A 72,089-nucleotide genomic window follows, 5' to 3' on the forward strand; every position below is an offset into this window, starting at 1 on the left:
TTTGTATGTTATGTCAAATGCTAGGAGCTCAATAGCCCACTTGGCAATCCGACCTGTAGTGTCGCGGTTGTTTATTATGTCATTAATTTTTGTGAATATTTTTTGTTGGTGCAATTTATTCTCTGCCGAGATATATGAAGGAAATATGCCCTAGAGGCAATAATAAAGTTATTATTTATTTCCTTATATCATGATAAATGTTTATTATTCATGCTAGAATTGTACTAACCGGAAACATAATACATGTGTGAATACATAGACAAATAGAGTGTCACTAGTATGCCTCTACTAGACTAGCTCGTTAATCAAAGATGGTTATGTTTCCTAACCATGGACAAAGAGTTTTTATTTGATTAACGGGATCACATCATTAGGTGAATGATCTGATTGACATGACCCATTCCATTAGCTTAGCACCCGATCGTTTAGTATGTTGCTATTGCTTTCTTCATGACTTATACATGTTCCTATGACTATGAGATTATGCAACTCCCGTTTACCGGAGGAACACTTTGTGTGCTACCAAACATCACAACATAACTGGGTGATTATAAAGGTGCTCTACAGGTGTCTCCAAAGGTACATGTTGGGTTGGCGTATTTCGAGATTAGGATTTGTCACTCCGATTGTCGGAGAGGTATCTCTGGGCCCTCTCGGTAATGCACATCACATAAGCCTTGCAAGCATTGCAACTAATGAGTTAGTTGTGAGATGATGTATTACGGAACGAGTAAAGAGACTTGCCGCTAACGAGATTGAACTAGGTATTGAGATACCGACGATCGAATCTCGGGCAAGTAACATACCGATGACAAAGGGAACAACATATGTTGTTATGCGGTCTGACCGATAAAAGATCTTCGTAGAATATGTAGGAGCCAATATGAGCATCCAGGTTCCGCTATTGGTTATTGACCGGAGACATGTCTCGGTCATGTCTACATTGTTCTCGAACCTGTAGGGTCCGCACGCTTAAGGTTTCGATGACAGTTATATTATGAGTTTATGAGTTTTGATGTACCGAAGGAGTTCGGAGTCCCGGATGGGATCGGGGACATGACGAGGAGTCTCGAAATGGTCGAGACATAAAGATTGATATATTGGAAGCCTATATTTGGATATCAGAAGTGTTCCGGGTGAAATCGGGATTTTACCGGAGTACCGGGAGGTTACCGGAACCCCCCGGGAGGTATATGGGCCTTAGTGGGCCTTAGTGGAAGAGAGGAGAGGTGGCCAGGGCTGGGCCGTGCGCCCCTCCCCCCCTTAGTCCGAATAGGACAAGGAGAGGGGGCCGGCGCCCCCCTTCCTTCTCTCCCTCCTCTTTCCCCTCCTCCCGAATCCTATTCCACCTAGGAAAGGGGGGGGGGGGAATCCTACTCCCGGAGGGAGTAGGACTCCTCCTGGCGCGCCCTCTCCTGGCCGGCCGCACCCCCCCTTTGATCCTTTATATACGGAGGCAGAGGGCACCCCTAGAGACACAAGTTGATCCACGTGATCATATTCTTAGCCGTGTGCGGTGCCCCCTTCCACCATAGTCCTCGATAATATTGTAGAAGTGCTTAGGCGAAGCCCTGCGATAGTAGTACATCAAGATCGTCACCACGCTGTCATGCTGACGGAACTCTTCCCCGACACTTTGCTGGATCGGAGTCCGGGGATCGTCATCGAGCTGAACGTGTGCTAGAACTCGGAGGTGCCGTAGTTTCGGTGCTTGATCGGTCGGGCCGTGAAGACGTATGACTACATCAACCACGTTGTGCTAACGCTTCCGTTGTCGATCTACAAGGGTACGTAGATCACACTCTCCCCTCTCGTTGCTATGCATCACCATGATCTTGCGTGTGCGTAGGAATTTTTTTGAAATTACTACGTTCCCCAACAGTGGTATCAGAGCCTAGGTTTTATGTGTTGATGTTATTTGCACGAGTAGAACACAAGTGAGTTGTGGGCGATATAAGTCATACTGCTTACCAGCATGTCATACTTTGGTTCGGCAGTATTGTTGGACGAAGTGGCCCGGGCCGACATTACGCGTACGCTTACGCGAGACCGGTTCTCCCGACGTGCTTTGCACAAAGGTGGCTAGCGGGTGACAGTTTCTCCAACTTTAGTTGAACCGAGTGTGGCTACGCCATGTCCTTGCGAAGATTAAAACAGCACCAACTTGACAAACTATCGTTGTGGTTTTGATGCGTAGGTAAGATTGGTTCTTGCTTAAGCCCGTAGCAGCCACGTAAAACTTGCAACAACAAAGTAGAGGACGTCTAACTTGTTTTTGCAGGGCATGTTGTGATGTGATATGGTCAAGACATGATACTAAATTTTATTGTATGAGATGATCATGTTTTGTAACCGAGTTATCGGCAACTGGCAGGAGCCATATGGTTGTCGCTTTATTGTATGCAATGCAATCGCGCTGTAATGCTTTACTTTATCACTAAGCGGTAGCGATAGTCGTGGAAGCATAAGATTGGCGAGACGACAACGATGCTATGATGGAGATCAAGGTGTCGTGTCGGTAACGATGGTGATCAAGACGGTGCTTCGAAGATGGAGATCACAAGCACAAGATGATGATGGCCATATCATATCACTTATATTGATTGCATGTGATGTTTATCTTTTATGCATCTTATCTTGCTTTGATTGACGGTAGCATTATAAGATGATCTCTCACTAATTATCAAGAAGTGTTCTCCCTGAGTATGCACCATTGCGAAAGTTCTTCGTGCTGAGACACCACGTGATGATCGGGTGTGATAGGCTCTACGTTCAAATACAACAGGTGCAAAACAGTTGCACATGCGGAATACTCAGGTTATACTTGACGAGCCAAGCATATACAGATATGGCCTCGGAACACGGAGACCGAAAGGTCGAGCGTGAATCATATAGTAGATATGATCAACATAGTGATGTTCACCAATGAAGCTACTCCATCTCACGTGATGATCGGACATGGTTTAGATGATTTGGATCACGTAATCACTTAGAGGATTAGAGGGATGTCTATCTAAGTGGGAGTTCTTTAAGTAATATGATTAATTGAACCTAAATTTATCATGAACTTAGTACCTGATAGTATCTTGCTTATTCATGTTTGATTGTAGATAGATGGCCTGTGCTGTTGTTCCGTTGAATTTTAATGTGTTCCTTGAGAAAGCAAAGTTGAAAGATGATGGTAGCAATTACACGGACTGGGTCCGTAACTTGAGGATTATCCTCATTGCTGCACAGAAGAATTACGTCCTGGAAGCACCGCTGGGTGCCAGGCCTGCTACTGGAGCAACACCAGATGTTATGAACGTCTGGCAGAGCAAAGCTGATGACTACTCGATAGTTCAGTGTGCCATGCTATACGGCTTAGAATCGGGACTTCAACGACGTTTTGAACGTCATGGAGCATATGAGATGTTCCAGGAGTTGAAGTTAATATTTCAAGCAAATGCCCGGATTGAGAGATATGAAGTCTCCAATAAGTTCTATAGCTGCAAGATGGAGGAGAACAGTTCTGTCAGTGAGCATATACTCAAAATGTCTGGGTATAATAATCACTTGATTCAATTGGGAGTTAATCTTCCAGATGATTGCGTCATTGACAGAATTCTCCAATCACTGCCACCAAGCTACAAGAGCTTCATGATGAACTATAATATGCAAGGGATGAATAAGACTATTCCCGAGCTCTTCGCAATGCTGAAAGCTGCGGAGGTAGAAATCAAGAAGGAGCATCAAGTGTTGATGGTCAACAAGACCACTAGTTTCAAGAAAAGGGGCAAAGGGAAGAAGAAGGGGAACTTCAAAAAGAACAGCAAGCAAGTTGCTGCTCAAGAGAAGAAACCCAAACCTGGACCTAAGCCTGAAACTGAGTGCTTCTACTGCAAGCAGACTGGTCACTGGAAGCAGAACTGCCTCAAGTATTTGGCGGATAAGAAGGATGGCAAGGTGAACAAAGGTATATGTGACATACATGTTATTGATGTGTACCTTACTAATGCTTGCAGTAGCACCTGGGTATTTGATACTGGTTCTGTTGCTAATATTTGCAACTCGAAACAGGGACTACGGATTAAGCGAAGATTAGCTAAGGACGAGGTGACGATGCGCGTGGGAAATGGTTCCAAAGTCGATGTGATCGCAGTCGGCACGCTACCTCTACATCTACCTTCGGGATTAATATTAGACCTAAATAATTGTTATTTGGTGACAGCGTTAAGCATGAACATTATATCTGGATCTTGTTTGATGCGAGACGGTTATTCATTTAAATCAGAGAATAATGGTTGTTCTATTTACATGAGTAATATCTTTTATGGTCATGCACCCTTAAAGAGTGGTCTATTCTTATTAAATCTCGAAAGTAGTGACACACATATTCATAGTGTTGATACCAAAAGATGCAGAGTTGATAATGATAGTGCAACTTATTTGTGGCACTGCCATTTAGGTCATATCGGTATAAAGCGCATGAAGAAACTCCATACTGATGGGCTTTTGGAACCACTTGATTATGAATCACTTGGTACTTGCGAACCGTGCCTTATGGGTAAGATGACAAAAACACCATTCTCTGGTACTATGGAGAGAGCAACAGATTTGTTAGAAATCATACATACAGATGTATGTGGTCCAATGAATGTTGAGGCTCGTGGCGGATATCGTTATTTTCTCACCTTCACAGATGACTTAAGCAGATATGGGTATATCTACTTAATGAAACACAAGTCTGAAATGTTTGAAAAGTTCAAAGAATTTCAGAGTGAAGTTGAAAATCATCGTAACAAGAAAATAAAATTCCTATGATCTGATCGTGGAGGAGAATATTTGAGTTACGAGTTTGGTGTACATTTGAAACAATGTGGAATAGTTTCGCAACTCACGCCACCCGGAACACCATAGCGTAATGGTGTGTCTGAACGTCGTAATCGTACTTTACTAGATATGGTACGATCTATGATGTCTCTTACTGATTTACCGCTATCATTTCGGGGATACGCTCTAGAGACGGCCGCATTCACGTTAAATAGGGCACCATCAAAATCCGTTGAGACGACGCCTTATGAACTGTGGTTTGGCAAGAAACCAAAGTTGTCGTTTCTGAAAGTTTGGGGCTGCGATGCTTATGTGAAAAAGCTTCAACCTTATAAGCTCGAACCCAAATCGGAAAAATGTGTCTTCATAGGATATCCAAAGGAAACTATTGGATACACCTTCTATCACAGATCCGAAGGCAAGACTTTTGTTGCTAAATTCGGAAACTTTCTGGAGAAGGAGTTTCTCTTGAAAGAAGTGAGTGGGAGGAAAGTAGAACTTGACGAGGTAACTGTACTTACTCCCTTATTGGAAAGTAGTACATCACAGAAACCTGTTTCTGTGACACCTACACCAATTAGTGAGGAAGCTAATGATGATGATCATGAAACTTCAGAACAAGATACTACTGAACCTCGTAGATCAACCAGAGTAAGATCCGCACCGGAGTGGTACGGTAACCCTGTTCTGGAAGTCATGCTATTAGATCATGATGAACCTACGAACTATGAAGAAGCGATGGTGAGCCCAGATTCCGCAAAATGGCTTGAAGCCATGAAATCTGAGATGGGATCCATGTATGAGAACAAAGTATGGACTTTGGTTGACTTGCCCAATGATCGGAAAGCAATTGAGAATAAATGGATCTTCAAGAAGAAGACGGACGCTGACGGTAACATTACTATCTACAAAGCTCGACTTGTCGCAAAAGGTTTTCGGCAAGTTCAAGGGATTGACTACGATGAGACCTTCTCACCCGTAGCGATGCTTAAGTCTGTCCGAGTCATGTTAACAATTGCCGCATTTTATGATTATGAAATTTGGCAGATGGATGTCAAAACTGCATTCCTGAATGGATTTCTGGAAGAAGAGTTGTATATGATGCAACCAGAAGGTTTTGTCGATCCAAAGGGAGCTAACAAAGTGTGCAAGCTCCAGCGATCCATTTATGGATTGGTGCAAGCCTCTCGGTTTTGGAATAAACGCTTTGCTAGTGTGATCAAAGCATTTGGTTTTATACAGACTTTTGGAGAAGCCTGTATTTACAAGAAAGTGAGTGGGAGCTCTGTAGCATTTCTGATATTATATGTGGATGACATATTACTAATTGGAAATGATATAGAATTTCTGGATAGCATAAAGGGATACTTGAATAAGAGTTTTTTTGATGAAAGACCTCGGTGAAGCTGCTTACATATTAGGCATTAAGATCTATAGAGATAGATCAAGACGCTTAATTGGACTTTCACAAAGCACATACCTTGACAAAGTTTTGAAGAAGTTCAAAATGGATCAAGCAAAGAAAGGGTTCTTGCCTGTGTTACAAGGTGTGAGGTTGAGTCAGACTCAATGCCCGACCACTGCAGAAGATAGAGAGAAAATGAAAGATGTTCCCTATGCTTCAGCCATAGGCTCTATCATGTATGCAATGCTGTGTACCAGACCTGATGTGTGCCTTGCTATAAGTCTAGCAGGGAGGTACCAAAGTAATCCAGGAGTGGATCACTGGACAGCGGTCAAGAACATCCTGAAATACCTGAAAAGGACTAAGGATATGTTTCTCATTTATGGAGGTGACAAAGAGCTAATCGTAAGTGGTTATGTTGATGCGAGCTTTGACACTGATCCGGACGATTCTAAATCGCAAACCGGATACGTATTTACATTAAACGGTGGAGCTATCAGTTGGTGCAGTTCTAAACAAAGCGTCGTGGCGGGATCTACGTGTGAAGCGGAATACATAGCTGCTTTGGAAGCAGCAAATGAAGGAGTCTGGATGAAGGAGTTCATGTCCGATCTAGGTGTCATACCTAGTGCATCGGGTCCAATGAAAATCTTTTGTGACAATACTGGTGCAATTGCCTTGGCAAAGGAATCCAGATTTCACAAGAGAACCAAGCACATCAAGAGACGCTTCAATTCCATCCGGGATCTAGTCCAGGTGGAGACATAGAGATTTGCAAGATACATACGGATCTGAATGTAGCAGATCCGTTGACTAAGCCTCTTCCACGAGAAAAACATGATCAACACCAAGGCTCCATGGGTGTTAGAATCATTACTGTATAATCTAGATTATTGACTCTAGTGCAAGTGGGAGACTGAAGGAAATATGCCCTAGAGGCAATAATAAAGTTATTATTTATTTCCTTATATCATGATAAATGTTTATTATTCATGCTAGAATTGTATTAACCGGAAACATAATACATGTGTGAATACATAGACAAATAGAGTGTCACTAGTATGCCTCTACTAGACTAGCTCGTTAATCAAAGATGGTTATGTTTCCTAACCATGGACAAAGAGTTGTTATTTGATTAACGGGATCACATCATTAGGTGAATGATCTGATTGACATGACCCATTCCATTAGCTTAGCACCCGATCGTTTAGTATGTTGCTATTGCTTTCTTCATGACTTATACATGTTCCTATGACTATGAGATTATGCAACTCCCGTTTACCGGAGGAACACTTTGTGTGCTACCAAACGTCACAACGTAACTGGGTGATTATAAAGGTGCTCTACAGGTGTCTCCAAAGGTACGTGTTGGGTTGGCGTATTTCGAGATTAGGATTTTTCACTCCGATTGTCGGAGAAGTATCTCTGGGCCCTCTCGGTAATGCACATCACATAAGCCTTGCAAGCATTGCAACTAATGAGTTAGTTGTGAGATGATGTATTATGGAACGAGTAAAGAGACTTGCCGGTAACGAGATTGAACTAGGTATTGAGATACCGATGATCGAATGTCGGGCAAGTAACATACCGATGACAAAGGGAACAACGTATGTTGTTATGCGGTCTAACCGATAAAAGATCTTCGTAGAATATGTAGGAGCCAATATGAGCATCCAGGTTCCGCTATTGGTTATTGACCGGAGACATGTCTCAGTCATGTCTACATTGTTCTCGAACCCGTAGGGTCCGCACGCTTAAGGTTTCGATGACAGTTATATTATGAGTTTATGAGTTTTGATGTACCGAAGGAGTTCGGAGTCCCGGATGGGATCAGGGACATGACGAGGAGTCTCGAAATGGTCGAGACATAAAGATTGATATATTGGAAGCCTATATTTGGATATCAGAAGTGTTCCGGGTGAAATCGGGATTTTACCGGAGTACCGGGAGGTTACCGGAACCCCCCGGGAGGTATATGGCCCTTAGTGGGCCTTAGTGGAAGAGAGGAGAGGTGGCCAGGGCTGGGCCGTGCGCCCCTCCCCCCTTAGTCCGAATAGGACAAGGAGAGGGGGCCGGCGCCCCCCTTCCTTCTCTCCCTCCTCTTTCCCCTCCTCCCGAATCCTATTCCAACTAGGAAAGGGGGGGAATCCTACTCCCGGAGGGAGTAGGACTCCTCCTGGCGCGCCCTCTCTTGGCCGGCCGCACCCCCCCTTTGATCCTTTATATACGGAGGCAGAGGGCACCCCTAGAGACACAAGTTGATCCACGTGATCATATTCTTAGCCGTGTGCGGTGCCCCCTTCCACCATAGTCCTCGATAATATTGTAGCAGTGCTTAGGCGAAGCCCTGCGACAGTAGTACATCAAGATCGTCACCACACCGTCGTGCTGACGGAACTCTTCCCCGACACTTTGCTGGATCGGAGTCCGGGGATCATTATCGAGCTGAACGTGTGCTAGAACTCGGAGGTGCCGTAGTTTCGGTGCTTGATCGGTCGGGCCGTGAAGACGTACGACTACATCAACCACGTTGTGCTAACGCTTCCGTTGTCGATCTACAAGGGTACGTAGATCACACTCTCCCCTCTTGTTGCTATGCATCACCATGATCTTGCGTGTGCGTAGGAATTTTTTTGAAATTACTACGTTCCCCAACAATATATAGCCAGTAGCCCTCAAGGTGTGTATCGGTGTAAAACCTGAGATGCACATGAAGGATGACGTAAGACCGCTGATCCCAGTAGCCGCTGAGACTCAGGTTGATTTGCAAAATCGGCCTGAGGATCAAGTCCTAGCTCGGCAGAATACTTCGGGACACTAAAAGCGGCGTGCTCAGTCCTCGAGACTCAGGTTGGGTGCGGCCGACCAACCTGAGGATCAAAATCTCCTCGGAAACTATATTGCACATAAAATTCTCTGCATCGGGCAAGCAATGCAGTAGCCCCCGAGACACTGGTCGGGTGGCAACACCAGATCAGGGGATTGATGTGCCCCTTTAATATTTGTAAATAATAAGCCCGAAGCCCAGTAGCCCCCGATCCTTAATGCGGGCACGGGTGGCCGAATTAAGGATCAATATCAATAGTAAAATCACAAATTATGTGTAATGACTCTATGTATCCAAGTACTTTACGTCATTAATGCTCGGATCCGCATTGTACAAAACTTTGTTGACCGACCATCGGCTTCCACCTCCTCGGCCAGTAGCCGAGGAGTGTTTGTCCTACTTTATAAAGCCTTTATGAGGGCAAAGATTTACGACAAACAAGGCAATCTGGCCACACGGTTTTATAAACAAAGGTACGCAGAGAGATATGTTATATTACTGTTTAACAGAAGAAATGTATTCCAAAGAAAATAGTCCCGCTATCGGTTCCTTTCTTTGGGTTGTCATGCTAAGCATGATCATGAAACCTCAGCTCGAATGTAAGAGCAAAATATCGAGGATTTAGTTTGGGAGGCCAGTTAATAGCCCCCGGTAGTGTTCGGCGACAGTCGAGGTCAAGCCGTAAACACTTCGGCCATTGTTATGAATGGCCCGTCATAGTCATCGGATCGCTGACCAGTTTACGCTTATTGTGACAGTCAGTTTTCGGCTTTCTCCACTAAGGTGCTTAACCATGTGAGCTGGAAGCACAATCGCAGTGGTTCTCCCTTTGCACGCCTAGCCGAACAAAACGGAATGTAGGAAGCAAGTGCAGGAGCCGGGCAACCCAACTATTGACCGAAGACACAATTCGAAACCGATGCATATATAGCAATATCTAAGAATGTTTTTGCCGAATCCCTAAAGGTGTCCGGCGTTGCACTGCGAGACTAATGCTGGAAAAGCACAAATAGTTTAAAAGTGCCAAAAAGCTTGGAAAACCAAGAAACGTCAGTAAAAACATGACGTCCGAACAAGATCAAGTGTTCAGTGCCAATCCGAAAATTGGTTTTAGAAAAAAGAAGTGCTTCTGTCGTCCTTTAACATGACACATCCTATCTCAAGACTTCGAGCGGGTCAGCCTACAGCTTCAACCTCCTATCCTGAGGGCGGAGTACTTCTCATTAGGCCAGTTTAGCAAACTAAACTCTAGCGGCTTTGAGAGAGAAATTAGGCTCCCCGGCTAGTGACCGCACACTCGCGTCGAAAAAAGGAGTGATAAATAATAATAATAGAACTTTGCAATGACTAAGAAGAAGAACACTTATTATAAAACGGCTCAAATAAACTTAAGTGCCCCCAAGTGACTTGGGTAGAAGAATGATTGCATGTACCGAATTACATATATCATATCTATGTTCAACCGAACTTTAAACGCGTCTTAACCGACCGTCAACTTCTCCCTCTTTGGTCAAGGACCGAAAAGTATTATGTACTCCATCGGTCGTGAATATTGACGGTGTTTCCAATAACCAGGCAATCAGGCCATAAGGCTGTAACAGACAAAGCGCGCTCAGGGAACTTATGCTATATTACCGTGAAGTGTAAGAATTATCTTCGAAGAAAATAGTACCCCCACCGATACCTTTCTTCGGTGCTCATTGTTATTATGAGACTTGTGCAATAGATTTTTTGTACTCATGAGTTCCGTTGTGTGCCGACCATCATTGAAAACTATAAGAGCGCTAGCTTTCGGCTTCACCCAGTCTGAGGTCCGGCTCGGGCGACCCGATCGTGACAATCGCAGAGGTGCTCCCTTTACTCCCTAGCCGAACAATCGGGAACGTAGGGGTAAACACAGGAGCAAGGCAACCCAGCTTGCAAATCGCTTAAGTCAATATGGTGCATATTGTGGCATAATACACGAACAAGGAACGAAGCCGTACAAGTATAATCATATGCAAGTGGAAAAAGCTACATAAAGGAAGCCCCCAAGTGAATTGGGTCCTTGAATTTGTGTGTCACAAACAAAGTTTGGACAAGGAAAAAAATTTACAAGCAACTTTTTTCCAAAAAAGTATAATGCTTGGTCGAACCGAACACAAGTTAGAAATTAAAGCTTTGAGCATGAAAGCGACTTAGCTGGCTAATGTGTTCGGTATTGATGACGCGGTCCGAGCTTGATGCGGGGCAAGGTTCCATCCCCCAAGCCGGTCCCGAGGTGGCGGAGCGGAGAGCTCGACACGATGAAGTGGTGACATAGCACGGTCAATGCAGACCGGCAGAGTGACGCCGAAGTCCCCGGATCATTTTCCTGTGCACAAAAAATAGTGCAAACCGGAGATAATAGTAATAATGATAATTAAAAAAATCGTTTCATAATAAATAATTTATGCAAAGTGAGTAATAAAAGAAATATGGCCTGGCGCCGAAGTCAATGTCGATGCAGGGCATCGGCGTGATGCGGTAAAGGCGTGGCAAAGCCTGAATTCGCAGGTCGGTCCGAGCTCCAGATGCGGCGTTCGCCGGACTATGTACGGAAACTGACCGAACCACCATGCAACTGTCGTCAATGTGGCCACCATTTGATAGACCTGTGTACATATGATGGACAAACCAGAGTAATAATTCATTGGGAAAAATGAACCCAAACAAGCAAAAAATACTGGGATTAATAGCACCTGGTTTATTTGTTGTAGCAATCTGAAGGAAGGTGATTCCCAAAATTGGGACTCGATCCGCACACCCATTGCCTGATGGGCGATAAAACGATGGCATGGCAATGCTGGCAAAGGTTGGCTCGCCGAGGCAAAGCCCTCGGCCCAGCTAACGTGACAGAGCTGGTCGGCTAGTGACGCCGAAGTGTCTGGAGTAGGTTGATGAAGAGATGGCGAAGCCCCCGGTCCAGCCGAGATGTCGAAGCCTCGATGTCAGCCGATGAGTCGAAGTAGGTCGGCGTGATGGACACCAGCTTGAAGAAGCAATAGTGCGGCCCTGCTGATGCAGGTCGTGACGTGGTCGATGCCGGCTTGATGAAGCGACCGTGCGGTGATGCCGGTATGCCCGCTCCGTGTAATCCGTGGGGCGGCGATGTTGGTGATGATTTATCCTTCGCGATGCCGGGCTCTTGTTTGGCTTGCCGAGATGATGATCCGAAGAAGTTGAGCTCGGCTCAATAAAGTGACGCCGTGTCTAGCGCAGGTCGGCAGCCGTGGAGTAATATTGCCGGACTGGTTTGACACCAGCATGATGTTGAAGATCACATTCAAAAGATCTTACAGTTAGTGGGATGTGTTCGGGAACAAAACACAATACCCCATACAAAACTTCCTTCAAAAGGGATGTCGGAAATCCTGTTCATAAAAAAGATGAACTCGGGTCGGATTCGTTTTCGTGCAGAAAACAGATCCGAAAAGTGATGCACTAATCGGAAGGTTCCCGGAGTTTGGACGGTCGGATCGAGCCAAAATTTTGAGAGGTGGTAGATACAGAAATTCCGCAGCCGATCAACGGTTGGATCTTCCAAAGGACGTCCGAGCTAGAAGCTGGACACCACGCCCTAAACTCATCCAAATTCCCATCCAGATTTGACAGGGCTCCGGTATATCATAGATTGCCAGAGATTCCTCCATCGGAACTCGACAAAATTTTCCAGGGTTGTTGTAGACTCAATTCCGCACAATTACACCAAATCGGTCGTCAAAGCGATACTCGAGGAGGTGGTGGTGGCAGATACGAGTTCGCTGTCCAGAAAAACAGCATGGTCGCTTGAGGGCAATGTTGACGTTGAGCCCCCGAGCTCCATAGATGATTCCTCCGTGATCTTGATAGAGATCGGAGTTGATGTTTGATGAAGGCCCTCGTCCGGACATGGTGATCCGAACACGGGGCGCAATTCTTGGTCGAACCAAGGTGACCAGTCGAGCTGGTGACGAAGATGCCGAAGTCGCAGTTGATCTGCAGGCGAGCCATCGATCCTTTTGTCGATCACACAGCGGAACTCTCAATGAAAGCACCAATGTCGGTGTCAAAACCGGCGGATCTCGGGTAGGGGGTCCCGAATTATGCGTCCAGGATCGATGGTAACAGGAGGCATGGGACACGATGTTTATCCAGGTTCGGGCCCTCTTGATGGAGGTAAAACCCTACGTCCTGCTTGATTAATATTGATGATATGTGTAGTACAAGAGTAGATCTACCATGAGATCAGAGAGGCTAAACCCTAGAAGCTAGCCTATGGTATGATTGTTGTATGATGAAGTTGAATATTCTATCAACTAGCCTGGCCTTGGTTTATATAATGCACCAGAGGCCTAGGATAACAAGAGTCCTAGCCGAATACGCCGGTGGGGAGAAGTCCTTGCCTTGATCGCCAAGTCTTGTGGAATCTTCCTTGTATGTGGCAGTTGTCCAAACTGGCCCATGAGTATATGGCCACAGGGGTCCTCGGCCCAATCTATCAGATCAGGAGATGACGTGTTGAGTACCCCCTAGTCCAGGACACCGTCAGGGGGCTGGCCCCCTAGCCCTAGTCCAATTCGGTTTGGGATAGGGGGCGCGCGCCACCTCTTGGCCTGCCTCCTCTCTTCCACCACTAGGCCCATGAGGCCCAATAAGTTCCCCCAGGGGGTTCCGGTAACCCCCGGTAATCCGAAACTCATCCAAAATGACCCGAGCCATTCCGGTGTCCGAATGTAACCTTCCAATATATGAAACTTTATGTATCGACCATTTCGAGACTCCTCGTCATGTCCGTGATCTCATCTGGGACTCCGAACAACCTTCGGTACATCAAATCACATAACTCATAATACAAATCGTCATCGAACGTTAAGCGTGCGGACCCTACGGGTTCGAGAACTATTTAGACATGACCGAGACACATCTCCGGTTAATAACCAATAGCGGAACCTGGATGCTCATATTGGTTCCTACATATTCTACAAAGATCTTTATCGGTCAAACCACATAACAACATATGTTGTTCCCTTTGTCATCGGTATGTTACTTGCCCTAGATTCGATCGTCGGTATCATCATACCTAGTTCAATCTCATCACCAGCAAATCTCTTTACTCGTTCTGTAATGCATCATCCCGCAACTAACTCATTAGTCACATTGCTTGCAAGGCTTATAGTGATGTGCATTACCGAGAGAGCCCAGAGATACCTCTCCGAAAATTGGAGTGACAAATCCTAATCTTGATCTATGTCAACTCAACAAACACCATCGGAGACACTGATACGTCTCCAACGTATCTATAATTTTTGATTGCCCCATGCTATATTATCTACTGTTTTGGACTATATTGGGCTTTATTTTCCACTTTTATATTATTTTTGGGACTAACCTATTAACCGGAGGCCCAGCCCAGAATTGCTGTTTTTTTTGCCTATTTCAGTGTTTCAGATAAACGGAATATCAAACGGAGTCCAAACGGAACAAAATCTTCGGAAACGTGATTTTCTCACCGAACATGATCCAGGAGACTTGGACCCTACTGCAAGGGATCAAAGAGGTGGTCACGAGGGTGGGGGCGCCCCCCTAGGGCGCGCCCCCTGCCTCATGGTCCCCTCGGTGCTCCACCGACGTACTCCTTCCTCCTATATATACACACGTACCCCCAAACGATCAGAACAGGAGCCAAAAACCTAATTCCACCGCCACAACTTTCTGTATCCACGAGATCCCATCTTGGGGCCTGTTCCGGAGCTCCGCCAGAAAAGGGCCATCATCACGGAGGGCTTCTACATCATCCTAGCCCCTCCGATGAAGTGTGAGTATTTTACCTCAGACCTTCGGGTCCATAGTTAGTAGCTAGATGGCTTCATCTCTCTCTTTGAATCTCAATACAAAGTTCTTCCCCTCTCTCGTGGAGATCTATTCGATGTAATCTTCTTTTTGCGGTGTGTTTGTTGAGACCGATGAATTGTGGGTTTATGATCAAGTCTATCTATGAATAATATTTGAGTCTTCTCTGAATTCTTTTATGCATGATTGGTTATCTTTGCAAGTCTCTTCAAATTATCTGTTTGGTTTGGCCAACTAGTTTAGTAGTTCTTGCCATGGGAGAAGTGCTTAGCTTTGGGTTCGATCTTGCGGTGTCCTTACCCAGTGACAGAAGGGGCAGCAAGGCACGTATTGTATCGTTGCCATCGAGGATAACAAGATGGGGTTTATTTCATGTTGCATGAATTTACCTCTCTACATCATGTCATCTTGCTTAAGGCGTTACTCTGTTTTTAACTTAATACTCTAGATGCATGCTGGATAGCGGTCGATGAGTGGAGTAATAGTAGTAGATGCAGAATCGTTTCGATCTACTTGTCACCGATGTGATGCCTATATACATGATCATGCCTAGATATTCTCATAATTATGCTCAATTCTATCAATTGCTCAACAGTAATTTGTTCACCCACCGTAGAATACTTATGCTCTTGAGAGAAGCCACTAGTGAAACCTATGGCCCCCGGGTCTATTCTCATCATATCAATCTCCATCACTTTTATATTGTTTTGCTATTTACTTTGCTTTTACTTTTTACTTTGCATATTTATATCAAAAATACCAAAAATATTCTATCTATCAGATCTCACTCTCGTAAGTGACCGTGAAGGGCTTGACAACCCCTAATCGCGTTGGTTGCGAGTAGCTATCGCTTTGTGCAGGTACGAGGGACTTGAGCATGGGCTCCTACTGGATTGATACCTTAGTTCTCAAAAACTAAGGGAAATACTTACGCTACTCTGCTGCATCATCCCTTCCTCTTCGGGGAAAACCAACGCAAGCTCAAGACGTAGCAAGAAGGATTTCTGGCGCCGTTGCCGAGGAGTCTACGCAAAAGTCAATATACCAAGTACCCATCACAATCCCTATATCTCGCAATACATTATTTGCCATTTGCCTCTCATTTTCCTCTCCCCCAATTCACCCTTGCCGTTTTATTCGCCCTCTCTCTCTATCCTCCCTCTCTGTTTGCCTCTTTTGTCCGCTTGCTTTTTGTTTGCTCGTGTGTTAGATTGCTTGTTTGTCGCGATGGCTCAAGATACTACTAAATTGTGTGACTTCACCAATACCAATAATAATGATTTCCTTAGCACTCCGATTGCTCCTTTTACCGATGCTGAATCTTGTGAAATTAATACTGCTTTATTGAATCTTGTTATGAAAGATCAATTCACCGGCCTTCTTAGTGAAGATGTCGCTACTCATCTGAATAGCTTCGTTGATTTATGTGATATGCAAAAGAAAAAAGATGTCAATAATGATGTCGTTAAATTGAAGCTATTTCCTTTTTCGCTTAGAGATCGTGCTAAAGCTTGGTTTTTGTCTTTGCCTAAGAATAGTATAGATTCATGGAACAAGTGCAAAGATGCTTTTATCTCTAAGTATTTTCCTCCCGCTAAGATCATCTCTCTTAGAAACGATATAATGAACTTTAAACAACTTGATCATGAACATGTTGCACAAGCTTGGGAGAGAATGAAATTAATGATACGTAATTGCCCTACTCATGGTTTGAATTTGTGGATGATTATACAAAACTTTTATGCTGGATTGAATTTTGCTTCTATAAATCTTTTAGATTCGACCGCGGGAGGCACTTTTATGGAAATCACTTTAGGAGATGCTACTAAACTCCTAGATAATATTATGGTTAATTATTCTCAATGGCATACTGAAAGAACTTCTAATAAAAAGTGCATGCGATAGAAGAAATTAATGTGTTGAGTGGAAAGATGGATGAACTTATGAAATTATTTTCTACTAAGAGTGTTTCTTCTAATCCTAATGATATGCCTTTGTCTACTTTGATTGAGAATAATAATGAATCTATGGATGTGAATTTTGTTGGTAGGAATAATTTTGGTAACAACGCTTATAGAGGGAATTTTAATCCTAGGCCATATCCTAGTAATCCTTCTAATAATTATGGGAATTCCTACAACAACTCTTATGGAAATTATAATAAGATGCCCTCTGATTTTGAATCTAATATTAAAGAATTTATTTCTTCGCAAAAGAATTTTAATGCTATGATTGAAGAAAAATTGCTTAAGATTGATGATTTGGCTAGAAACGTTGATAGAATTGCTCTTGATGTTGATGCTTTGAAACTTAGATCTATTCCACCTAAGCATGATATTAATGAGTCTCTAAAAGCCATGAGAATTTCAATTGATGAGTGTAAGGAAAGAACCGCTAGGATGCGTGCTTCCAAAGATGCCTTTATTAAAGCGTGTTCTTCCAATTCCTATGAAAATCAAGATGAAGATCTAAAAGTTATTGATGTGTCTCCAATTAAATCTTTATTTTGCAATATGAATCTTGATGAAACTGAATATGATCTTCCTTTACCTAGAAGGCGTTCTAAAAATTCAGAGTATTTAGATTTTAATGATGAAATTGATGAAAGTGGGATTGAAAGAAATAAAAATCTAGATGTTGCTAAACCCACTATATTGGATTTCAAGGATTTTAATTATGAAAGTTGCTCTTTGATTGATTGTATTTCCTTGTTGCAATCCATGCTAAATTCTCCACATGCTTATAGTCGAAATAAAGCCTTCATCGAACATATTGTTGATGCCTTGATGCAATCTTATGAAGAAAAACTTGAATTGAAAGTTTCTATCCCTAGAAAACTCTATGATGAGTGGGAACCAACTATTAAAATTAACATTAAAGTTCATGAGTTTTATGCTTTGTGTGATTTGGGTGCTAGTGTCTCTACTATTCCCAAGACTTTGTGTGATTTACTAGATTTCCGTAACTTTGATGATTGCTCTCTAAACTTGCATCTTGCGGATTCCACTATTAAGAAACCTATGGGAAGGATTAATGATGTTCTTATTGTTGCAAATAGGAATTATGTGCCCGTAGATTTCATTGTTCTTGATATAGATTGCAATCCTTCTTGCCCTATTATTCTTGGTAGACCTTTCCTTAGAACGGTTGGTGCGATTATTGATATGAAGGAAGGAATATTAGATTTCAATTTCCATTAAAAAAGGGCATGGAACACTTTCCAAGAAATAAAATAAAATTACCATATAAAACTATCATGAGAGCCACTTATGGATTGCCTACCAAAGATGGCAATACCTAGATCTATTCTTGCTCGTTATGCCTAGCTAGGGGCGTTAAACGATAGCGCTTGTTGGGAGGCAACCCAATTTTATTTTTATTCCTTGCTTTTTGCTCCTGTTTAGTAATAAACAAATTATTTAGCCTCTGTTTTGGTTGTGTTTTTTGTGTTTAATTAGTGTTTGTGCCAAGTAGAACCGTTGGGAAGACTTGGGGAAAGTCTTGTTGAACTTGCTGTAAAAAACAGAAACTTTAGCGCTCACGAGAACTGCTGTCATTTTTATTTGAAGAGTGATATTTAGTTAATTATTTTTCAGATTATTAATAGATAAATTCCTCACGTCCAGCAATTTATTTTAGAATTTTTGGGGTTCCAGATCTTGCGCTAGCTACAGATTACTACAGACTGTTGTTTTTTTGACAGATTCTGTTTTTCGTGTGTTGTTTGCTTATTTTGATGAATCTATGGCTAGTAAAATAGTTTATAATACATAGAGAAGTTAGAATACAGTAGGTTTAACACCAGTATAAATAAATAATGAGTTCATTACAGTACATTGAAGTGGTCTTTTGTTTTCTTTCGCTAACGGAGCTCACGAGTTTTCTATTTTGAGTTTTGTGTTGTGAAGTTTTCAAGTTTTGGGTGAATTCTTTTGATGGATCATGGAACAAGGAGTGGCAAGAGCCTAAGCTTGGGGATGCCCATGGCACCCCCAAGATAATCCAAGGACACCAAAAAGTCAAAGCTTGGGGATGCCCCCGGAAGGCATCCCCTCTTTCGTCCACTTCCATCGGTAATTTACTTGGAGCTATATTTTTATTCACCAACATGATATGTGTTTTGCTTAGAGCGTCTTGTATTATTTGTTTCTTTGTTTGTTAGTATGCCACAATCGTCCTTGCTATACACACCTTTTGAGAGAGCCATACATGAATTAAAATTTGATAGAATACTCTATGTGCTTCACTTATATCTTTTGAGCTAAGTAGTTTTGCTCTATGTGCTTCACTTATATCTATTGAGCTAAGTGGTTTTGCTCTATGTGCTTCACTTATATCCTTTGAGCTAGATAATTTTGCTCTATGTGCTTCACTTATATCTTTTGAGCGTTATAATTTTGCTCTATGTGCTTCACTTAGATCTTTTAGAGCATGGTGGTGGATATGTTTTAAAGAAACTATTGATCTCTCATGCTTCACTTAAATTAATTTGAGAGTCTCTTAATAGCATGGTAATTTGCCTAATAATAATATGCTTGGTATTCAAGATTTGTGAAACTCTCTTTTGAGTGTGTTGAATACTAAGAAAAGATTGAAGCATGATAATTGTTTTGAGTTATGGAGGTGATAATATTAAAGTCATGCTAGTTGAGTAGTTGTGAATTTAAAGAATACTTGTGTTAAAGTTTGTGATTCCCGTAGCATGCACGTATGGTGAACCGTTATGTGATGAAGTCGGAGCATGATTTATTTATTGATTGTCTTCCTTATGAGTGGCGGTCGGGGACGAGCGATGGTCTTTTCCTACCAATCTATCCCCCTAGGAGCATGCGCATAATACTTTGCTTTGATAACTTCTAGATTTTTGCAATAAGTATATGAGTTCTTTATGACTAATGTTGAGTCCATGGATTATACGCACTCTCACCCTTCCACCTTTGCTAGCCTCTCTAATACCGCGCAACTTTCGCCGGTATCATACACCTACCATATACCTTCCTCAAAACAGCCACCACACCTACCTATTATGGCATTTCCATAGCCATTCCGAGATATATTGCCATGCAACTTTCCACCATCTAGTTCATCATGACACACTTCATCATTGTCATATTGCATATCCCGGCATTCACATAGAGTCATATTTTGTTCTAAGTATCGAGTTGTAATTGTTGAGTTATAAGAAAAATAAAAGTGTGATGATCATCATTATTAGAGCATTGTCCTAGTGAGGAAAGAATGATGGAGACTATGATTCCCCCATAAGTCGGGATGAGACTCCGGACGAAAAAAAAGAGGCCATAAAAAAAGAGAAAAGGCCCAAACAAAAAAATGATGAGAGAAAAAGAGAGAAGGGACAATGTTACTATCCTTTTACCACACTTGTGCTTCAAAGTAGCACCATGATCTTCATAGTAGAGAGTCTCTCATGTTATCACCTTCATATACTAGTGGGAAATTTTCATTATAGAACTTGGCTTGTATATTCCAATGATGGGCTTCCTCAAATTGCCCTAGGTCTTCATGAGCAAGCAAGTTGGATGCACACCCACTTAGTTTCTTTTTGAGCTTTCATATACTTATAGCTCTAGTGCATCCGTTGTGTGGCAATCCCTACTCACTCACATTGATATCTATTGATGGGCATCTCCATAGCCCGTTGATACGCCTAGTTGATGTGAGACTATCTTCTCCTTTTTGTCTTCTCCACAACCACCATTCTATTCCATCTATAGTGTTATATCCATGGCTCACGCTCATGTATTGCATGAAGATTGAAAAAGTTTTGAAAAAGTTAGAGTATGAAACAATTGCTTGGCTTGTCATCGGGGTTGTGCATGATTTAAATACTTTGTGTGGGGAAGATGGAGCATAGCCAGACTATATGATTTTGTAGGGATAACTTTCTTTGGCCATGTTATTTTGAGAAGACATAATTGGTTTGTTAGTATGCTTGAAGTATTATTATTTTCTCTGTCAATATAAACTTTTATCTTGAATCTTTCTAATCTGAATATTCATACCACAATTAAGAAGATTTGCATTGAAATTATGCCAAGTAGCACTCCGCATCAAAAATTCTCTTTTTATCATTTACCTACTCGAGGACGAGCAGGAATTAAGCTTAGGGATGCGTGATACGTCTCCAACGTATCTATAATTTTTGATTGCTGCATGCTATATTATCTACTGTTTTGGACTATATTGGGCTTTATTTTCCACTTTTATATTATTTTTGGGACTAACCTATTAACCGGAGGCCCAGCCCAGAATTGTTGTTTTTTTTGCCTATTTCAGTGTTTCGGATAAACGGAATATCAAACGGAGTCCAAACGGAATAAAATCTTCGAAAACGTGATTTTCTCACCGAACGTGATCCAGGAGACTTGGACCCTACTGCAAGGGATCAAAGAGGTGGTCACGAGGGTGGGGGGCACCCCCCCTAGGGCGCGCCCCCTGCCTCGTGGGCCCCTCGGTGCTCCACCGACGTACTCCTTCCTCCTATATATACACATGTACCCCCAAACGATCAGAACAGGAGCCAAAAACCTAATTCCACCGCCGCAACTTTCTGTATCCACGAGATCCCATCTTGGGGCCTGTTCCGGAGCTCCGCCGGAAGAGGGCCGTCATCACAGAGGGCTTCTACATCATCCTAGCCCCTCCGATGAGGTGTGAGTAGTTTACCTCAGACCTTCGGGTCCATAGTTAGTAGCTAGATGGCTTCTTCTCTCTCTTTGAATCTCAATACAAAGTTCTCCCCCTCTCTCGTGGAGATCTCTTCGACGTAATCTTCTTTTTGCGGTGTGTTTGTTGAGACCGATGAATTGTGGATTTATGATCAAGTCTATCTATGAATAATATTTGAATCTTCTCTGAATACTTTTATGCATGATTGGTTATCTTTGCAAGTCTCTTCGAATTATCCGTTTGGTTTGGCCAACTAGTTTGGTAGTTCTTGCCATGGGAGAAGTGCTTAGCTTTGGGTTCGATCTTGCGGTGTCCTTACCCAGTGACAGAAGGGGCAGCAAGGCACGTATTGTATCATTGCCATCGAGGATAACAAGATGGGGTTTATTTCATATTGCATGAATTTACCTCTCTACATCATGTCAGCTTGCTTAAGGCGTTACTCTATTTTTAACTTAATACTCTAGATGCATGCTGGATAGCGGTCGATGAGTGGAGTAATAGTAGTAGATGCAGAATCATTTCGATCTACTTGTCACGGACGTGATGCCTATATACATGATCATGCCTAGATATTCTCATAATTATGCTCAATTCTATCAATTGCTCAACAGTAATTTGTTCACCCACCGTAGAATACTTATGCTCTTGAGAGAAGCCACTAGTGAAACCTATGGCCCCCGGGTCTATTCAATCATATCAATCTCCATCACTTTTATATTGTTTTGCTATTTACTTTGCTTTTACTTTTTACTTTGCATCTTTATATCGAAAATACCAAAAATATTCTATCTATCAGATCTCACTCTCGTAAGTGACGTGAAGGGCTTGACAACCCCTAATCGCGTTGGTTGCGAGTAGCTATCGCTTTGTGCAGGTACGAGGGACTTGAGCGTGGGCTCCTACTATATTGATACCTTGGTTCTCAAAAACTGAGGGAAATACTTACGCTACTCTGCTGCATCATCCCTTCCTCTTCGGGGAAAACCAACGCAAGCTGAAGACGTAGCAGACACCTGTAGAGCATCTTTATAATCACCCAGTTATGTTGTGATGTTTGATAGGACACTAAGTGTTCCTCCAGTATTCCGGAGTTGCATAATCTCATAGTCATAGGAACATGTATAAGTCATGAAGAAAGCAATAGAAATAAACTAAATGATCATAGTGCTAAGCTAACGGATGGGTCTAGTCCATCACATCATTCTGTAATGATGTCATCTCATTCATCAAATGACAACACAGGTCCATGGCTAGGAAACTTAACCATATTTGATTAACAAGCTAGTCAAGTAGAGGCATACCAGGGACACTCTATTTGTCTATGTATTCACACATGTACTAAGTTTCCGCTTAATACAATTCTAGCATGAATAATAAACATTTATCATGATATAAGGAAATATAAATAACAACTTTATTATTGCCTCTAGGGCATATTTCCTTCAAACATGATGTAGATGAGATCCGTTTATCTATGGCGGTAGATATATATCTCATCTTTTTATCCTTAGTAGCAACGATACATACGTGTCGGTTCCCTTTCTGTCACTGGGATCAAGCACCATAAGATCGAACCCACTACCGGGCACCTCGTCCCATTGTAAGATAAATAGATCAAGTTGGCCAGACAAAACCCAAATATCGGAGAAGAAATACAAGGCTATAATAGATCATGCATAAAAGAGATCAAAGAAACTCAAATACTTTCATGGATATAAAAGATAGATCATCGATCCCAACAAACACACCGCAAAAGAGTTACATCATATGGATCTCCAAGAGACCATTATATTGAGAATCAAGAGAGAGAGATGAAGCCATCTGGCTACTAACTACGGACCCGAAGGTCTACAAAGAACTACTCACGCATCATCGGAGAGGCACCAATGGAAGTGGTGAACCCCTCCGTGATGGTGTCTAGATTGGATCTGGTGGTTCTGGACTCTACGGCGACTGGATGAATATTTCGTCGAATACCCTAGGGTTTTGGGAATATTGGGGTATTTATAGAGCAAAGAGGCGGTCTGGGGGGCACCCGAGGTGGGCACAACCCACCAGGGCACGCCTGGGCCTCCTGGCGCGCCCTGGTGGGTTGTCCCCTCCTTGGGATTCCCCCTAGGTGCAACCAGGGCCCAATATCTTCCATCTAGTCCATAAAAAATCTCTGTAAAGTTTCGTGGCATTTGGACTCCGTTTGATATTGATTTTCTGTGATGTAAAAAACATGGAAAAAACAGCAACTGGCACTTGGCACTTTTTCAATAGGTTAGTGCCAAAAATGATATAAAATGACTATAAAATGATTACAAAACATCCAAGATTGATAATAAAATAGCATGGAACAATAAATAATTATAGATACGTTGGAGACATATCATGCGGCGGATCTCTTCCGCTGTTGCTTAGGCCGCGGAGACGGCTGACACGGTGTCTGACTTGGAGGAGGAGGATTGGGCTGACGCGGTGTCAGCCTTGGAGGAGGAGGAGTGGCCTGACACGGTGCTAGACTTGGAGGAGGAGGAGTGGCCTGACGCAGTGCCGGACTTGGAGTAGGAGGAGTGGCCTGACGCGGTGCCGGACTTGGAGGAGGAGTGGCCTGACGCGGTGTCGGTGGCCTTGGAAAGATGATGCAATTCTTTCTCCATAGAATGATACGATGTATGGCATCTCCCAGTGTGTGCTCGTCGTCACCTCAACGAATGTAAAGCTCTAGCCCTGAATATTATGCCACCACTTCATCAACCGCGACACGAGCATAGCCAGCTGGAATCAGATTGCAATGAAAGGTTGCTTCAGGGGGATTTGTATAAGCAACACCGTCCGCCACCTTCATGGATATGTTCTTCATTTTGAAGTGTAGCTCACAATTAGTGTTATCCATGATGTCATCCACAGGGTATCTATCCAGTAGTGCCTCATCGCCCAGGCGGCACCCACACTGCTTCTCAGCATGGATGGGACGGTGCTATCCAATGCTGGATCCGCTAGCTGCTGCCGCTGCAGAGACCCCCTTTCCTAGCAAAGTGAGTTGATCTGCTGCTGCTGCTGCTGCCGCTGGAATTGGAGTGCCAACTCCGCGTGCTTTGATTCTACTATGCGAAGGCGTTTTTCTTCCTACTTCCTCTCCTCCTCCTCCAGCTTCCTCTTCTTCTCCTCCAGCATCTTCTTTCTCGCACGACTTCTGTAGCCAGCATTCTAGTCCGAAAACCCCTCATACCACGGAACAACGCATTTGCCTCGTGTTCTTCCTAGTTGTTCAGGATTTCCCAGGGCGCGCGTAAGCTCGGCGTTCTCTCTGTTGGGTGTGAACACCCCCGTTCGAGCCTCTTCTATTGCAACAAGTAGTTTGACGTTGGCTCCTTTAAGACTTGCCCGCTCCAAACCTAGCCTGTCTTTGGGTCCAACGCCCCCCCATGCGCATAGAACCAAGTCCTGGACCTGGGGGCCAGCTCATTGTAACTGGAATGACCCCTGCATCCACCATCTGTTGCTCAGCCTTATCCCACTTAGGTCGGGCCACCGCGTAGCCACCTGGCCCCAGCTTATGGTAATGCTCCTTTTTCACGGCATTGATCTTGTTTATTCTCGGCCGTTCCTGAGCTAATTCTGATTCCTTGAATTTCACGAAAGCAGGCCAGTGATCTCTTTGCTTCTCCAGTGTTCCCTTGAATTCTGGAGTCTTCTTTCCTCCTTCGACGTACTTGGCCCATATACTTTTCTTATGGTTGTTGAATGCTACCGCCATCTTCCTAAGAGCAGCGTCCTTGACTTTCTGCACATATGCATTTGTGAAATGATCTGGTAGGGTGAAATGTGACATGAGAGATTCCCAAAGAGGATCTTTTGCGCTTTGGTCGGTAGAAGTATGATCTGGACGTTACTTTGCTGGTTTTTCCATTCTTGAATGGAGATCGGGATTTGGTCCTTCACAAGAACTCCGCACTGACAAACGAACTTGCCCACATTCTTCTTAGGCTCGCTTGGTTCGCCATTAGGTTTGATGACATCGATGTTGTATTTACGCCATCCTTCAACTTTTTGGCCGGGCCTTGCACTGTCAAGCTGCCTGTAGAAGATTTGCTCGATCCGGATGGCTGAAAGAAGAAAGATCGATTCGTTAATATATATACAAATCAATTAAAACATGTGATGATCACCAGATTCCTGCTTATATAAATATACCTTGCCGGTCTTTGTTATTTCAAGATCAACATTTTCTTCATCATCATAATCATAGTTCTGGACTTCATCTATTCGTTCGTCTTCATCAAATATCATACCCTCACCGGCAGGGTTCAGATATTGCGAGCCATCATCTGCTTCAAACTCATCTGGGCGAGGGGATGAGCATATGATGTTGAACATGGCCTCCTCTCCTTCTCTGCCAGTATTGTCCATAGCTTTTATTTAACTAATCCAGAAGAAATATAAAACAATTTAGTATTCAAATTAGAATGCATGGATGCAATCAATAAGGAAAAACTGAATCATAGTACATAATATGCATCATCGAATACATCGTCTCCAATATTATCGAATAATATATATAATCTCGAATACATCGTCTCGAATATTACTGAATAATATATATATAATCTCGAATACATCGTCTTAAATATTATCGAATACATCACTAGCTAGCTAATATAGATCGAATACTATCGAATAATCTAGTTCACTAGTGGTTCCTGAGGCGCGGGCGGTGGACACCCAAAGAGAAGGAACCATCACATGATCATAGCTTGGGTGAGATCCCCGAAGAACCTGCCAGGTATTGGAGAAGCTGACATCCAATGCAGACATGTAGCTACGGACGTGCTCGTCCTCCTCCCTAACACGGCGACATACCACCTCCGGCAGGGCCGGCTCCCTCCGCACTGAAAGTGGCCCACGCGAACGCCACCAAAGGAGCTCCGGGTCGAGGACGGGATCTGGGGCTGGGTTCCTCACCAACCGGCGCGCCCCTGAAGGTAGCACCTCCTAGTGCCAGCCCGGCGGAGCCCAGTCCTGGACACGGCTCCTCTGAAGCAGGATGTCATCCCGAACGGGTCGACGGCGAGGATGCGGGTCGGGCATCGTTGATGCCGAGGACAAATTCTATATGCAAATGTAACATTTTTAAATGATTGGATTGTGATTTCTTATATACAAATTCTATATGCAAATTCTGTATGCAAATGTAACATAATGGATTCTCTTAACCTTTAAGGGATTTAACAAAATGGTGCCATTCTGGATGTGCAGAAAATGGTACATATTTTTTTGAGATAGCTTACCAGGCTTGCTGCCTGGTAAATGGTCCAAATTTTTCCTGATCTTATCTGCCCTTCTATATGTCACGTTCTCTAGTGTCAAAGGATTCAAGAAAACCATGGCTTCCTAATTAGCCGGAAGTAACAGGCGCATAATGGTACGAAGCTCTCCAAAATTGTTTTGGAAAGGAGTCCCGGATAGGATAATTAACTTTTTGGTACAAAGTTCAGCAAAGCCTTCTGAATATCGCTATTTGGAAGGCCTTTGCTGAAATTCGTACCAAAAAGCGAGTTATTCTATCCAGAACTCTGTTCCAAAACAACTTTGAAGGGCTTCGTAGCATCATATGCCTATTACTTCCGGCTAATGATGAAGCCATGGATTTCTTCAATACTTTGATAGGCAACAAGACATATAGAAGAATATATTGTTGGGGAACGTAGCATGCAATTTCAAAAAATTCCTACGCTCACGCAAGATCTATCTACGAGATGCATAGCAACGAGAGGGGGGGGGATGTGTCCATGTACCCTCGTAGACCGAAAGCCGAAGCATTTGACAACGCGGTTGATGTAGTCGAACTTCTGCACACGTTCAGCTCGATGACGTCCCTTGAAATCTTGATCCAGCAAACTGTCGAGGGAGAGTTCCGTCAGCACAATGGCGTGGTGACGGTGATGGTGAAGTGATCCGCGCAAGGCTTCACCTAAGCACTACATGAATATGACCGGAGGCGTAAACTATGGAGGAGGGCGCCGCACACGGCTAACAAATGTTTGTTGTGTGTTCTAGCAGTGCCCCCCTCATATATATAAGTTGGAGGGGAGGGGAGGCAGCCAAGGGGGCTCCCCAAGTAGGAGGAATCCTACTTGGGGTCCTCCCAATTCGGCCTCTCCCCTTTCCTATTCCTATTCGGAGTAGGAAGGGAAGAGGGGGAAGGGGGAATCCTATTCCCCTTTTCCTTTCCTCCTTCCCCTTTTCTACTCCAATTTGGCCAGCCCATATGGGAGGGGCGCACCAGCCCCTTAGGGGCTTGTTTGTCCCCTTCTTGGCCCATTAAGGCCCATATAGTTTGCTGGGGGTTGCCCGGAACCCCTTCCGGTGAACCAATACGTACCCGGTACCCCCGGAACACTTCTGGTGTCCAAATACTATTGTCCTATATATGAATCTTTACCTATCAACCATTTCGAGACTCCTTGTCATGTACGTGATCTAATCCGGGACTCTGAACAACATTCGGTCACCAAATCACATAACTCATATAATACAAATCGTCATCGAATGTTAAGCGTGCGGACCCTACGGGTTTGAGAACAATGTAGACATGACCGAGACACCTCTCCGGTCAATAACCAATAGCGGAACCTGGATACTCATATTGGCTCACACATATTCTACGAAGATCTTTAACAACATACGTTATTCCCTTTGTCATCGGTAAGTTACTTGCCCGAGATTCGATCGTCGGTATATCCATACCTAGTTCAATCTTGTTACCGGCAAGTCTCTTTACTCGTTCCGTAATGCATCATCCCACAACTAACTCATTAGTCACATTGCTTGCAAGGCTTATCATGATGTGCATTGCTGAGAGGGCCCAGAGATACCTCTTCGGTACTCGGAGTGACAAATCCTATTCTCGATCTATGCCAACCCAACAAACACCTTCGGAGATACCTGTAGAGCATCTTTATGATCTCCCAGTTACGTTGTGACGTTTGATAGCACACAAGGTATTCCTTCGGTATCCGGGAGTTGCATAATCTCATAGTCAAAGGAATATGTATATGACATGAAGAAATCTATAGCAATAAAACTGAACGATCATTATGCTAACCTAACGGATGGGTCTTGTCCATCACATCATTCTCCTAATGATGTGATCCCGTTCATCAAATGACAACACATGTCTATGGTTAGGTAACTTAACCATTTTTTATTAACGAGCTAGTCTAGTAGAGGCTTACTAGGGACACGGTGTTTTGTCTATGTATCCACACATGTATCAAGTTTCCGGTTAATACAATTCTAGCATGAATAATAAACATTTATCATGATATAAGGAAATATAAAATAATACTTTATTATTGCCTCTAGGGCATATTTCCTTCAGTATACCACTTGCACTAGAGTCAATAACCTAGTTCACATCGCCATGTGATTTAACACCAATAGTTCACATCACCACGTGACCAACACCCAAAGGGTTTACTAGAATCAATAATCTAGTTCAAATCGCTATGTTATTAACACCCAAAGAGTACTAAGGTGTGATCATGTTTTGCTTGTGAGAGAAGTTTAGTCAACGGTCTGCAACATTCAGATCCGTATGTATTTTGCAAATTTCTATGTCTACAATGCTCTGCATGGAGCTACTTTATCTAATTGCTCCCATTTTCAATATGTATCCAGATTGAGACTCAGAGTCATCCGGATTGGTGTCAAAGCTTGCATCGATGTAACCCTTTATGACAAACTCTTTACCACCTCCATAACCGAGAAACATTTCCTTAGTCCTCTTAGGTAACTAAGGATAATTTTGACCGCTATCCAATGATCTACTCCTAGATCACTATTGTACCCCCTTGCCAAACTCATGGCAAAGTACACAACATAGCATACTTTATAGAACCTATGGCTGAGGCATAGGGAATGACTTTCATTCTCTCTCTATCTTCTATTGTGGTCGGGTTTTGAGTCTTACTCAATTTCACAGCCTGTAACACAGGCAAGAACCCTTTCTTTGATATATCCATTTTGAACTTCTTCAAAACTTTATCAAGGTATGTGCTTTGTGAAAGTCCTATTAAGCGTCTCGATCTATCCCTATAGATCTTGATGCTCAATATGTAAGCAGCTTCACCGAGGTTTTTCAATGAAAAACTTTTATTCAAGTATCCTTTTATGCTATCCATAAACTCTATATCATTTCCAATCAACAATATGTCATCCACATATAATATTAGAAATGCTACAGAGCTCCCACTCACTTTCTTGTAAATACAGGCTTCTCCAAAAGTCTGTATAAAACCATATGCTTTGATAACCTCATCAAAGCGTATATTCCAAATCCGAGATGCTTGCACCAGTCCATAGATGGATCACTGGAGCTTGCACACTTTGTTAGCACCTTTAGGATCGACAAAACCTTCTAGTTGTATCATATACAACTCTTCTTTAAGAAGTCCATTAAGGAATGCAGCTTTGACGTCCATTTGCCAGATTTCATAATCATAAAATGCGGAAATTGCTAACGTGATTCCGACAGACTTAAGCATCGCTACGGGTGAGAAAGTCTCATCATAGTCAAATCCTTGAACTTGTCAAAAACCTTTCGCGACAAGTCGAGTTTTGTAGACAACAACATTACCATCAGCTTCAGTATTCTTCTTGAAGACCATTCATTCTCGATGGCTCGCCGATCATCGGGCAAGTCAACCAAAGTCCACACTTTGTTCTCATACATAGATCCTATCTCAGATTTCATGGCATCAAGCCATTTATCAGAATTTGTGCTCATCATAGCTTCTTCATAGTTCGTAGGTTCGTCATGGTCTAATAACATGACTTCCAGAACAGGGTTACCGTACTACTCTGGCGCGGAACGTGCTATGGTTGACCTACGAGGTTCAGTAGTAACTTGATCTGAAGTTTCATGATCATTATCATTAGCTTCCTCTCTAGTTGGTGTAGGCATCACAGGAACGATTTTCTGTGATGAGCTACTTTCCAATTCAAGAGAAGGTACAATTACCTCATCAAGTTCTACTTTCCTCCCACTCACTTGTTTCGAGAGAAACTCCTTCTCTAGAAAGGGTCCATTCTTAGAAACAAAGAACTTGCCTTCGGGTCTGTGGTAGAAGGTGTACCCAACAGTTTCTTTTGGGTATCATATGAAGACACACTTCTCCAATTTGGGTTCGAGCTTATCAGGCTGAAGCTTTTTCACATCGCAACCCCAAACTTTAAGAAACGACAGCTTACGTTTCTTACCAAACCATAGTTCATACGGTGTCGTCTCAATGGATTTAGACGGTGCCCTATTTAACGTGAATGCAGCTCTCTCTAACGCATAAGCCCAAAACGATAGTAGTAAATCAGTAAGAGACATCATAGATCGCACCATACGTAATAATGTACGGTTACAACATTCGGACACACCATTATGCTGTGGTGTTCCAGGTGGCGTGAGTTGTGAAACTATTCCACATTATTTTAAATGAAGGCCAAACTCGTAACTCAAATATTCTCATCCGCGATCAGATCATAGAAACTTTATTTTCTTGTTACGATGATTCTCCACTTCACTCTGAAATTCTTTGAACTTTTCAAATGTTTCAGACTTGTGTTTCATTAAGTAGATATACCTATATCTTCTCAAATCATATGTGAAGGTCAGAAAATAACGATACCCGTCGCGTGCCTCAACACTTATCGGATCACATACGTCGGTATGTATTATGTCCAATAAGTCATTGGCTCGCTCCATTGTTCCGGAGAACAGAGTTTTAGTCATCTTGCCCATGAGGCATGGTTCGCAAGTATCAAATGATTCATAATCAAGTGATTCCAAAATCCATCCGTATGGAGTTTCTTCATGCGCTTTACACCAATATGACCTAAACGACAGTGCCACAAATATGTTGCACTATCATTATCAACTTTGCATCTTTTGGCATCAATATTACGAATATGTGTATCACTGCAATCAAGATTCAATAAACCATTTATATTGAGTGTATGACCATAGAAGGTTTTATTCATGTAAACAGGACCACAATTATTCTTTGAATTAAATGAATAACCGTATTGCAATAAACATGATCCAATCATATTCATGCTCAAAGCAAACACCAAATAACATTTATTTTAGGTTCAACACTAATCCTGAAGGTAAAGGGAGTGTGTGATGGTGATCTTATCAACCTTGGAATCACTTCCAACACACATGGTCACCTCGCCCTTAACTAGTATCTATTCATTTTGCAACTCCTGTTTCGAGTTACAAATCTTAGCAACTGAACCGGTATCAAATACCCAGGGGCTACTATGAACACTAGTAAAGTACACATCAATAACATGTATATCAAATATACCTTTGTTCACTTTGTCATCCTTCTTATCTGCCAAGTTTTTGGGGCAGTTCTGGTTCCAGTGACCATTTCCTTTGAAGTAGAAGCACTCAGTTTCAGGTTTGGGTCTAGCTTTGGGCTTCTTCATGGGAGTGGCAACTTGCTTGCCATTCTTCTTGAAGTTCCCTTTATTTCCCTTGCGCTTTTTCTTGAAACTAGTGGTCTTGTTAACCATCAACACTTGATGCTATTTCTTGATTTCTACCTTCGCCGATTTCAGCATTGCGAAGAGCTTGGGAATCGTTTTCGTCATCCCTTGCATATTATAGTTCATCAAGAAGTTCTAGTAGTTTGGTGATAGTGACTAGAGAACCTATGACTGAGGCATAGGGAATGACTTTCATTCTCTCTCTATCTTCTGCCACCATCGGGCTTTGAGTTTTACTCAACTTCACACCTTGCAACATGGGCAAGAACCCTTTCTTTGACTGATCCATTTTCAACTTTTCAAAATATTGCCAAGGTATGTACTTTGTGAAAGTCTTATTAAGCGTCTCGATATATCCCTATAGATCTTGATGCCCAATATATAAGTAGCTTCACCAAGGTCTTTCATTGAAAAAATCTTATTAAAGTATCCTTTTATGCTATCCAGAAATTCTATATCATTTTCAATCAACAATATGTCATCCACATATAATATCAGAAATGCTACAGAGCTCCCACTCACTTTCTTGTAAATACATGCTTCACCATAAGTCTATATAAAACCATATGCTTTGATCACCTTATCAAAGCGTATATTCCAACTCCAAGATGCTTGCACCAGTTCATAGATGGGTCGCTGGAGTTTCCATACTTTGTTAGCACCTTTAGGATCGACAAAACCTTCTGGTTGCATCATATACAAGAAATCCATTAAGAAATGCAGTTTTGACATCCATTTGCCAGATTTCATAAAATCTGGCAATTGCTAACTAGATTCAGACAGACTTAAGCATCGCTACGAGTGAGAAAATCTCATCGTAGTCAACACCTTGAACTTGTCGAAAACCTTTTGCGACTATTCGAGCTTTGTAGATAGTAACACTACCATGAGCGTCTGTCTCCCTCTTGACGATCCATTTATTATCAATGGTTTGCCGATCATCGGGCAAGTCCACCAAAGTCCACACTTTGTTCTCATACATGGATCCTATCTCAGATTTCATGGCCTCAAGCCATTTTGCGGAATCTGGGCTCATCATCGCTTCCTCATAGTTCGTAGGTTCATCATGGTCTAGTAACATGACTTCCAGAATAGGATTACCGTACCACTCTGGTGCAGAACGTGCTCTGGTTGACCTACAAGGTTCAGTAGTAACTTGATCTGAAGTTTCATGATCATTATCATTAGCTTCCTCTCTAGTTGGTGTAGGCATCATAGGAATGGTTTTCTATGATGATCTATTTTCGAATTCAAGAGAAGGTACAATTACCTCATCATGTTCTACTTTCCTCCCACTCACTTCTTTCGAGAGAAACTCCTCTAGAAAGGATCTATTCTTAGCAACAAAGATCTTGCCTTCGGATCTCTGATAGAAGGTGTAGCCAACAGTTTATTTTGGGAATCCTATGAAGACTCACTTCTTCGATCTGGGTTCAAGCTTATCAGGCTGAAGCTTTTTCACATAAGAATCGCAACCCCAAACTTTAATAAACGACAACTTAGGTTTCTTACCACACCACAGTTCATACAGTGTCATCTCAACGGATTTAGATGGTGCCCTATTTAACGTGAATGCAGTTGTCTCTAATGCATAACCCCAAAACAATAGTGGTAAATCGGTAAGAGACATCATAGAGCGCACCATATCTAATAAAGTACGGTTACGATGTTCGGACACACCATTACGTTGTGGTGTTCCAGGTGGCGTGGGTTGTGAAACTACTCCACATTGTTTTAAATGAAAGCCAAACTCGTAACTCAAATATTCGCCTTCGCGACCAGATCGTAGAAACTTTATTTTCTTGTTACAATGATTCTCAACTTCACTCTAAAATTCTTTGAACTTTTCAAATGTTTCAGACTTGTGTTTCATTAAGTAGATATACCCATATCTGCTCAAATCATCTGTGAAGGTCAGAAAATAATGATACCCGCCGCGAGCCTCAACACTCATCGGACCGCATACATCGGTATGTATTACCTCCAGTAAGTTAGTGGCTCGCTCCATTGTTCCGGAGAATGGAGTGTTAGTCATCTTGACCATGAGGCATGGTTCGCAAGAATCAAATGATTCATAATCAAGTGATTCCAAAAGTCCACCCGCATGGAGTTTCTTCATGCGCTTTACACCAATATGACGTAAACGGCTGTGCCACTAGTATGTTGCACTATCATTATCAACTTTGCATCTTTTGGCATTAATATTATGAATATGTGTATCACTACGATCGAGATTCAATAAACCATTCACCTTGGGTGTATCACCATAGAAGGTTTTATTCATGTAAACAGAATAACAATTATTCTTTGACTTAAATGAATAACCATATTGCAATAAACATGATCATATCATATTCATGCTCAACGCAAACACCAAATAACATATATTTTAGGTTCAACACTAACCCCGAAGGTAAAGGGAGTGTGTGATGGTGATCTTATCAACCTTGGAATCACTTCCAACAAACATCGTCACATCGCCCTCAACTAGTATCTGTTCATTTTGCAACACCTCTTTCAAGTTACAAATCTTTGCAACTGAACCGGTATCAAATACCGAGGGGCTACTATGAACACTATTAAAGTACACATCAATAACATGTATATCAAATATACCTTTGTTCACTTTGCCATCCTTCTTATCCGCCAAGTATTTGGGGCAGTTCCGCTTCCAATGACCATTTTCTTTGCAGTAGAAGCACTCAGTTTCAGGCTTAGGTCTAGCTTTGGGCTTCTTCATGGGAGTGACATCTTGCTTGTCATTCTTGAAGTTCCCTTTCTTTCCCTTGCCCTTTTTCTTGAAACTAGTGGTCATGTTAACCATCAACACTTGATGCTATTTCTTGATTTCTACCTTCGCTGATTTCAGCATCGCGAAGAGCTTGGGAATCATTTTCATCATCCCTTGCATATTATAGTTCATCACGATGTTCTAGTAACTTGGTGATAGTGACTAGAGAACTCTGTCAATCACTATCTTATCTGGAAGATTAACTCCCACTTGATTCAAGCCATTGTAGTACCCAGACATTCTGAGAACATGCTCACTAGCTGAGCTATTCTCCTCCATCTTGTAGGCAAAGTACTTGTTAGAGGTCTCATACCTCTTAACACGGGCATGAGTCTGAAATATCATTTTCAGCTCTTGGAACATCTCATATGCTCCATGGAATTCAAAAAATATTTGGAGTCCCAGTTCTAAGCCGTAAAGCATGGTGCACTAAACTACCAAGTGGTCATCATACCGAGCTTGTCAAACGTTCATAACGTCTGCATCTACTCCCGCAATAGGTCTGCCACCTAGTGGTTCATCAAGGACATAATTCTTCTGTGCAGCAATGAGGATAATCCTCAGATCACAGACCCAGTCCGCATCATTTCTACTATCATCTTTCAACTTAGTTTTCTCTAGGAACATATCAAAAATAAAACAGGGGAGCTATACGCGAGCTATTGATCTACAATATAGATATGCAAATATTATCAGGACTAAGTTCATGATAAATTAAGTTCAATTAATCATATTACTTAAGAACTCCTACTTAGATGGACATCCCTCGAGTCATCTAAATGATCACGTGATCCATATCAACTAAACCACATCCGATCATCACGTGAGATGGAGTAGTTTTCAATGATGAACATCTCTATGTTGATCATATCTACTATATGATTCACGTTTGACCTTTCGGTCTCCAGTGTTCCGAGCCCATGTCTGTACATGCTAGGCTCGTGAAGTTTAACACGAGTATTCTGCATGTGCAGAACTGTCTTGCACCCGTTGTATGTGCACGTAGAGCTTATCACACCCAATCAACACATGGTGTCTCGGCATGACGAACTGTCGCAATGGTGCATACTTAGGGAGAACACTTATACCTTGAATTTTTTTAGTGTGGGATCATCTTATAATGCTACCGCCATACTAAGAAAAATAAGGTGCATAAAAGATAAACATCACATGCAATCAAAATATGTGACATCATATGGCCATCATCATCTTGTGCCTTTGATCTCCATCTCCAAAGCACCGTCATGATCTCGATCGTCACTGGCTTGACACCTTTCTCTCCATCGTAGCATCATTGTCGTCTCGCCAACTATTGCGTCTACGACTATCGCTACCGCATAGTGATAAAGTAAAGCAATTACATGGCGATTGCATTTCATACAATAAAGCGACAACCATAAGTTTCTTGCTAGTTGCCGATAACTTTTACAAAACATGATCATCTCATACAACAATGTATATCTCATCATGTCTTGACCATATCACATCACAACATGCCCTGCAAAAACAAGTTAGACATCCTCTACTTTGTTGTTGCAAGTTTTACGTGGCTGCTACGGGCTTCTAGCAAGAACCGTTCTTACCTACGCATCAAAACCACAGCGGTTTTTCATCAAGTGTGTTGTTTTAACCTTCAACAAGGACCGACCGTAGTGAAATTGATTCAACTAAAGTTGGAGAAACAGATACCCGCCAGCCACCTTTATGCAAAACAAGTTGCATGTCTGTGGGTGGAACCGGTCTCATGAACGTGGTCATGTAAGGTTGGTCCGGGCCGCTTCATCCAACAATACCGCCGAATCAAAATAAGAAGTTGGTGGTAAGAAGTATGACTATTATCGCCCACAACTCTTTGTGTTCTACTCGTGCATATCATCTACACAAAGACCTGACTCGGATGCCACTGTTGGGGAACGTAGAATGCAATTTCAAAAAATTCCTACACTCACGCAAGGTCTATCTACGAGATGCATAGCAACGAGAGGGGGAGGGTGTGTCCATGTACCCTTGTAGACCATAAGCGGAAGCATTTGACAACGCGGTTGATTTAGTCGAACTTCTTCTCATTCCGACCGATCAAGCACCGAACGTACGGCACCTCCGAGTTCGGCACACTGTCAGCTCAATGACGTCCCTCAAACTCTTGATCCAGCAAAGTGTCGAGGGAGAGTTCCGTCAGCACGACGGCGTGGTGAAGGTGATGGTGAAGTGATCCGCGCAGGGCTTCACCTAAGCACTACGTGAATATGGCCAGAGGCGTAAACTATGGAGGAGGGCGCCGCACACGGCTAACAATGTATGTTGTTTGTTGTAGCGGTGGCCCCCTCATATATATAGGCTGGAGGGGAGGAGAGGCAGCCAAGGGGGCGCCCCAAGTAGGAGGAATCCTACTTGAGGTCCACCCAATTCGGCCTCCCCCCTTTCCTATTCTTATTCGGAGTAGGAAGGGAAGCGGGGGAAGGGGGAATCCTATTCCCTTTTTTCCTTTCCTCCTTCCCCTTTTCTACACCAATTTGGCCAGCCCATATGGGAGAGGCGCACCAGCCCCTTAGGGGCTGGTCTGTCCGCTTCTTGGCCCATTAAGGACCATATAGTTTGCCGGGGGTTGCCCGGGACCCCTTCCGGTGCCCCAATACGTACCCGGTACCCCCGAAACACTTCCGGTGTCCAAATACTATCGTCCTATATATGAATCTTTACCTATCGACCATTTCGAGACTCCTCGTCATGTCTGTGATCTCATCCGGGACTCTGAACAACATTCGGTCACAAAATTACATAACTCATATAATACAAATCGTCATCGAACGTTAAGCGTGCGGACCCTACGTGTTCGAGAACTATGTAGACATGACCGAGACACCTCTCCGCTCAATAACCAATAGCGGAACTTGGATGCTCATATTGGCTCCCACATATTCTACGAAGATCTTTATCGGTCAAACTGTTATGACAACATATGTTATTCCCTTTGTCATCGGTATGTTATTTGCCCGAGATTCAATCGTCGGTATCTTCATACCTAGTTCAATCTCGTAACCGGCAAGTATCTTTACTCATTCTGTAATGCATCATCACGCAACTAACTCATTAGTCACATTGCTCGCAAGGCTTATCATGATGTGCATTACCGAGAGGGCCCAGAGATACCTCTCCGATACTCAGAGTGACAAATCCTATTCTCGATCTATGCCAACCCAATGAACACCTTCGGAGATACCTGTAGAGCATCTTTATAATCACCCAGTTACGTTGTGACGTTTGATAGCACATAAGGTATTCCTTTGGTATTCGGGAGTTGCATAACCTCAAAGTCAAAGGAATATGTATATGACATGAAGAATGCTATAGCAATAAAACTGAACGATCATTATGCTAAGCTAACAGATGGGTCTTGTCCATCACATCATTCTCCTAATGATGTGATCCCATTCATCAAATGACAACACATGTCTATGGTTAGTAAACTTAACCATTTTTGATTAACGAGCTAGTCCAGTAGAGTCTTACTAGGGACACGGTGTTTTGTCTATGTACACATGTATCAAGTTTCCTGTTAATACAATTCTAGCATGAATAATAAACATTTATCATGATATAAGGAAATATAAAATAACAATTTTATTATTGCCTCTAGGGCATATTTACATCATATATATATATATATTGATGAGATCAGAAAAAAATTGGATCAACTTGTGCACATCCATAATGGGGGCATTCTTGATAAATCTATGTCAAAAGTCAAACTTTGACATATGATCAAACTTTGACATATATGATCAAATGTTGCATATGTCAAAATTCAAACTTTGACATATGATCAAATGTTGCATATGTCAAAATTCAAAATTTGTCATATGTCAAAATTCATCTAAGTAACATTTATATATCTAAAATTCATCAAACATTCCTATAACTAAAAGTATAAAAAACTAAAAAAAACATTCATCTAAAAAACTCATCTAACATTTATATACATCTAAAAAATTCATCTAACACATTCATCTAAAAAATTCATCTAACATTCATCTAAAAAACTAAAAAAACTCATCTAACATTTATATATATCTAAAAAATTCATCTAACACATTCATCTAAAAAATTCGTCTAACATTCATCTAAAAAATTCATCTAACATTCATCTAAAAAAATCATCTAACATTTATATAAAACAAAAAATAACTTGTGTGTGCATGCGTGTGTGTGTGTGTGCGTGCGTGTGTGTGTGCGGCCATGGCGCAGCAGGGGGCTCACAACGGCTAGGCGAGGCGAAGGGGGCGGCGACGGGGGGCGGCGACAGGCTGGGGCGGCGACGGGGATGGCGACGGGGACGGCGCGCGACGGGGGCGGGACAGGTGTGGCGCGTCGGCATTGATCGGGGCAGGCGATGCGTCGACGGAGAGGAAGAAATAGAGGGAATTGAATTTTTTTCAAGTGTAGTATATATAGGATGGACCTTTAATACCGGTTGGAGCCACCAACTGGTACTAAAGGCCTGCGCTTCCCGTGCCCAATGTTTAGTCCCACCTCACTAGTTGAGAGGAGCTCGCACCGGTTTATAAGCCCCGCCGCGGCTACCGTGTCGAGCTCCTCTCTAAGCAGGCCTTTGTGGGCCTATTACAACTCTTCTGCCCTGTGGGGCCTATTGGGTCGTACGGGCCTGCAACCTGGCCCAACTAAAGGTTGGATTTCTAGTCGTAAGCAGGCCGTGGCGGCCTAGTAGGCGAGCTTTTTTAAATTTATTTATTTTTCTCTTTTTTTTTCTTTTCTGCTTTATTTATTTTCTTTTATTCCCGAGTTTTTTCTTGCTTTATTTAGAGTTTCTTTGTGAATCTTTTTGCTTTAGGTAAAAAATATGAACTTTATGTTAGTGCCAGTATTTTTCAAATTTGGATAGTTCAAATTTGAATTATTTGAATTTTGTGTGAATCACTAGTTTATGAATAACTTTACTTTAAAAATAGTGTTTTCAGTAATTCTTTTTTCTCGCTATTTAATATTAGTGTGTTTTATCATTATATTCAATTTGGTAGTACTTAGGTTCTTTTAAAAAATGAAATTTCTTTGTAACATATGTGTTTTCGTCCGAAACCCTGATACTTCGAAAGTGATTGTCCATTTTGTATATGAAGTGCATCAAGTTTTTGCCGTAACCCTCTCAACTTTTTTTTCACATGCTATGTGAGTGAAATGATGATACCATGCCAAATTTCAACCTTTTCAAAGTTCATTTGTAGTGTTTTTCAATTTTAGGGTCATTTAGCTCAAAAAACTCAGTAAATGCATGAAAAATAGCAAATGAAGTCAGAAAGGGTTGAAAGTTGATGACGTGGCTTTGAATGGTGCATACTGAACGCACAAAAAGTCTGGAGTTGAAATAAGTTTAAAAAATGAAATGCCATTGTAACAGATGAGTTTTCGTCCAAAACCCTGATACTTCGAAAGAGATTATCCATTTTGTACACGAAGTGCATCCAGTTTTTGCCCTAACCCTCTCAACGTTTTAGCACATGCTATGTGGGTGAAATGATGATACCATGCCAACTTTCAACCTTTTCATAGTTCATTTGTAGCGCTTTTCAATTTCAGGGTCATTTAGCTCAAAAAAATCAATAAATGCATGAAAAATAGCAAATGAAGTCAGAAAGGATTGGAAATTGATGACGTGGCTTTGAATGGTGCATACTGAAGGCACAAAAAGACTGGAGTTGAAATAAGTTTAAAAAATGAAATGCCTTTGTAACAGATGAGTTTTCGTCCGAAACCTTGATACTCTGAAAGAGATTGTCTATTTTGTACACGAACTGCATCTAGTTTTTGTCGTAAAACTCTCAACTTTTTAGCACATGCTATGTGGGAGGAATGATGATACCATGCCAACTTTCAACCTTTTCAGTGTTCATTTTGTAGTGCTTTTCAATTTCTGGGCCATTTAGCTAAAAAAATCAGTAAATGGGCTGAAAAATAGCAAATGAAGTCAGAAAGGGTTGGAAATTGATGGCGTTTGTCTGAAGCGCAAAAGTACACGTTTCAAATGGGAAAAAACATAAGCACCCTAACTATTACAAAGATTCCCTATAGTTTGTCCAAAGTGGGACTTTCTAGATATATATAAGTCCGGAAATTCACTAAATAAGAAAGTGATGACAGTGAAGCCGGTCACATCCCAGAGTGGTATCTTTGGGTGTGAAACTTTTTCTTTGCGTGTGTCCCTTTGCGCCGTAACCATGGAAAATCTTCATCATTTAAGTGGATGCTCGGGTCAATATTCACTGTGAAGGGAGCAATTTCATGAAACTTTTCATAATCTTCTGACATGTCTGTCTTGTCATCCACTCCCACGATGTTTCTTTTCCCTGAAAGAACTATGTGGCGCTTTGGCTCATTGTAAGATGTATTCGCTTCCTTATCTTTTCTTTTTCTCGGCTTGGTAGACATGTCCTTCACATAGAAAACCTGCGCCACATCATTGGCTAGGACGAATGGTTCGTCTGCATACGCAAGATTGTTGAGATCCAATGTTGCCATTCGGTACTGCGGGTCTTCCGTTACCCCGCCTCGTGTCATATTGACCCATTTGCACCGAAACAAAGGGACCTTCAAACCACGTCCATATTCAAGTTCCCATATCTCGTCTATCTAACCATAATATGTGTCCTTTCCCCTCTTGGTTGCTGCATCAAAGCGGACACCAATATTCTGGTTGGTGCTCTTCTTATCTTGGGCAATCGTGTAAAATGTATTCCCATTTACCTCTGACCCTTTGAAAGTCATTATATTCGAAGATGGCAACTGGGACAACAAGTACATGTCATCTTCAACAGCGTCGTCATGCATGGCACATGTCTGCAACCAACCGGCGAAAGTCCCCGTTTGTTCACATGTAATCCAGTCGTCAGACTGCTCCGGGTGTTTGGAGTGTAGAATATTCTTGTGTTCCTCCATATACGGAGCCACCAAGGCGGAATTTTGCAGAACTGTGTAGTGTGCTTGAGTGAGTGAATTCCCGTCCATACATATTATTTGTTCTGGTCCTAGCATGCCATTTCCACCCAGTCTACCCTTATGCCGCGATTCAGGAACACCAATCGGCTTAAGGTCAGGAATAAAGTCAATAAAAAACTCAATGACCTCCTCATTTTCATGGCCCTTGGAGATGCTTCCTTTTGGCCTAGCACGGTTATGAACATATTTCCTTAAGACTCCCATGAACCTCTCAAAGGGGAACATATTGTGTAGAAATACAGGATCCAGAATGTTAATCTCTTCGCATAGGTGAACTAGGACGTGCATCATGATGTTGAAGAAGGATGGTGGGAGCACCAACTCAAAACTTATAAGACATTGCACCAAATCATTCTCTAACCTTGGTATGATTTTTGGATCGATTACCTTCTGACAGATTGCATTGAGGAATGCACATAGCTTCACAATGGCTAATCAAACATTTTCTGGTAGAAGCCCCCTCAATGCAACTGGAAGTAGCTGCGTCATAATCACGTGGCAGTCATGAGACTTTAGGTTTAGGAACTTTTTCTCTGCCATATTTATTATTCCCTTTATATTTGACGAGAAGCCAGACAGGACCTTCATACTAAGCAGGCATTCGAAGAAGATTTCCTTCTCTTCTTTGGTAAGAGCGTAGCTGGCATGACCCTGATGTATGCCGCCTTTTCCATGCATACATTGCTAGTCCTCCCGTGCCTCCGGTGTATCTTTTGTCTTCCCATACACGCCCAAGAAGCCAAGCAGGGTCACACAAAGATTCTTCGTCATGTGCATGATGTCGATTGCAGAGCGAACCTCTAGATATTTCCAATAGGGTAGGTCCCAAAATATAGATTCCTTCTTCCACATGGGTGCGCTCCCGTCAGCGTCATTTGGAACAGATTGTCCGCCGGGACCCTTTCCAAAGATTACCTTCAAATCCTTGACCATATCATGTACACCAGCACCAGTACGGTGGCGAGGCTTCGTCCGGTGATCTGCCTCACCTTTGAAATGCTTGCCTTTCTTTCTTACGGGATGCCTGCTCGGAAGAAATCGACGATGTCCCAGGTACACATTCTTCTTACAATTATCCAAATATATACTATCAGTATCATCCAAACAGTGCGTGCATGTGCGGTATCCCTTGTTTATCTGTCCTAAAAGGTTATTGAGAGCATGCAAATCATTGATGGTCACAAACAGCAACGCATGTAGGTCAAATTCTTCCTGATCGAGCTCATCCCACACACGTACACCTTTTCCATTCCACAGCTGTAAGAGTTCTTCAACTAATGGCCTTAGGTACACATCAATGTCGTTGCCGGGTTGCTCAGGGCCTTGTATGAGCACTGGCATCATAATGAACTTCTGCTTCATGCATAACCAAGGAGGAAGGTTATACATACATAGAGTCATAGGCCAGGTGCTATGATTGCTGCTCTGCTCCCCAAAAGGATTAATGCCATCTGCGCTTAGACCAAACCATACGTTCCTTCCGTCACCTGCAAGGTCCCCCCACTTCCTCTCGATTTTTCTCCACTGCGACCCGTCAGCGGGTACTCTCAACTTCCCATCTTTCATACGGTCTTCTCTGTGCCATCGCATCAACTTGTCATGCTCTTTGTGTTGGAACAAACGTTTCAACCGTGGTATTATAGGAGCATACCACATCGCCCTCGACATCACCAGGGTCATCGCGTCTGATCTTATAGCACAATGCACCACATACCGGGCACGCATTCAAATCCTCGTACTCACCGCGGTAGAGGATGCAGTCATTAGGGCATGCATGTATCTTCTGCACCTCTAATCCTAGAGGGCAGACAGCCTTCTTTGCTTCGTACGTACTCTCGGGCAATTCTTTGTCCTTTGGAAGCATATTCTTTAACATTATTAGCAACTTTCCAAATCCCTTGTCAGATACACCATTCTTTGCCTTCCATTGCAGCAATTCTAGTGTGGTGCCCAACTTTTTCTTGTCAGCTTCCCAATTCGGGTACAACAATTTCTTGTGATCCTCTAACATGCGCTGCAACTTCAGCCTCTCCTTCTCACTTGCACAGTTTCTCTTTGCATCGGCAATGGCCCGACCGAGATCATCAGCGGGCTCATCTGATGCCTCTTCTTTAGCTTCTTCCTGCATTGCCGGCTTAGCTTCTTCCCCCATTGTTGTACCATCGTATCCAGGGAACCCATGGCCTGGATAGTTGTCATCGTCCTTTTCTTCTTCATTTTCTTCCACCATAACCCCTCTTTCTCCATGCTTGGTCCAAACATTATAGTGGGGCATGAAACCAGACTCAAACAGGTGTTGGTTAATGGTTCTTGAGTTAGAGTAATTGTGATCATTCTTACAGCCAGCACATGGACAAGACATAAAACCATCCGCCCGCTTGTTTGCCTCAGCCGCAGGCAAAAAAGTATGCACGCCTTTAACGAACTGGGGAGAGCATCGGTCATCGTACATCCATTGCTGGCTCATCTTCATTACACAACACCAAATAGACCAAATTAATACAAGTTCATACATAAAGTTCATACAACACTTATTCTCATAAAACAACATACAAATAACTTTCTAGCTAAAGCATTTAAATGCAACAACAAATGCGATCAAGATCGCAACTAAGGTAACAATTGATCCAACAGCATAATGATACCAAGCCTCATTATCGATGGCACCTTCTCTAATCTTTCTAATCTTCAAGCGCATTTTCTCCATCTTGATTTTATGATCATCGACGACATCGGCAACATGCAACTCCAATTCCATTCCCCCTCAATTCTTTTCAATTTTTCTTTCAAATACTCGTTTTCTTTTTCAACTAAATTTAACCTCTCGACAATAGGGTCAGTTGGAATTTCCTGTTCACATACCTACTAGATAAAAATATCTATGTCAACTTGATGGGCATAATTTGTCATAAACACGAAATGCAACAAATTGTTTTAAAAGAGAATATACCACATCTGAATCATAAACCGGACGAGGGCTGACGGGGACGGATATCAAAACCATGGCACTATGTAGTCCCTCCGTTTCTTTTTAGTCTGCATATAAGGTTTGGTCAAAGTCAAGCTTTGTAAAGTTTGACTAACTTTATATTAAAAAATATAAACATTGACAATATGAAATCAATATTATCAGATGCACCATGACATGTATTTTCATACTATATAATTTTAATATTCTAGATGTTCATATTTTTTTATATAAATTTGGTCAAACTTTGGGTAGTTTGACTTCGACCAAATCTTATATGCGGAGTAAAAAGAAACGGAGGGAGTATAACAACCAACGTACGGGTAAGATAATTATACAAGTAACTATATATCTAAATCACACAAACATTTTTTTAATATAAGAACAAGAGGCTCACCACAAGTTGGGGCCGGTGACGGGACGGTGCGGGCGATCGACAGTGGTTAGGACGGAGACGGGAAGGCACTAAGTAAACCACACCTACATATGCAAACTAAGAGTTATTTTGACCTCAAATTGCATATAAATCAAATACTACCACATATAATTCCTCCCAAAATAAAACCCACAAATCACTATATTTATAAAGCATTGCAAGAGCTAATCTAGCAATGAGAGATGAAAGGGCAAATTTTCTAACCTTTGTGATCACTTGGATGGATGAGGTGCCTTCGAATCTTCAAAAATTTTGGCAAAAATGGAGTGTGAGCTCGAGAGGAAGAGGAAGAAAATAGAGGAGAGGAAAGGGGAAGAACAGAGAGCTCGGGCTCGACGAAGGGTTTGTATATGATGATCTTTAGTCCCGGTTGGTTATACGAACCGGGACTAAAGGTGCATCTCTTGTCCCGGTTCGTGCCACAAACCGGGACTAAAGGTGTTTGTGGGGCCGCAGCCTAACACTAGCCTGCCACCACCTCTTTAGTCCCGGTTCGTGGCACGAACCGGTACTAAAGATTCGCCAATAACCGGGACTAATGAGCGCCGCCCGCCTAGCCGTTGGAACTGGCACTAATGGTCACATTAGTGCTAGTTCAGTTACAAACCGGGACTAATGAGCTGAACATTAGGCCCTTTTTGTACTAGTGAGATCATGAAGTAGAAAGTTGGAAAGAGTTAGTGGTAGCGATACATACAAAGTTTGTCTAGGATAAACACTTAAAGTACTTATAGGCATTAGAAAGGTGTAAACAAATTGACTCTATGGAAAATTATCACCACAAGTTCGAAAAGCTCAGACACAAAGTGTTAATACATAAATGTCATTATGACGAGGCATTTTTTTGTTACTAAATTTATAGGAAGATTGCATATGAACATTCAAAAGGCTATTAGGTTGCATGATCCTAGAATAATTGATGTTGTGTTATCTCTTGCTTTGACACATGAAGAACCGCTAGAAGAAGCTCGACAGTATTCGAGTGCTAAGTACAAGCACGACTACAAGAGTCCGTCAAAACACACTTAAGGGGGCAAAGGCATCATGCCCACTGATGACCTGCAAGTGCACCGTGCTGTTGTAGCACTTTCGTGATAAGTGAAATATCGAACCCACATGAGCAAATAGGAAGGAATTACAAACCCCGCAACTACGCTATCACTTGCGTAGTTATGTACGCACACAAATTGTAGTTTGAAAATAACCTACTATAGTAAGTTGTTGTGAACACAAATAAAAGGGTAGAACTTATCTAAACTACAAACAAGAAATAAAAAACAGAAAATTAAATGAACTAAACTGAGAGAAACAGTGCTTGAGTAGTACACGTTCTCGAAGGAATTAGAGTCATCACCATAAGTATGATGCTGACAACGCATGATAGACATGGCTCTCTAATTGTATCACTAAGCCACTTGTATATGATCTCGCGTGGGCGGAGCCAATAAAGTAGACATCCCCACTAAGGTTACCGCGTACACTCGTTCCACCACCGTGCTTCCCCACTCTGGTTATCATAACGATGATTAAGGGGAGTGAACTCTTCGTGGTCACGGCCTTAAGTTCCAGGGTTCTCCACCAATCCCTATTGCAATGACCAGGGATGAAGCGAGAATAGGTTCTGTCACCAGCTACCCTCCACAACTACCCTTCTCACCAACATAAATCACCACAAGTCCATAGGTGGCTAATGTTGTGTGGGCGCCCTTCACAACACGATGAGCCAATCAACACAATACATATAAGGAGAATACCGGGCTATGAAGACTACAATACCCACTCACCCTTTGAGATGAGATCTAGAAATCGTCAAAGCAAAATCAGTTGGAGGATCACCCCACACAGTACATACTTGCAATCAATTGTTGGGGAACGTAGTATTTCAAAATTTCCTACGATCATGCAAGATATATCTAGGAGATGCATATCAACGAGAGGGGAAGAGTATGTCTACGTACCCTTGTAGACCGAAAGCGGAAGCGTTATGAAACACGGTTGATGTAGTCGAACGTCTTCGCGATCCAACCGATCAAGTATCAAGCGCACGGCACCTCCGCCCTCTGCACACGTTTAGCTCGGTGATGTCCCTCATACTGCTGATTCAGTTGAGGCCAAGGGAGAATTTCGTCAGCACGACGACATGATGACGGTGATGATGAAGTTACCGACGCAGGGCTTCGCCTAAGCACTACAACGATATGACCGAGGTGGAATTCTGTGGAGGGGGCACCACACACGGCTAAACAATCAACTTATGTGTCTATGGGGTGCCCCCTCCCCCGTATATAAAGGGGTGGAGGAGGGGAGGGTTGGCCCTCTCATGGCGCGCCCAAGGGGGGGACTCCTACTCCCAATAGGAGTAGGTTTCCCCCCTTCCCTAGTTGGAGGCCGGCCCCCCTCCCAATTCGGATTGGGCTTGGCGGGGCGCCCCCACCTTGCTCGCCTCCTCCTCTCTCCCACTAAGGCCCATTGACTCCCCGGGGGTTCCGGTAACCTCCTGGCACTCCGGTAAATGCCCGAACTCATCCGGAACCATTCCGATGTCCAAACATAGCCTTCCTGTAGCGACCCGACCTCAGACGGTCAAGTCTCTGTGCTTAAGTATCATCCCTGGATCGGTATGCTGACACACACAATACTCAAGGATTTATAACAGAGGTAAATCTGTAACATCCCAAATTTTCAATTTGAAATGTTATACATTAGATCATCACTGCATATCATATTTTATTTGCTTTTGGTTTGATCCTAGAAATTCTACGCAACTCAAGGACCCTCGGAGAGAGTTGGGGGTTTCGTTATTTTCATATTTGAGTTTTCTCAAATTTTGAAAATAGGATTATTTGATTTTATTTATTTTATCTTCAATTTTTTCTATCATAAAAATATGAGAGAGAGAATAAAATGACTTTCCCAAAATAAAGAAATATTGAGGATTTAATAATAAAATCAAATAAGATTTTATTTTGGAGTTATTTGCTATTTTATTTGAATTTAGGAAAAATGCGCGTTTTCAAAATTACAGTTAGGCCCCAAATAAATTTCCATCCTGTTCGGCTTGATTTTAGAAGTCGGGGAAAATTTATTTCGGGATTTTTGGAGTCCGTTTAGTGTTTATTTTATTTGTTTTTCTGCGCGTAATTATTAAAAAACGCGCAACCGACTTTGGGCTGTGTTCGGCCACGACTCTGTCCGGTCGGGCCTTTAAAAGGCGCCGCCCCGAGCCTGTTAAGCCCCAAGCCGCGCCGTGCCCTAACCCTAGCCCGCCGCCGCCGCGTGCCGCCGCAGCCGCCGGACCCCGCCGCACGCCGCCCTGCCGCCTCGCACCGCCCGACGCCGCCGCCGCCCTGCACCGCCGCACGCCGGAGCCACCGCCGCCGAGGTTGACCCGCCCCGCCGCCGGTTTTCCCTAGAAACCGTTCGGTTTTCCGTTTGTTTTTTTAGATCCTTTTTTATTTAGATCGGTTTATTTCTGGTTTAGTTTACTTAGCGAGCGTTCGCTCGTTCGTTCATTTTAACGAACGCGTTCATCGTTTAGTTCCAAAAAACGAACGTTCGTTCGTTAATCTGTTCGTCATTTTTCTTTTTCTCAAATTTTCCGCGATTATTTCTGATCGTGATTTCTGATCCGATTTTCGTCCTAGTATAACTTTTCGCTCGTTTATCGGAATCAGGCGATTCAAGCGCCTGGAGTTTCGTCTCGAAACCCTCTTTCCGTTTAACCAACTCAAACAAGTTTTTGCTTCTGTAAAATTTGACTTAGATCCAGATTAATAAACGAAGCTTGTTTCTTTCGCCGTTTGACTTTCGTTGCTTCGTTTGATTTGATTCTTTTTGCAAACCGGAGTTCTTAATTTGAATTGTCTGGTTAGATCTCTTATTTGAGTATTACCTGTGCATTAGATGAGTGCTTATTGTGTGCTTGTTTGTTTGCGAAAGATTACCCGGAGTGCGTCGCTTGCTACTTTGAATCTCTAGGTTTCGCGGATCATCAACAAGGCAAGTAACACTTTGATCATACCTCTTTACTACCCAGTTTTATTGCATTAGATCAATCCTCAAACATTGCATGAATAGGATCTAATTAAATTGTGGGTTTTGGAAAGTATATGAGGTAGTACCTATTACCTGTTTTATTATCAAACCTTTGGGAGTTACTTCTACGTTTTCTTATATTGCCAAGCTATGCTAGTAGACGTGGATTGGGTGAATGTATCCATGACAGATGTGAGATTGTTAAATTAATGGTTTATTTAAGGTGGCAACTTAAACACGCATCTGGGTGGATTGAGGCACCTGGGTATTCCAGCGATTGCCTGTTTTTCTTTATGGACCGCCACCCAGGCTCAAAGGGATCATGAGATTATTCATACTAGAAACTTCCGTGTGCAGCCACAAGCTACTATGGGCTCTAGCATAGTTGATTAAGTCGTGCGAACTCTTACAGTGGTAGACTAGCAGATGGAGGGGAAAGTAGGTGTAATAGTCTACCCGTTCGTAAGGTGCTAGCAGTTCTGAAAGACTATGTCTCGGTCATCCCTTTCTCAAACATCATGTAGTGCGAGAATCCCAACGGAGGAGGTCGAGTCTTGTGGGGAAAAGTGCGCAAACCTCTGCAGAGTGTATAAACTAATCATGGTTAGCCGTGTCCCTGGTTATGGACATCTTGAGTATCTAGTACTTGGATTATCATGTGAATCTCATCACGTTACTCTAATTAATATTGTTGGGTTTTAAAGATGATGCTTAATTGGGATTGAGAGGGTGTCTACACTCTCAATGTTTAACAACTACCATGATAGTTAAATAAACTTTATTCCTATTACAGTAGGGAAAAATTGGCTTTACGCAAACTGTAACCATAGAGCTTTCCACCAGCCAATTATGCATGTAGTATAGTCTTATTCTTCCATTACTCTCTATGTGTTACTTTGCGAGCATATTCCATGTGCTGACCCGTTTCGGGCTGCAACGTTCATGTTGCAGACTTTTCAGACAATGAGTAAGGTGCCTTCAGGTCGTGGTTCTATACTCAGTGATGCCGTTGGAGTTGATGGACTCACTTATCTTCCAAGCCTTCCGCTGTTATCGTTATTAGATGGCCTTAAGCCATATTTATTGTAATAAGTTCTCTTTTGAGACATTCGATGTAATAAGTGTGTGATTGCTACTCTGTTATAAATCCTTCAAGTGTTGTGCGTGTCAGCATTACTGATCCAGGGATGAAACTGAAGCACAGAGATCAGACTGGTTGAGGTCTGGTCGCTACAAGATGGTATCAGAGCACACGCTGACTGTAGGACACTACCACTAAGCTAAATCCCTAGATCACTTCTCACTCTTCTCATTTCTGACTCCTCATCTTTTCTACTCCTTAGGATGGCGGATGCAAGGAACAAGTTCACGCAACCGGATGAAGATACACCCTTTGGACATCACTTGAGGGAAGTTACTGGATATCTAAACATCGGAGTACCAAGCTTCACCGGAACCTACAACGCCACTTTACCTGAAGAGGAGCGCTGGATGATTCAAATTCAAGTTCCAGGAAGGACGTTCATGCCAGTCACTGAGCCCATAGAGTTTTTCTTTGATGCACCAACCTGGAGTCTAGGAAAGAGCATGGCAGCTCACATCGCCATGGGACGTATTGGAGAAGTTTACCGTAATGACCTCAAGGATACTATCTACCAGATTTGTGGGCGCCGAGATGAGCACTGGGAGATGATCAGCACCAAGAAGCATAGATCAATAGCAGCTTTTATCCAGGAGTTAAACCAACACATTCGACGTCAGGAGAACCAGATGTGCGCAGACATGATAGATCTGAAGAAGGCGAGGACAAGAATCACGGAACTGGAGGAAGAACTCAAGGCTACACTGAAGATTATGAGGAGGAAATCGTCGTACTAGTGGAGAAGAATGACGACCTGATCAAGAAGATCAGAATATTCATGGGAGACCCTACACCAATAGAAGAAGACAAAGAACCCAAGGAGATTCATCCGGAAGACTACATCATCATCGACGACACCGACTCGGACATAGACGATAGCGATGATGACTATGTTGATGAAGCTGGAGCAGATATCATGGAGTCTTCAACCGAAGAATATTTCTAGTAGACCACCCCATCAGTAGTAGTATTCCCCATGTAAATAGAGTAGTCCGAGCACTTTTGCGATAGTTAGACCGATTGTATGCCCTTGTTTGATTGAATGAAGTGATTTGGTTGCTTTTGCCTCATGTGCATATGGGTAGTGTTTTCTCTCTAGACCTCTCTCTATTCTTAAATCTCATCTTTTCTAAACCCATCTGATGCCTCCGAGACGTGACCCCAGATTTACCTTCCCACCGGAGCTCACTCAGTTGATCCAGCAGCAGAATACGTTGATGAAGTTGCTAGTACAGAATCAGAATCAGGGGAACAACAACAACAACCCACCACCACCACCACCTGTGGATCACTTAACCCGTTTTCTTAGGCTGAATCCACCGGTATTCTCTAGTAGCATCGAGCCTATAGTAGCAGATGATTGGCTCCGCAAGACAGCAAGGGAGTTGACCACGGCAGGATGCACAGATGCAGAAAAGGTGAAATTTGCCGCACATCAGCTTGAAGGACCCGCAGCATCATGGTGGGAGAATTTCACAGCCACTTACCCTATCGACACTGTCACATGGGACCAGTTTTAGCAGGCTTTCCGTACTGCCCATGTTTCAGCAGGAGCTATGGCCATGAAGAAGCATGAGTTTCGCAACTTGTGCCAAGGAGGACGGACAGTTGGCCAGTATGTGGATGACTTTAGTAAGCTAGCACGTTATGCCCCAGATGACGTTGCTATGGATGCAGCTAAGCAGGAGAAGTTTCTGGAAGGACTGAATGATGAGTTGAGCATGCAGTTGATGGTAGCAAGCTTCAACAACTACCAGGAGTTGGTAGATCACGCTCTTATGATTGAAGGGAAGCAGCAGCAGATTGAGAACCACAAGAGGAAGTATGGACATGGGAAGTACAATTCAGGAGCTCAGCAGAAGCCACGTTTTACCCCTAAACCAGGAGGACATTTTCAGCATACCCATGGAGGAGGTAGCTCGCACAACCACAATGGCCCCAAGAATGGTAACGGGAATGGAGGAAGCAACGGCCAGAACTGTACCAACCCATCAACACCAGCCAAGAGAGACTTGAGCCAAGTCACTTGCTTTAAGTGCCAGAAGACCGGACATTACACTAATGAATGTCCTGAATCCCAGAATGGAAATGGCAATGGAAACTCTGGGAAGAAGCCGAACCCTTTCAACAGGGGATAGGTGAACCACGTAAACATGGAGGAGGTTGAAGAGCAGCCGGATGCAGTAATCAGTAAGTTTTTGGTTAAATCTTTTACTGCAATCGTTCTTTTTGATACTGGTACATCGCATTCATACATATCAAGGGGATTTGTGGATAAGTATAACATGCCCACCAAGGTTCTTAGAACACCTATGCTAGTAAGCTCACCAGGAGCGGAGTATATGGCCAGCCGGGGGTGTTTTCAAGTGCCATTGAGTATAGGTAGGCATGTGTTTCCCTCGGATTTGATCATTTTGGAATTTCGAGGTTTGGATGTAATTCTGGGTATGGACTGGTTGTCGATGTATGGAGGAAACATCGATTGCGCCAGTAAGTCAATTTTGCTTACCACCCCAGAAGGAAGAAGGATCAAGTATGTATCCCGGCATGTGCCGAAGAGGACTCAAGTAAATTCCTTATCAGGAGTTGTGCAGGAGGAAGTACCGGTGGTAAAGGATTTTCCGGATGTATTTCCAGAGGAGTTGCCAGGCATGCCACTGGATAGAGACATTGAGTTTTTGATTGAGCTTTTGCCAGGCACAGGGCCAATATCTAAGAGACCATACAAGATGCCCGCAAAAGATTTGGAGGAGATTAAGAAGCAGATTAAAGAGTTACTGGATAAAGGTTATATTCACCCAAGTTCTTCGCCTTGGGGATCGCCAGTACTTCTAGTGGAGAAAAAGGATGGATTGTTAAGGATGGTTGTTGATTATCGAGGATTAAATGAAGTAACGATCAAGAACAAGTACCCACTACCGATGATCAATGATCTGTTCGATCGAGTGCAAGGAGCTAAGATATTTTCCAAGATCGATCTGCGATCAGGATACCATCAGTTGAAGATTCGAGAACAGGATATACCTAAGACGGCTTTTACCACCAGGTATGGGCTGTATGAGTATACCGTTATGTCATTTGGTCTGACTAACGCACCTGCCTATTTTATGAACATGATGAACAAAGTGTTTATGGAGTTTTTGGATAAGTTTGTCATAGTGTTCATTGATGATATTCTGGTTTACTCGAAGAATGTAGAGGAGCATAAGGAGCATTTGCGTTTGGTACTTGAGAAGCTCAGAGAACATCAGTTATATGCCAAGTTTAGCAAATGTGAGTTTTGGTTGAAGGAAGTTGGATTCCCCGGACATGTTATATCCGGAGAAGGTATAGCAGTAGATCCCACCAAGGTTGTCACTGTGAAAAATTGGGAAGCACCAACAACAGTTGGAGAGATCCGGAGTTTTCTTGGACTTGCAGGATACTACCGGATATTCATTCAAAATTTCTCGAAGATTGCAAAGCCTATGATGGAGTTGTTGAATAAGGATACCAAGTTCATATGGAATGAGGAATGTGAGGCCAGTTTCCAGGAGTTGAAGAAACTTTTGGTTACATCACCAGTGTTGATTTTGCCGGATCAGAACAAAGATTATGAGGTGTATTGCGATGCTTCACGTCGAGGACTTGGAGCAGTCCTCATGCTGGAGGGAAGAGTTGTTTCGTATGCCTCATGACAGCCTATGCCTCATGAGTTAAATTATGCCACACATGATTTGGATTTAACAGCCGTAGTGCACGCCTTGAAGACTTGGAGACATTTTCTCATTGGAAACCATTGTGAGGTGTACACAGATCACAAGAGTTTGAAGTATATTTTCACGCAGAAGGAGTTGAATCTCAGGCAAAGGAGATTGTTGGAGCTCATCAAGGATTATGATATGAGATTGCATTATCATCCCAGAAAGGCTAACGTAGTAGCCGATGCGCTGAGCCTGTAAAAGCCATGTCAACACACTAATGATGGGAGATTTACCGAAGGAGTTAGCCGAGGACCTTCGTGAGCTATGGTTGGAGATAGTTCCGAGAGGCTATGTAGCAGCATTGGAGATTCAGTCTACTTTGATGGATAAGATCAGAGAAGCTCAGAAGACTGACAAGGAGGTTGCCTCTATAAAGGAGAAGACGAGCAAAGGAAAAGTTAAAGGATTTCTTGAGGATGAGCACGATACCCTATGGTTTGAAGACCGTGTTTATGTGCCTAATGACCCGGAGATCAGGAAGTTAATTCTGCAGGAGGCCCATGATTCACCATATTCGATTCACCCAGGAAATACCAAGATGTATTTGGATTTGAAGGATACTTTCTGGTGGACCGGAATGAAGAAGGATATTGCGGAGTATGTAGCAATTTGTGATGTATGTCAGAGAGTAAAGGCAGAGCATCAGAAGCCAGCAGGATTGCTACAGCCATTGCCGATACCCGAATGAAAGTGGGATAAGCTAGGCATGGATTTTATTACGGGATTGCCCAGAACGCGTTCAGGCTATGACTCAATTTGGGTAGTAGTCGATCATTTGACAAAGGTAGCTCATTTCATCCCAGTGAAGACTACCTACACCAGTGCTAAGTTGGCAAAGATATACATGACCAGGATCGTATGTCTGCATGGAGTTCCAAGGAGCATTGTATCAGATAGAGGAACCCAGTTTACCTCAATGTTCTAGAATCAGTTGCACGAAACTTTGGGTACCAGGCTAGAGTTCAGTACAACTTTTCATCCGCAGACAGATGGACAGACCGAGAGAGTCAACCAGATTCTCGAGGATATGCTGAGAGCTTGTGCGCTAGATTATGGATCTAGTTGGGACGACAATTTGCCATATGCAGAGTTCTCTTACAACAACAGTTATCAATCCAGTTTGAAGATGGCCCCTTTCGAAGCCTTGTACGGAAGGAGGTGCAGGACCCCATTGACGTGGGATGAAGTTGGAGACCGCCAGTTGTTTGGACCGGATTTGATTAAGGAGTCTGAACAGAAGGTGAAATTGATTCTCGATAGGCTCAAGGTAGCCCAGTCCAGGCAGAAGAGCTACGCAGATTCTAAACACAAGGAGACAGTTTATGAAGTCGGAGACCGAGTTTATCTTCGAGTATCTCCACTTTGAGGAGTTAAGCGTTTTGGAGTTAAGGGAAAGTTAGCGCCACGTTTTGTAGGACCATACAAGGTTTTGGAGCGTATGGGAGAAGTAGCCTACAAGTTGGAATTGCCCGAAGGATTGTCAGGAGTTCACGATTTATTCCACGTTTACCAGTTGAAGAAGTGCCATGCAGAGATGGCTGATATACCGCTGAGAGATACAGTGCCGCTGGAAGCTATTCAGTTGGACAGTGATTTGACCTATGAGGAGAAACCAGTCAAGATTCTTGAGTATGCCAGCCGAGTCAGCCGCAGCAAGGTTATCAAGTTTTGCAAAGTTCAGTGGAGCCACCACACCGAGGATGAAGCCACCTAGGAGCGAGAGGAAGATCTGCTGAAGGACCACCCTCACCTATTTTCTAGCTAACCCAAATCTCGAGGGCGAGATTCATCTTAAGGGGGGTAGGTTTGTAACATCCCAAATTTTCAATTTGGAATGTTATACATTAGAGCATCACTGCATATCATATTTTATTTGCTTTTGGTTTGATCCTAGAAATTCTACGCAACTCAAGGACCCTCGGAGAGAGTTGGGGATTTCGTTATTTTCATATTTGAGTTTTCTCAAATTTTGAAAATAGGATCATTTGATTTTATTTATTTTATCTTCAATTTTTTTCTATCATAAAAATATGAGAGAGGGAATAAAATGACTTTCCCAAAAAAAAGAAATATTGAGGATTTAATAATAAAATCAAATAAGATTTTATTTTGGAGTTATTTGCTATTTTATTTGAATTTAGGAAAAATGCGCGTTTTTCAGAATTGCATTTAGGCCCCAAATAAATGTACATCCTGTTCGGCTTGATTTTAGAAGTCGGGGAAAATTTATTTCAGGATTTTTGAAGTCCATTTAGTATTTATTTTATTTGTTTTTATACACATAATTATTTAAAAAAACGCGTAACCGACTTTGGGCCATGTTCGGCCAGGACTCTGTCCGGCCGGGCCTTTAAAAGGCGCCGCCACGAGCCCGTTAAGCCCCAAGCCGCGCCGCGCCCTAACCCTAGCCCGCCGCCGCCGCGTGCCGCCGCAGGTGCCGGACCCCGTCGCCCGCGCCGCCGCACGCCGCCCTGCTGCCACATCGCCGCGCCGCCGCACGCCGCTCTACCGCCGCAGCCACCCCGCGCCGCCGCATGCCGCCCTACCGCCGCAGCCACCCCGCGCCGCCGCACGCCGGACCCCGCCGCCTGCCCAGGTTGACCCCGCCCCGCCGCCGGTTTTCCCTAGAAAACCGTTCGGTTTTCCGTTCGGTTTTTTAGATCCGTTTTTTATTTAGATCAGTTTATTTCTGGTTTAGTTTATTTAGCGAGCATCCGCTCGTTCATTCGTTTTAATGAATGTGTTCATCGTTTAGTTTCAGAAAACGAACGTTCGTTCGTTAATCTATTTGTCGTTTTTCTTTTTCTCGGATTTTCCGTGATTATTTCTGATCGCGATTTCTGATCCGATTTCCTTTCTAGTATAACTTTTCGCTCGTTTATCGGAATCAGGCGATTCAAGCACCTGGAGTTTCGTCTCGAAACCCTCTTTCCATTTAACCAACTCAAACAAGTTTTTGCTTCTGTAAAATTTGACTTAGATCCAGATAGTAAATGAAGCTTGTTTCTTTCGCCGTTTGACTTTTGTTGCTTTGTTCGATTTGATTCTTTTTGCAAACCGGACTTCTTAATTTGAACTTTTTGGTTAGATCTCTTATTTGAGTTTTACCTGTGCATTAGATGAGTGCTTATTGTGTGCTTGTTTGTTTGCGAAAGAGTACCCGAGTGCGCCGCTTGCTACTTTGGATCTCTAGGTTTCGCGGATCATCAGCAAGGCAAGTAACACTTTGATCATACCTCTTTACTACCCAGTTTTATTGCATTAGATCAATCCTCAAACATTGCATGAATAGGATCTAATTAAATTGTGGGTTTTGGGAAGTAGATGAGGTAGTACCTATTACCTGTTTTATTATCAAACCTTTGGGAGTTACTTCTATGTTTGCTTATATTGCCATGCTATGCTAGGGTGAGTGTATCCATGACAGATGTGAGATTGTTAAATTAATGGTTTATTTAAGGTGGCAACTTAAACACACATCTGGGTGGATTGAGGCACCTGGGTATTCCAGCGATTGCCTGTTTTTCTTTATGGACCGCCACCCAGGCTCAAAGGGATCATGAGATTATTCATACTAGAAACTTCCGTGTGCAGCCACAAGTACTATGGGCTCTAGCATAGTTGATTAAGTCGTGCGAACTCTTATAGTGGTAGACTAGCAGATGTAGGGGAAAGTAGGTGTAACGGTCTACCCGTTCGTAAGGTGCTAGCGCTTCTGGAAGACTATGTCTCGGTCATCCGTTTCTCAAACATCATGTAGTGCGAGAATCCCAACGGAGGAGATCGAGTCTTGTGGGGAAAAGTGCGCAAACCTCTGCAGAGTGTATAAACTAATCATGGTTAGCCGTGTCCCCGGTTATGGACATCTTGAGTATCTAGTACTTGGATTATCATGTGAATCTCATCACGTTACTCTAATTAATATTGTTGGGTTTTAAAGATGATGCTTAATTGGGATTGAGAGGGTGTCTACACTCTCAATGTTTAACAACTACCATGATAGTTAAATAAACTTTATTCCTATTGCAGTAGGGAAAATTTGGCTTTATGAAAACTGTAACCATAGAGCTTTCCACCAGCCAATTATGCATGTAGTATAGTCATATTCTTCCATTACTCTCTATGTATTACTTTGCCAGCATATTCCATGTGCTGACCCGTTTCGGGCTGCAACGTTCATGTTGCAGACTTTTCAGACGACGAGTAAGGTGCCTTTAGGTCGTGGTTCTATACTCAGTGATGCCGTTGGAGTTGATGGACTCACTTATCTTCCAAGCCTTCCGCTGTTATCGTTATTAGATGGCCTTAAGACATATTTATTGTAATAAGTTCTCTTTTGAGACATTCGATGTAATAAGTGTGTGATTGCTACTCTGTTATATAAATCCTTCAAGTACTGTGCGTGTTAGCATTACTGATCCAGGGATGACACTGAAGCACAGAGATCAGACTGGTTGAGGTCTGGTCGCTACAAAATCACATGTATAAAGCAACGTAAATACCATTACCTCAATCCATATAGCGGAAGTAACAAAGGTTGTGGATTCCCATCAACACCAACAGCAAAGTTGAGTGTAGAAATCGTAACCCTAACGTATTACTTACTCATTGTAAGAATCGCGCAACATCAGGCGTTGCAGCCACAAAGGGTCAGTACATTGAATGTACTGGCAAATTCACACCATAGGACAAGGATGAATAGCTATCACTACATGCATATTTGGCTGGTGGAAGCTCTATGGTTATAATGTTTTTGTGAAAAGCCATTTTTCCCTACAACAAAGGAATATATCTTATTTAACTACAAAGTTGGTTGAAAATTATTGAGAAGGTTCCTCCAACTCAATCCCAAAGTAATAATTATAACCCAACAAATTAATTAAGTAAAGTGATGAGATCAACATGATAATCCAAGAACCAGATACTCAAGATTGTCCATAACCGATGACACGGCTAATCATGATTAGTTTGTACACTCTGCAGAGGTTTGCGCACTTTTCCCCACAAGACTCGATCTCCTCCATTGGATTTCTCGCACTACATGGTGTTTGAGAAACGGATGACCGAGACACAATCTTTCAGAAGCATTTACTCTCTACTCCGGGCAGACCGATACACCTACAATCCCCCTACATCTGCTAGTCCACCTCTTCAAGAGCTCACGCAACTTACTCAACTATGCTAGAGCCCATAATGGCTTGTGGTTGCACACGGAAGTTTCTAGTATGAATAATCTTTTGATCCCTTTGAGCCTGGGTGGCATTCCATAGGGTGATCACACGGGTCCTCCGGGATCCCCTTGGGCAAGCACTAGGTTCTCCAGGTGACCGGGAAAACCACTAGGTGCTCCAGGGTGCCCCTACCTATCCACCCAGATGTGTATTACATTAGCCACCTTAAGTTAACCCTTAGTTAACAATAATCTCTCATATCTTTCATGAATTCTCTCAAACCAATCCACGTCTACGAGCATAGCATAGCAGTATAAGCACAACGTAGTAGTAACTCCCAAGGTTAGAATGTAGGACAATAGGTTCCTACCTCATCAACTACTTCCCAATACCCACATGTCATCAATCCTACTCATGCAATGTTTGAGGGTGAAACTAATGCATAAAACTGGGTATGAAAGGTATATGATCAAAGTGTGAACTTGCCTTGTACTGTTGATGAAGATGATCCGCACTCATAACTCCTGATAGTTCTACTCGTCACACTTCGTTTCAATCTATCGTGAGAAAGCAATAGCAATCACACATAAGCAATCATGCAAAAGAATCGGAGAAAAGATCTCGGAAAACTCCAAAATAAGCAATTAACTCTTGTAACATAAAACAATTTCTAACAGTATCAAAATTATGTGAATTTGACCTAATCAGAAAGTTTAGATCAAGAGCTTCGATTTGCAAAAAGAATCAATTAATCAGAGTTATAAAACTCATGTTGTGATCAAAAGAAGTTTGAATATGAATTTGAACAAATTTCAAAATTTGAAAATTTCAAAAAGTTGATGTGACAGGTTCACTAGATAGGTGAAAACAAGACAAAACTATAGGCGCTAGTTTTATCTAATTTGGATGAACGAGTAAAATGTTATGACTATTTGAAAAATCAAGGCCAAGCTGTTTTACAAAAAAAATAGCTACGGCTAAAAGAATTCTAGGTCTAATGTATAATAATCTAATTATTCAATCGTACTAGTCTAGAAATAATAAACTACAAAAGTATTAAAAGAAAAAACGAAGAAAGACACCTTTATAAGGTAGAGAAAAGATGACTTCGGAGAGAAAAGACAAATTTCAGAAGTCGCGCCAGAGAGGAGAAAAATATTTTTCATAAATGAATCTAGTCAAACCAAAATATTGATTTAACCCGAAATGGATGATTTTTGGAGGCTCTATGGGTCTATATTTATAGGTGAAAAGAGGTTTAGGGGTCAAAGGCTATGCAATATGGGACTAAACGTAGACAAAAATAAACGAAACAGAGAAGGAAAAGGCTAAACGCATCGCACGGGCCTAAAGGCCTCGGCCGGCCGTGCGTTGTAGTTTTTTTTAAAAATATTCGGCCTAAGTTAAAAAAATGAAAAGGCTGGCTGGGCCTGGCCCATTTAGGAGAAAGAAAAAGATGAGGCGCTCCCTGCCACTATGCTACGCGTGTGGGCAACAAATAATTATGGGTTGTACGTTCAATTTTTTTAATAGAAACAGAAGGAAAACCCAATAAAAAATAAATTAAAATTTTATATTGGCATATTATATATCCAAATTTTCAGAAAAAGATTTCTATGATGTGAACATTTTACTAACATCAAATAAAATCTACAAAATTTCAAATAAAGCAAAGAGTGCTACTGATGCAATAAAACCCAATAAAAATCATTTTAAAAATACCAAAATGATTTCAAATTTATTTATCTCCAATTTTGTGATGTAGGGAATCATTTTACCCTAATTTCCATATATTTTATTTTTGGAGAAAAATAATTTGAATAAAACCCAAATAACTCCAAATTGAAAATAATTTCAAAAGAACTTTAAATTTGTTCCTTTGAAAGTTCCAACTCATATTTCATATGTTTTGAAGAAGTCATTTTATCTTCTCTCATGAAAATCATTGAGTTGCTTGAAGTTTCTGAATTTGAAATATTTCCAAATGAAATTCAAATATTTTCAAAAACCCTTTTCATTTGTTTAAATGGAAGAAGTCATGTCATGTTCTCTCTATGGTTTTATATTTGAAAAGAATTTGAATTCACGGAGATCATAAAAGAAAAAATGAAAGTTTGGGAAAGTCATTTTATTCCCTCTCGTTTAACTTTCAAAAAGTTTTTGAATTTCACTCAATTTGACACAAGCAACCACACCACAATCAAACAATCAATCAAATCTATCTATTTAATATAACATTCCAAATTTTAGAATTTTGGGATGTTACAAACGTACCACCCTTAAAATGAATCTCGTCCTCGAGATTCGGAGAGGCTAGAAAGAAATAGGTTAGGTTTGGGGGTCTTCTCAAAATCCGTTGATCATCACAGGGGGTCTGGGGTGCTACCACCCTTAGAAGCATGGTTACGGTTCCATCAAAACTCATATACTCCATCCTTATTCTTGACAGTGTCAGTCTTCTCTGATTTTCAGGATAATTCCTTCTCTAGGCTCTTCCGGTAGTGGCATAACCTTTTTCCTCAATTCTTCTGTCTTCCATCTTGGTAATGTTCTTCCATTACTGGGTCTTCTTAGCTGACGGGGCTGGTGTCAATACTAATCAACTATCGATATCTCATGGTGGTCAACAATTTATGGTTTCTCCTGCAGGAAATGGGTCTGGGTGGAACCTCACCGTATGACCTACGATTGGCAAGAGCTGGGGAAAATTGCTATACCATTCTAAGGTTCAAACAAGGTTTAATATCGCCGTCTCTCTACTATAGGTAAGTCACTCAGATTTACCATCCCATATAGCAAGGCGAATAATAAGAGTAAGTCGGTATGGTGATCAATCCATCCTGCACCCAAATCATTACCTTGTACATGGTTTAGCGAATCTCGCATTCTAACACTCGGTCATCCTCACAAGCATTGCAGAATTTCTCTTGTCGACGAACTAAGTTCGGATAAATCTATGGATTCTGCAAGCCAAACAAACATCTATTGTTCCTTCACAACTCTCAGGTTTTGCGTAAGCTCCTATAAGATCGTCTGTCGATAAAATCGTAACCTCTACCAGGGTTTTTCCTTCAGCAAGAGTGTGCTTGCTTCTTGGCGGGTCCTAGGGCCTGTGGGTTATGGCCCATCTCATCACTTGTAAACCTTGAACTCATCATCAGGGCAACTGATCACTACTCCAACATACAACTTCCTAGCATACTTAAAATCCATCCAATTGTACTGTATTTCTTCCTTCTATTGGTACCAAACTAAGACGTGATTACTCAGACTCATCATGAGTTTACTATTGCTCCATATTACCAACATTCAACCTCCTGTATATCCAATAGTACTTCATCCCTTCATACTCGTGGGGTATCCCACATATCGAGACAAAACTCATACTTATTTTGTCCGAAATCGACTCCGTGGTATATCATTATCTTTTTCCAGGGGTCAAGGGTCCTCACAGTTACCACCACCCTTGAAATGCACAAACTCATCCATAGACCATATTTCTCATATCCCCGAAAATGGTCAAAATCTTTCTTCATAGAGTAACACTCATAAATTCCAAATCAGTACCCATGATACTAACTTTATTGATTCTCAAATTATTACCATCTCCTGCATTTCCATTACATGCCTCAACTCAACACCTCAATAATAAAAGTTGTTCCCACTTCTACTACTATATTTCTTCTGTTGCAAACTCAACTAATTATCACAAGTCTCCTTCTCCTTGGGACAATCTCTGGCAAAGTGGCCTGCTTCATTATAACGAAAACATATTACTTTTGAAAAATCTTGAGGTTTCCTTTTTTTTGGGCAATCGCTGAAGTAGTGCCCTGACTCCTTGCACCTGTAACAGGTGATATGACTCAGGTCCTTCCTGGAATCCAATCTACTTCTCTTCCTGGACTTTTCCGTTCCAATCAGGGCTTCTATTTCTTATGGGTCATACTCTACTTCCTCTGTCAGGAATTCTACTAGATCCCCATCATACAATTCTGGGAGATGTGTCCTTCTTCTCCACATGAATAGCACGACTTGGTGCAGGGTGTAATTGGGTCTGCTTTGGGTGTGTCCTTCATCACTGGTTCTTCTAAAATTTCCATGAGGGCTCCTTTCATTGCTTCTTTCTTCTGCTGGATGGTTCGTTGTACCATGGGGTAAATGTGACACTGAGCAGGGTAGTGGGTAGTCCCTTCACATAAGAAACAAGTGATCTGCCTAGTTGGGCATTCTTTAGCTGGGTGACTTCCTTCACAATTAGGGCATTCATCCTTTTGTTCTTTATGGTTGTGTCCTATTTCTCCACAAAGCTTGCATGCACAAGGTTTCTTCATATTACTTCCATAAGGCTTCAATTTCTGGGACACAACCCGAGACTTTAGCAAAGTCAACTTAAATTCTTTCCAAGTGGTTACTCTTTGCCATCCATTGATGGTTTGGTACATCCTCCACCAAGTAGCAGCACCTCTTTCAAAGCAATGAAGAGCATGCTTGGTTATATCATTTCCGGCTATAGGGTTGTTCTCCATGTGATCCTCCATGTTCTGAATCCATCAGTCTGTCTCCAACTGACTCATCGGTCCAGAACATACAAGCTTATCTCCATTCATCCTCTATTAGGTCCAAGGGTTTTGGGGTGAGAGAGAGATAGGGAGGGATACACACAATAAAAACAAAAGTTTTGTAAAGGCAGATTTTATTTGTGGCTGTCGGAAAAACATCAAACAAGATGACAACTCACAATCATCGCATCTAACGTAGGTACATAACAGGGGTTTGGTCTTCTAAAGGTCAATAAATCTTCAAAGTCATCCAACTCTTCAAGTCTTGTTCATGCTTCGATGGGTTCTTCCGATCGTGCTTGTCCTTCTCAAGTTCTTTTGTCAGATCATCTCTGTTGACGTGAAGTCTCTCGTGGCGTCCTTTAATATTTTTGGAGTTGTGTTCCAAACTTCTGGGTCTCAACATCCTTGGTATGAACCACGGTACTATTGCCCTTTAGTTCCTGACGGATCTCCGGTATCTCTAGGTTTTGCACCTCCAGTTTGGCTACTTCAGTTTCTGGGTCCTAAGTTCTTCCCGAAATGCTTTCTCGTCAAATACAGCTTCCTGCAGGCCCATCTTAAAATTCTTGATGTAATACTCCAGATCCTAGTGATACACCGGCTAAGGTTAAGACTTCATCTCTTGCTAGTAGATGCTCTATCAGCCTTCTACCATTCAATCCTTCTGAAGAAATGCATGCTTATCTCAGCACAGTGGCAACAACATATGCGGGCGATAACTTCATGGTTAGCTGTGTTTCTGCTCTTGTCATTTCCATGAGCTATCATTCGATAATGGATATCTCCTGCCTTAGGGTTTTCTTGACAAAACTTTGAGTTCTGATGCTCCATGTTCCGGTCTTTCTCCGATACACCTTGATCTCGAGTATTGACAGCTTCCTTAGTCTGCCAAGTTCCATAAAGATAGCCTTCCTAGGTCATACAAATCTGGAAATTCTACAGAGCCTTCAAATTCTCCTAGTCTTCGGAGTCTTCAACCGTTGAGGTTTCCATTATTCTAATGCACGGTAAAATCCTCTTCATTCCAAAGTGATCTTGGTTGTCCGATATCTTGTACTCCTTGGAGTGGTCTCAATAGTCGATTCCTCATGTGGTCCAAAGGGGAAAGGGGTATAATCTCACTAAAAGGGAAATATTTTGATAAAGCTCAGAAAAGAGGAGAGGTAAAAGATCTTTTGAAAATGAAGTTTGTAGAGAAAATATTTCCTATGGGCTTGCCAGTTTCTAGGGGTCACGTCCTACAGTCAACATGTGCTCTGATACCATCTTGTAGCGACCCGACCTCAGACGGTCAAGTCTGTGTGCTTAAGTGTCATCCCTGGATCGGTATGCTGACACACACAGTACTCGAGGATTTATAATAGAGGTAAATCACATGTATAAAGCAACGTAAATACTATTACCTCAATCCATATAGCGGAATTAACAAAGGTTGTGGATTCCCACCAACACCAATGGCAAAGTTGAGTGTAGAAATCGTAACCCTAACGTATCACTTACTCATCGTAAGAATCCTGCAACATGAGACGTTGCAGCCACAAAGGGTCAGTACATTGAATGTACTGGCAAATTCACACCATAGGACAAGGATGAAATAGTTATCACTACATGCATATTTGGCTGGTGGAAGCTCTATGGTTATAATTTTTTTGTGAAAAGCCATTTTTCCTACAACAAAGGAATATATTTTATTTAATTACAAAGTTGGTTGAAAATTATTGAGAAGGTTCCTCCAACTCAATCCCAAAGTAATAATTATAACCCAACAAATTAATTAAGTAAAGTGATGAGATCAACATGATTATCCAAGAACTAGATACTCAAGATTGTCCATAACCGGGAAGACGGATAATCATGATTAGTTTGTACACTCTACAGAGGTTTGCGCACTTTTCCCCACAAGACTCGATCTCCTCCATTGGATTTCTCGCACTACATGGTGTTTGAGAAACGGATGACCGCGACACAATCTTTCAGAAGCATTTACTCTCGACTCCGGGCAGACCGGTACACCTACAACCCCCCTACATCTGCTAGTCCACCTCTTCAAGAGCTCACGCAACTTACTCAACTATGCCAGAGCCCATAATGGCTTGTGGCTGCACACGGAAGTTTCTAGCATGAATAATCTTATGATCCCTTTGAGCCTGGGTGGCATTCCATATGGTGATCACAGGGGTATTCCGGGATCCCCTTGGGCAAGCACTGGTTTCTCCAGGTGACCGGGCAAACCACTAGGTGCTCCAGGATGCCCCTACCAATCCACCGAGATGTGTATTAGAGTAGCCACCTTAAGTTAACCCTCAGTTAACAACAATCTCTCACATCTTTCATGAATTCTCTCCAACCAATCCACGTCTACGAGCATAGCATAGCAGTATAATCACAACGTAGTAGTAACTCCCAAGGTTTGAATGCAGGACAATAGGTTCCTACCTCATCAACTACTTCCCAATACCCACATGTCATCAATCCTACTCATGCAATGTTTGAAGGTGAAACTAATGCATAAAAACTGGGTATGAAAGGGATATGATCAAAGTGTGAACTTGTCTTGTACTATTGATGAAGATGATTCGCACTCATAACTCCTGATAGTTCTACTCGTCACACTTCATTTCAATCTATCGTGACCAAGCAATAGCATCACACATAAGCAATCATGCAAAAGAATCGGAGAAAAGATCTCGGAAAACTCCAAATACAAGAAATTAACTCTTGTAACATAAAACAATTTCTAACAGTACAAAAATTATGTGAATTTGGCCTTATCAGAAAGTTTAGGTCAAGAGCTTCAATTTGCAAAAAGAATCAATTAAATCAGAGTTATAAAACTCAAGTTATGATCAAAAGAAGTTTGAATATGAATCTGAACAAATTTCTAAATTTGAAAATTTCAAAAAGTTGATGTGACAGGTTCACTAGATAGGTGAAAACAAGACAAAACTATAGGCGCTGGTTTCATCTAATTTGAATGAACGAGTAAAAAGTTATGCTATTTGAAAAGCCAGGGCCAAGCTGTTTTACGAAAGAAAAAATAGCTACGGCTAAAAGAATTCTAGGTCTAATGTATAAATACATAGACTAATGGATAATCTAATTATTCTATCATACTGGTCTAAAAATAATAAACTACGAAAGTATAAAAAGAAAAAAACAAAGAAAGATACCTTTATAAGGTAGAGAAAAGACGACTTCGGAGAGAAAAGACAATTTCCAGAAGTCGCGCCGGAGAGGAGAAAAATATTTTTCTTAAATGAATCTAGTCAAACCAAAATATTGATTTAACTCGAATCGGATGATTTTTGGAGGCTCTATGGGTTAGGTGAAAAAGAGGTTTAGGGGGTCAAAGGCTAGGTAATGTAGGACTAAACGTAGACAAAAGTAAACGAAACAGAGAAGAAAAAGGCTAAACGCCTCGCACGGGCCTAAAGGCCTCGACCGGCCGCGCGCTGATTTTTTTTAAACAAAATTCGGCCTAAGTTTAAAAAAATGATAAGGCTGGCTGGGCTTGGCCCATTTACGAGAAAGAAAAAAAAAGATAAGGCGCCCGCTGCCACTATGCTACGCGTGTGGGCAACAAATAATTATGGGTCATACGTTTAGTTTTTTTAATAGAAACAGAAGGAAACCAAATTACAAAAATAAATAAAAATTTTATATAGGCATATTATATATCTAATTTTCAGAAAAAGATTTTCTACGACATGAACATTTTACTAGCGTCAAATAAAATTTACAAAATTTCAAATAAAGCAAAGAGTGGCACTGATGCAATAAAACCCAATAAAAATCATTTTAAAAATACCAAAATGATTTCAAATTTATTTCTCTCCAATTTTCTGACGTAGGGAATCATTTTACCCTAATTTCCATATATTTTATTTTTGTAGGAAAATAATTTGAATAAAACTCAAATAACTCCAAATTGAAAATAATTTCAAAAGGACTTTAAATTTGTTCATTTGAAACTTCCAACTCATATTTCATATGTTTTGAAGAAGTCATTTTATCTTCTCTCATGAAAATCATTGAGTTGCTTGAAGTTTCTGAATTTGAAATATTTCCCAATGAAATTCAAATATTTTCAAAAACCCTTTTCATTTATTTAAATGAAAGAAGTCATGTCATCTTCTCTCTAGGGTTTTATATTTGAAAAGAATTTGAATTCACGGATATCATAAAAGAAAAAATGAAAATTTGGGAAAGTCATTTTATTCCCTCTCGTTTAACTTTCAAAAAGTTTTCGAATTTCACTCAATTTCACACAAGCAACCACACCACAATCAAACAATCAATCAAATATATCTATTTAGTATAACATTCTAAAATTTAGAATTTTGGGATGTTATACTTCCAATATATTGATCTTTATGTCTCGACCATTTCGAGACTCCTCGTCATGTCCGTGATCACATCCGGGACTCCGAACTACCTTCGGTACATCAAAACACATAAACTCATAATACCAATCATCATCGAACGTTAAGCATGCGGACCATACGGGTTTGAGAACTATGTAGACATGACCGAGACTCACTTCCGGTTAATAACCAATAGCGGAACCTAGATGCTCATATTGGTTCCTACATATTCTACGAAGATCTTTATCGGTCAAATCGCATAACAACATACATTGTTCCCTTTGTCATCGATATGTTACTTGCCCGAGTATCGTCGGTATCTCAATACCTAGTTCAATCTCGTTACCGGCAAGTCTCTTTACTCGTTCCGTAATGCATCATCCCGCAACTAACTCATTAGTCACATTGCTTGCAAGGCTTATAGTGATGTGCATTACCGAGAGGGCCCAGAGATACCTCTCCGATACATGGAGTGAAAAATCCTAATCTCGATCTATGCCAACTCAACAAACACCACCGGAGACACATGTAGAGCATCTTTATAGACACCCAGTTACGTTGTGACATTTGATATCACACTAAGTGTTCCTCCGGCATTCGGGAGTTGCATAATCTCATAGTCGTAGGAACATGTATAAGTCATGGAGAAAGAAATAGCAATAAACTAAACAATCATAGTGCTAAGCTAACAGATGGGTCAAGTCAATCACATCATTCTCTAATGATGTGATCCCATTCTTGTCCATGGCTAGGAAACTTAACCATCTTTGATTAATGAGCTAGTCAAGTAGAGGCATACTAGTGACACTCTGTTTGTCTATGTATTCACACATGTACTAAGTTTCTGGTTAATACAATTCTAGCATGAATAATAAACATTTATCATGATATAAGGAAATATAAATAACAACTTTATTATTGCCTATAGGGCATATTTCCTTCACTCTCCCACTTGCACTAGAGTCAATAATCTAGATTACATAGTAATGATTCTAACACCCATGGAGTCTCGGTGCTGATCATGTTTTGCTCGTCAGAGAGGCTTAGTCAATGGGTCTGCAACATTCAGATCTGTATGTATCTTTCATATCTCTATGTCTCCCTCCTTGACTTGATCGCGGATGGCATTGAAGTGTCTCTTGATGTGCTTGGTTCTCTTGTGAAATCTGGATTCATCTGCCAAGGCAATTGCACCAGTATTGTCACAAAAGATTTTCATTGGACCCGATGCACTAGGTATGACACCTAGATTGAATATGAACTCCTTCATCCAGACTCCTTCATTTGCTGCTTCCGAAACATCTATGTACTCCGCTTCACATGTAGATCCCGCCACGACGCTCTGCTTGCAACCGCACCAACTTACAGCTCCACCATTCAATACACAGTCTGACTCAATTTCACACCTTATAACACAGGCAAGAACCCTTTCTTTGCTTGATCCATTTTGAACTTCTTCAAAACTTTATCAAGGTATGTGCTTTGTGAAAGTCCAATTAAGCGTCTTGATCTATCTCTATAGATCTTGATGCCCAATATATAAGCAGCTTCACCGAGGTCTTTCATTGAAAAATTCTTATTCGAGTATCCTTTTATGCAATTCAGAAATTCAGTATCATTTCCGATCAGCAATATGTCATCCACATATAATATCAGAAATGCTACAGAGCTCCCACTCACTTTCTTGTAAATACAGGCTTCTCCAAAAGTCTGTATAAACCATATGCTTTGATCACACTATCAAAGTGTATATTCCAACTCCGCGAGGCTTGCACCAGTCCATAAATGGATCGCTGGAGCTTGCACACTTTGTTAGCACCTTTTGGATCGACAAAAACCTTCCGGTTGCATCATATACAACTCTTCTTTAAGATATCCATTAAGGAATGTAGTTTTGACATCCATTTGCCAATTTTCATAATCATAAAATGCGGCAATTGCTAACATGATTCAGATGGACTTAGGCATCGCTACGGGTGAGAAGGTTTCATCGTAGTCACCTCCTTGAACTTGTCGAAAACCTTTTTCAACAAGTCGAGCTTTGTAGACAGTGATATTACCGTCAGCGTCAGTCTTCTTCTTGAAGATCCATTTATTCTCTATGGCTTGCCGATCATCGAGAAAGTCAACCAAAGTCCACACTTTGTTCTCATACATGGATCCCATCTCAGATTTCATGGCCTCAAGCCATTTTGCAGAATCTGGGCTCATCATCGCTTCCTCATAGTTTGTAGGTTTGTCATGGTCAAGTAACATGACTTCCAGAACAGGATTACCATACCACTCTGGTGTGGATCTAACTCTAGTTAACCTACGAGGTTCGGTAGTAACTTGATTAGAAGTTTCGTGATCATCATCATTAGCTTCCTCACTTACTAGTGTAGGAATCACTGGAACTGATTTCTGTGATAAACTACTTTCCAATATGGGAGCAGGTACAGTTACCTCATCAAATTTTACTTTCCTCCCACTCACTTCTTTCAAGAGAAACTCCTTCTCTAGAAAGGATCCATTCTTAGCAACGAATATCTTGCCTTTGGATCTGTGATAGAAGGTGTACCCAACAGTCTCTTTTGGGTATCCTATGAAGACACATTTCTCCGATCTGGGTTCGAGCTTATCAGGTTGAAGTTTTTTCACATAAGCATCACAACCCCAAACTTTAAGAAATGACAACTTGGGTTTCTTGCCAAACCACAGTTCATAAGGTGTCATCTCAACGGATTTCGATGGTGCCCTATTTAACATGAATGGAGCCGACTCTAAAGCATAACCCAAAAACGATAGCGGTAAATCAGTAAGAGACATCATAGATCGCACCATATCTAATAAAGTGCGGTTACGACGTTTGGACACACCATTACGTTGTGGTGTTCCAGGTGGCGTGAGTTGCGAAACTATTCTGCATTATTTCAAATGAAGACAAAACTCGTAACTCAAATATTCTCCTCCATGATCAGATCGTAGAAACTTAATTTTCTTGTTACGATGATTTTCCACTTCACTCTGAAATTCTTTAAACTTTTCAAATGTTTCAGACTTATGTTTCATCAAGTAGATATACCCATATCTGCTCAAATCATCTGTGAAGGTCAGAAAATAACGACACCCGCCACAAGCATCAACACTCATCGGACCGCATACATCAGTATGTATTATTTCCAACAAGTTTTTTTCCCGCTCCATTGTTCCGGAGAACGGACTCTTGGTCATCTTGCCCATGAGGCATGGTTCGGAAGCATCAAGTGATTCCAAAATACCATCAACATGGAGTTTCTTCATGCGCTTTACACCAATATGACCTAAACGGCAGTGCCACAAATAAGTTGCACTATCAGTATTAAACTTATATCTGTTGGCTTCAATACTATGAATATGTGTATCACTACTATCAAGATTTACTAAAAATAGACCACTCATCAAGGGTGCATGACCATAAAAGATATTATTCATATAAATAGAACAATCATTATTCTCTGATTTAAATGAATAACCGTCTAGGATCAAACAAGATCCAGATATAATGTTCATGCTTAACGCTGGCACCAAATACAATTATTCAGGTCTAAAACTAATCCCGAAGGTAGATGTAGAGGTAGCGTGTTGACGGCGATCACATCGACTTTGGAACCATTTCCCACATGCATCATCACCTCGTCCTTAGCCAACCTTCACTTAATCCGTAGCACCTATTTTGAGTTCCAAATATTAGCAACAGAACCAATATCAAATACCCAGGCGCTACTA

At 42.0% G+C, this 72,089-nt stretch overlaps 1 pseudogene; it reads right to left on the reverse strand.

Moving 5' to 3' along the window:
- Positions 1 to 25,513: 25,513 nt before the first annotated feature.
- LOC147965597 (uncharacterized) lies at positions 25,514 to 43,578 on the reverse strand (annotated as a pseudogene).
- Positions 43,579 to 72,089: the final 28,511 nt, after the last annotated feature.

The sequence above is a fragment of the Triticum urartu genome, chromosome 6A, assembly GCF_056163025.1.
Source record: "Triticum urartu cultivar PI428250 chromosome 6A, HENAU_Tu73, whole genome shotgun sequence".
Taxonomy (NCBI): Eukaryota; Viridiplantae; Streptophyta; class Magnoliopsida; order Poales; family Poaceae; genus Triticum; species Triticum urartu.